This window comes from Battus philenor, unplaced genomic scaffold (genome assembly GCF_028537555.1).
Source record: "Battus philenor isolate CCGP_79_NKW_IND1 unplaced genomic scaffold, ilBatPhil1.0.hap1 SCAF_7, whole genome shotgun sequence".
NCBI classification, from domain to species: Eukaryota; Metazoa; Arthropoda; class Insecta; order Lepidoptera; family Papilionidae; genus Battus; species Battus philenor.
In genome coordinates, this window is record NW_027181737.1 from 15,851,913 (window position 1) to 15,924,001 (window position 72,089).

General features: G+C 35.1%; 4 protein-coding genes and 1 long non-coding RNA gene across 8 annotated transcripts; 3 read left to right on the forward strand and 2 right to left on the reverse strand.

Annotated features, from left to right (window-relative positions):
* The first annotated feature begins 5,047 nt into the window (after positions 1 to 5,047).
* LOC137931307 (esterase FE4-like) lies at positions 5,048 to 9,781 on the forward strand. The gene is made up of 3 exons (XM_068774754.1): positions 5,048 to 5,371; positions 7,948 to 9,218; positions 9,604 to 9,781. The coding sequence occupies exons 1-3, from the start codon at positions 5,192 to 5,194 to the stop codon at positions 9,773 to 9,775; spliced, it is 1,623 nt and encodes a 540-aa protein (XP_068630855.1). The 5' UTR covers positions 5,048 to 5,191; the 3' UTR covers positions 9,776 to 9,781.
* Positions 9,782 to 12,535: 2,754 nt separating this feature from the next.
* LOC137931222 (zinc finger protein 430-like) lies at positions 12,536 to 17,458 on the reverse strand. Its single transcript, XM_068774632.1, has 3 exons — positions 17,404 to 17,458; positions 15,921 to 16,454; positions 12,536 to 13,149 (listed from the first exon to the last, which is right to left on the reverse strand). Exons 1-3 carry the CDS (start codon positions 17,456 to 17,458, stop codon positions 12,536 to 12,538), a joined length of 1,203 nt encoding a protein of 400 aa, XP_068630733.1.
* A 4,974-nt stretch (positions 17,459 to 22,432) lies between these two features.
* On the reverse strand, positions 22,433 to 35,463 carry LOC137931287 (uncharacterized). Of its 4 annotated transcripts, XR_011108952.1 has the most exons (6): positions 35,210 to 35,463; positions 24,927 to 25,283; positions 24,595 to 24,786; positions 23,930 to 24,046; positions 23,579 to 23,821; positions 22,433 to 23,474 (listed from the first exon to the last, which is right to left on the reverse strand). It is a non-coding gene; the product is annotated as an uncharacterized lncRNA (long non-coding RNA). The 4 variants fall into 4 exon arrangements; XR_011108951.1 differs by lacking the exon at positions 35,210 to 35,463 and having other exon boundaries at positions 24,927 to 25,325; XR_011108950.1 differs by lacking the exons at positions 24,927 to 25,283; positions 35,210 to 35,463 and having other exon boundaries at positions 24,595 to 24,905.
* LOC137931286 (bile salt-activated lipase-like) lies at positions 35,098 to 44,772 on the forward strand. The gene is made up of 3 exons (XM_068774722.1): positions 35,098 to 35,357; positions 42,122 to 43,392; positions 44,583 to 44,772. The coding sequence occupies exons 1-3, from the start codon at positions 35,181 to 35,183 to the stop codon at positions 44,755 to 44,757; spliced, it is 1,623 nt and encodes a 540-aa protein (XP_068630823.1). The 5' UTR covers positions 35,098 to 35,180; the 3' UTR covers positions 44,758 to 44,772.
* Positions 44,773 to 51,662: 6,890 nt separating this feature from the next.
* Positions 51,663 to 55,552, forward strand: LOC137931301 (juvenile hormone esterase-like). The gene is made up of 3 exons (XM_068774746.1): positions 51,663 to 51,943; positions 53,591 to 54,861; positions 55,332 to 55,552. The coding sequence occupies exons 1-3, from the start codon at positions 51,764 to 51,766 to the stop codon at positions 55,504 to 55,506; spliced, it is 1,626 nt and encodes a 541-aa protein (XP_068630847.1). The 5' UTR covers positions 51,663 to 51,763; the 3' UTR covers positions 55,507 to 55,552.
* Positions 55,553 to 72,089: the final 16,537 nt, after the last annotated feature.

Sequence of the window (72,089 nt, forward strand, 5' to 3'; positions counted from 1 at the left end):
ATACAGGAAAAGATGATAAATTTATAGCATTGTTTTTAGTTTAATTTTATTGATTATGGATTCTCTTAAAAAAACTTTAAGCTGTTAAAATTAAAAAAAAAACGTTACTAGAATTTATTATTATAGTAAATGAAAGTAAAAGCTAAAATAAAGGGGTGTTTTTCGGACGGGGAATAAATATAGAATTTACATTTTATTATTGCATATAAATACGCCAATAACAATATTTTGGAATATTTAAATCTATGTACAGTTTAGCCATAAAATTAAATGATAAAACTGTGATTGAAACTAAGACGAATTTATTGATAAAATATAAATTCATTTTTTATTCTTATAAATCAATTTCATCCCCTTTGAAGTTATCCCCATTCGATAAAACGCGCTTTTGCCAACGTTTTTTTCAGTCACCGAACAGCCGGAATACTCTTTTTCCACTATAGCCTTCAAGATCTTCTTCGGTTCGGTTTTTAACTTCTCAAATGTGTCAAAATGGCGTCCGCGTCCCTTTAAATTTTCAGAGTAGCCAAAATTGTACGGAGCCAAATCAAGTGAATACAGTGGTTGCTGAACAATATAGGTCGAGTTTTGACGCTCTTTTTTTAATAAATTGTGCCTAACTCGAAGATAATCAAACCTTTTGATAAACAAATGCTTGGCAAATGTAATACAGACCTATCAACCTAGGAAAAAAAATCCTGCCTTCCTTATATACGAGATTTTTAAATGACAGTTTCATATTACTTTTTTAACGCTAAGTATATAAAATATATACAATTTAATTTATATATAGCATTTGGAAAGCTCCGAAATTATCTCGTCCAAAATACCATAATATCTGAAAACGAACGTCTTTGAACTTGTGATGTCGGTGATGATATATGGATTTGAGATGTGGTCGTTTATGATGTGTCTTATGAGAAGGCTCAAGGCCACCCAGAGAGCAATGAGGAAGGCTATGCTCGTTTCGCTGCGAGATCGAATCAGAAATGAGCACATCTGTAGAAGAAACAAAGTAACAGACATAGCTCGAAGAATTGCTCGTCTGAAGTTACAGAAAGCACACATAGCACAATGTGCACACATTGCTCATGCATTATTGAGTAGCGACCACGAGTCATTAGATGTGAGGTGGTTGGCTGCCACTATGTAAACCGATAAACTCATCAAGGACATAAAAAGTCACTGAATGCAGTCAGTGCATGCTATCGTAACGATCTTTGGAGGAAACTTATACCTTACAGTGGGCGTCTATCGACTGATATGAATGAATGAAAATGAACGAATGATAATACACTATTTAAATCAAATAAAGAATGCGTCCTTTATGTAATTTGTAAAAAGCTAGAGTCTTTAAAATTCGTTATATTTTTGAACAGGTTGCTGGCTCTCGCAATAAATTTGTTGTTCCGATAATTGGAGGTTTACACGGGGAATATTCGATGATGTTGGAATACATGTAATATTGATATTCGATAATGTCGGGACGCCATATAAGTTCACAGTCAGATATTCTAGATTCGATCGAACTGTGCTGCATTCTCTTCGTGACGTATATAAGGTTTCACTGTAAATAATCCTCTGTTGTTAGTGAAATAAATTAATGAATTTCCATGAAATATTAAAAAATGTTTTACGAACTGGATTATGAAGACGGAATAGTGTTTACATTCATTTGCAGCTTAAAACGAATGTTCCGAGCTTTTAAGCTGTGAAGATTCAACTCATAACGGCGAAACGTCGAAACGGAACGAGTTTTGGGCTTTTTTAATAACAGCACAAAGTGCCCGCGCGTGCCGGAGTGGCGGCGGCACAGTGCATCCGCCACCCTCGTCCCCAACTAACCCCATTTCTCTGCCATCGCGTATTCAAACCCGTATTCAAACAGTTGTCTACTGTCCATTTATTTGAATATTATTCTTATAAATTTCACCTATGTCATCGTTGCAATGCTTATGTAAATAAATATTAACACTAAAATTATAACTAAATACTATCTTGTAATGTAAATAATTACTACCACTAAAATTATTATTTTAAATATTATCCTGTATGAATAGTCTGTATTTAAATTGCAAAATAAATTAATTTAGATCGTGTCACAGTTCAGAAACCCTACCACAATAAAAATGAGGATACTTCGGTTTTATTTATTTATTAAGGATTGACAATATTATTATAATTGATATAAATTTAAAATAAGTACAGGAATTATTTCAATTTAGAATGACAGGCAACCGGGACATACGCTATGTTAATAAAAAAAGTAATTTTGAAAATAGAAATTAGATCTATTTTAAAAAGTTATTTTATAATTATGATTCTTTTTTTAATTTCTTTATTCTTTAAGTTTGAATGAAGATCATGGTATATGTGGAAACTGTTTATCTTCGTAGACATTTAGTTATACAATGTAAGACATAATGTCGATTTTTAAATTTACAGGAAAAACGTAAAGAGAATTAGCTAAATAATTTGTTTCAAAACAAGACTTCACATGCACTCACTTTTCGTGGTTCAGGGCATTTACTATTCAGGCGCGAACGCGACCAGACGTCAGTTAAAACTATCTCTTTAAGACATATTTTGTAAGTCAAGTAAATGAAATTATCGTACTTATATTCCTATATATTATGCTTAATAACTCCTAAAGAAATACGTAATAAAATCCACCGCGTTCGCTTAATTAAAAACAGGCTATAACAAAAAAAATACTTAATTTTATGTTATTGTAAGACTGATAATATCTATGTCGTGTCTGCTCAAGTAGTTGTCGAAGGTGCTATGCCCGAAGTTGTAGACGACTATATACTTGAAACAAACCGTCCAGCTTGACAAGTCCAATATCGAGAAATAAATTATTCCCTGAATCCAACTCTGATGGGCAGCGTTCAAGAAGCTCCTAAACCTCTTCTAATCCAAAATACCGCAATGTTTGAAGACAAAGATCTTTGAGTAATATATGTTGCCGGTGATGACATACGGATCCGCGACGTGGTCATTTATGACGGCCCTCATAAGGATTGAGGTCACCCAGAGAGTAATGGAGAAGGCTATGGTCTAAGTTGAATCAAAATGAGGAGATCCGCAGAAGAGTTAAGATCACCGACGTAGCTCGCGTTATCTGAAGTAGCAGTGGGCGTGGCGCGTTCGCTCTTGCAACCAATGGCTGTGGGGGAAGGAAGGTTCTCGAGTGGTGACCACACGACGGTAGACGGGGCGTGGGTAGCCCATCCGACACTAGGTTGACTGACGATGACGTCATAGTTATAGTCCGAAGTCATATCGCTGTCTTATCACTACGCGGCATTAGCGGATTAGTAAGTTGAAGTATTAGGCAGACAACAAAACGCAGAACAGATGTCTGCGAAACCTTAGCCCGGCAAGCGCAGCGCAGGACTTCCATTCATAAAGTCTGAAAAACTTTGGGTACAATTCCAATCGGGTTTATTGTAAATGTATGGTGAAAGTCAATATTTGTGGACAACCTACTGTTCGTTTCTTTTTCTTCTTGCTTCTTTCTGAGGCAAGTGCGATCGAACCAATACTGATCGAAGACAGTTAGATGTTTTTATTTATTATTATATTATATTTATAATATGTGTTAAACCTTTTTTATTATAAGTATACATGTTATATACGTATGTATGTATGTTTATGTATATTTATGATCATTTGTTTGTGAATATGTATTTTTTGTACACGTGAACTACCCTTTATAAGTACTATTATCTTTTCCTTACTATGGTTGTCTGAAAGAGATTGCCTTATGTGATAAGACCGCCCATTGTACTTTTCTGTATATTATTGTATCTGTATATTATGTATCTTATCGTGTACAATAAAGAATATTAAATAAATAAATAAATAAAAATCGGTTATTTAAGTAAAAATACCGGTATTTCGGTATTACATTAATGAATGAAAATTGAATTTATGACACAATATAAATCCAATTTAAAAATAATATTAATTAATTACAAGGTTTTTTTTAAGATGTACAAACAAATTCATTGTATTAAAATATATATCTGGCACATTTATTACACAAACGGAGCCGAGTATGGTACAATCGAGAAGCGGCGTGTCCGCACTATAAAGCGATTGTTTATGTTTTACGTCTATTACCCAATGATTAGGTCTCTTTTATACAAATACATAAAGTAAGTAACACAATAATTATTAAATTGTTTAGATTAGATTGTTTCATTTTGCAAATCAGCTGTAGTGTTTACTAGTAAAAATTTAAATTGATTGTTTATGTTCTTTAAAAGCATACTTTATTTATTTTTATTTATTTAATATTATTTATTGTACACGATAAGATACATAATATGCAGATACAATAATATACAGAAAAGTACAATGGGCGGTCTTATCACACAAGGCAATCTCTTACAGACAACCATAGTAAGGAAAAGATAATAGTACTTATAAAGGGTAGTTCACGTGTACAAAAAAAAAATATTCACAAACAAATGAACATAAATATACATAAACATACTTATAATATACTAACATAGCATACTTTAATAAAGAAAACGCAATTTATTAATATTATTTCATAAATACTTTTAATTTAATAATATTTATTACTTGTTTAATTATACAATACCATACAAGCCTTTTATATGTAAAATATAACATAGAATTTAATATTGAATTTCATATATTATTTGTTATAACGAGTCAATGGAGCAACTGAGGTAAGTAAAAGTATAACAAGTAATTTTTTTATTAATAATACCGGTTTTAATACCGATATTTCAAATATCAAATATCGGTATTAAGATTTTAGTTCGGCATTGTAAGCCCTAGCTGAAATGACGGCATTAAATACAATAATGAATGATTTAAATATGAACAAATCTCATGTCGATAATTATATTTGTTTAAAAAAAACTAATTATCTCAACAAATAAAAGCATATAGTCATAATAAATGTTATTAATTGGAGCAGCGAGAGGTTATCTGTAGGGCAAAAACTTATAATATTTCAATATCATAAACAAAATAAACTTGCCTGCAATAACTTAGTTGGATTCAAACGACACCGCACGCTTTATCAAGTTGATGAATAAGTTAGAAATATAATGATATATATGTTTAGTAAAATTTACAATGAATTTAAAAATTGAACGGATAACAAAGTGAAGTGTTTCAATGATGATTTCAAAGTGATGATAGGAAAATGAAATACGGAAAGTATCTTGTACTATTCACGTTGGTCGTGGCGAATTTGATAGACGAACCAGCACCTCAAGTTACAATAGACCAAGGTGTTTTGACAGGTAAATTGAGCAGAAATGGAATGTTCTTTGAATACATCGGTATCCCTTATGCCTCCACTAACAGCAGTGTACGTTTTAAGGTAAACAAAGTTATTTTTTAAACCTTTTCACTTGTTAATTTGTTAAGAAATAAATATAAATACGTTACGCCTTAATTTTACTTCCTGTTAACAAATTCGACTAGATATCTTGACTTATTTTTTAATATAAAATTCAGTTTAAAAAGTATAATATTATATAAATCCTATTATATAATTTAAGAGTTTTTAATTGAAATGTATGGAAATTAGTTTTTTGATTCATTTACATGGTAGACATTATAATGTACACATCAAAAATTGAATTTGAAAATTTCATTTTAAACGAGCAACTGTTGAGATTCTGGCCCGCTCTACTTAATAGGTCAGTATTCCGAACCAGCTTTATTTTATTACCATATAATGTTAAAATAATCGACAATTCAAAATTACATATAAATTCGTACTTGAACAACGATATTTTGAATTCAAATGAATTAAAAACAGTTTACTAGAAAAACCACATGTTACACAACCTACTACAAATACACAAGGGTATTAATTTTCAGGTGTTTAAAAAGTATATGTGTGATGCCTTAGTCTAGCTGAGGATGTGCTATAGATCAAGTAATAATGATGATCTTATAGTATAAACTTAGAAAAATCAGTATCATTAAGTTAAAGTTTTAACTACTTATGTTAATATCATTTATTAATAAAGAAACATGACTTGGTAGTCCAGGGATTTACCTTGAGATTGCTGGGTTCTTTGCGTAGTAGGAAATGGTTAGTGTGAAGCAGAGTAGAAGTCGTCACCTTAATGGCAAATTGCCAAAGAAGGTTATAAATAAAAAAAAGATTATATTAAAAATATAAGAAAAAATTAAAAACATCAAAAATTTTAAATTGTAAACTAAAGGACACAAAAGAATGTGGCGTAGGAAGATAGACTATGTGTGTAAGGATTGTGAATGATGAGAAGAGAATAAAAGAAAGTGTCATAAAAGAAAATAAAACTGCAACAACAAAGAAATTATTGATAAATTTATTCCCTGTCCTAAATACAGATAGGGGGAACGAGTTGTCCCAAATAATGGGGGTCATAGAAAAGACCCGCGTAGCAGGTTTAAAGAAGCCTTCTTGTATAGGCATTTAGCTTCATGGATCAGACTCCCCTCCCTACCTAATACCGCTTTGGAAGAAGCTTCCAGAAAATGCGAGTAATTACTCTTGTATGATATCCTTCAGCAATAGAGCTATTTCGTACCGTTACAAATATCTTTCGTTCCTACATTTACCGCATACAAATCAACTATGAATTTATTCCTAATTAATTCGTTGATTAGATCTTACGAGAGTTTTAATTACATTTGTCTCGCAAGGGAAAGTATTTTAATTAGATTTTTAACTAAACGTTTTAGTTATATTGAATGAAATACAAATATTATAGAATTTGAAGCCTTGGACCTTACAAAAAGGCTCAAGGTCACATAGAGAGAATCTAGGAGATTTAGAAAAAATCTAGAAAATGAGGAAATCCGACGTAGCTCGAAGAATTGCTGGTCTGTAGTGAGCGGGGTACATCGCTTGTTCAACCGATGGCCGAAAGGTTCTCGAGCGGTGACCACGTGCCGGTAGACAAGGTAGTCAAGGTCAAGGGAAGTTGCAGGATTCGGGCAGCGCAGGACTGTTATTGTAGCTAATTCAAACAAAAATGTTGTGCGCGTCTATTATTATTGTACGAGAGATTAGACATAAAAGCTTTAAACGAGTGAAGGTATATTTAATGGAATCAGGCGTTACCTTGCGGAAGTCCATCCTAAGTATGAAAAGGACCAATATTTAGCCACTGTAACACCCCTGTAACATAACTCCTGAAGATGCCCCGTGGAGGGGTGAAACACGTGTTGAGTGATTTAGCGGTGGCAGTTGTGTGATTCGCATTGTTTGCCGCATACGCATATATCAGCGGGCTGGCGGGCGGTGCACTTTGTTGCACGATTACCACTGCATGTGCGGAAGTGGCTAAATATTGATACTTTTCTTACCGAGTGAAGGTATACACATTTATTAGTAAAAAGCTTTAAGGGACATTTCCAAACACTATATATTAAGTGATCACTTTGTAATATCTAACATAAGTTTTTTTTTCCATTAGAACGACAAGCAAAGAACTTTTGGGAGTATGCGTAATTTCAATACCTATTAATATTCAGCATTAAATTTGAAAGTTTGTTCGTTTTATATTAATAATTCGCATTAAAATATTTTGTTACTTTAATGCATTTACATTTTTAATCATTTTTGAAAACATTAATTGACATTAAAAGAGGTGTAAATTCACTCGTTTGAAACTCTTACAAATATAAAAAATTACACTGTATAATTTTAACTTGTCTATGACAGTCACGCGAGGAGAATCTATTTTGATAGAAACTAGAGTCAATTTGGACCACCTATAATGGAATCATTAAATTTAAAATTCCTCGCTGCGTGAGGTCCAAGCGTGATGGGATCTGAAAAGAGCCCACATGTAGTCGGATTCTTATTTAAATATTTTCAGAAATATTTTTAAAACAAGACAACGATCGTATAAGACGTGTGTTTTATTTATTATTCATTGTAATTTTACTTTACAGGCACCAGGTCCACCTCCTAAATGGGAAGGAGTTTACAAAGCCGTCGACGAGATATACTTTTGTCCACAACACACGATACTAGGTGTCGTTGGATTGGAAGACTGCTTGAAGGTCAATGTTTATGTTCCAACAATGGCGAAACCACCATTTGCAGTAATGGTATACGTACACGGAGGTACTTTCATTTTAGGGGGAGGCGGAAAATTGGTTTATGGTCCAGATTTCTTAATAGAAAAAGATGTAATTGTAGTAACATTTAACTATAGAATAGGTGCTCTGGGATTTCTCTGTCTTGGAATAAAAGAAGCGCCAGGTAACGCTGGACTTAAAGATCAAATCGCAGCATTGAGATGGGTTAAGAACAACATCGCTGCTTTTGGCGGAGATCCAGACAACGTTACGATATTTGGAGAAAGCGCTGGTGCTACATCTGTATCTTTACTTCTAGCGAGCGAAATGTCTAAAGGATTATATAACAGAGCCATAGTTCAAAGCGGTCCATCTTTATCTAATTGGGTAATTAATAAAAACCCAGTGAAAATCGCACACCTTCTCGCAAAAACTCTAGGTTACAATGGCGATAATCGTTATGATTTATATAAGTTCTTTTCTAAGTTATCCTTAAGTGAGTTAGTAGGTGCTAATATTAGGAAACATTCAATAAAGTATCTAGATACACAGCTGATACATCTGCCGTGTGTTGAAGAGACTATAGAAGGTGAGGAAGCAGTATTACCAGATTTACCTTATAATTTATTTGCAAATAAGACGAGTAGTGTTCCTGTTATTTACGGAACGACTAGTAAAGAAGGTTTGTTTTTGATATCCGAGTACTGCGATGAATCGATTGAAGAGAGAAACCAAAGGTATTGGTCGGCGTCTGATCTACATTTTGAAACTAAGGATGAAATGGCTATAGAATCTCGAAAGGTACAAGAGTTTCATTTCGGAAATGAAGAAATGAATGAGAAAAATATATTAACTCTATCGGAAATGTATACGCATTTGTATTTTGAAATGCCTACACTATTCGAAGCAAATCTTTTAATTAAAAATGCCAATGCTAGCGTATACAATTATTATTTTGATTATTCGGGCGGTAGAAACTTTATGAAGATGTGGAGCGGATACGGAAGCGAAAGTGGAGCCTCACACGGCGATGATTTGTTTTATATCTTCAAATCACATTTTGCACCTCAAGCCTGTCTTCCGAGAGATCAAAGAATGATTGATACATTGACAACGTTGTGGACAAATTTTGCTAAATTTGGGTATGTTAATTGCTGCTTTTTTGTCTTATTTGATTAGGTTTGGGGAGCTTCATATACACATTTTTACGATGTTTAATTGATAAATATTTTTTAATAAAAGTTAAAGAAGAATCTTTGTCAACAGTGACACCATTTTTATAAATCACAGAGAAAGATGCAATAACGTTGTCTCTTTCTTTTAATACTAACCTTATTTATATCGCTGCGTTCATTTAGTTTTCGCATTGTTGACAAAATATGTCATTTGTTTTAAAAATAATTAATTTATTACAATAGCTATTTACCATTTTAGTTAAAACGTAACGAATTATTATGGGTTAAATGATTTCAAGATTTTTTTTTCATTATTTAAATACATACCTAAATTAGATTTTGTCTTATACAGGAACCCAACACCGGATCCAAAGCAATTTGGAGTCGAATGGATACCAAGTACGAAGAATAAAATGAATTTTCTCTACATAAATGACGTTTTGAAAATGGGACCAATGCCAAACCCTGAACCATATAAGTTATGGAAAACACTGTATGATAAATATCGAAAACGTTGGATTTAATAAATTATGTGCAACTAAACCTTTTATTATTATTTTAAATAAAAAATATAGTGGCCAGTTGTATATATGAACAAAATATTACTAGACAAGCTCAATTTTATATTGACGTGACATAATAAAAAGCCTTTATTTACCAATAAAATTGGAAACATATTTCTTTTGAAATTACATTGTGTGTTATACTCGTATGTCAGTTTGTGATAGAAATAACGCACTATGGATAGGTTTTCTGCAGCTTACTCCAAACCATCCTGTTCTTCATTCCTTTTTGGCTATTTCTACTATTTCGTCAATTGAAATAGCTCCTTGCTTAGTAAAAATATACCTTTATTCCATCTTAAATAACGCTAAAAAGATTACGAACGCGTCATAGTTCGAAAAAGCCCACAATTAATTTACACGAATTTCTTTTTTGTAGTCACTTTTAAAATTATTCGCTTATATGAAGAACAAGTATGGAATTTAAAAATCCTTATATTTTTACTCAATAGACATTTTTGTGTACATTTCAATCTTTATAAGTAAGTAATAAGTAACTCTGCACAAAATAAAATGTTAACTAATAATAAGAAATAAAAAAAGAAATGTGTAATAAAGAATTAAGAAAGTAAAATAAATGTGTAAATAAAGATAAATTAAATGTAAGAAAAAATTAAAGAATAAGAATAAATAAAACCTAGCCACCTTAGAGTAAGAAGACGATGGAAGAAAGGCGAGGAAAGAAAGAAGGTATAAAAGAGCAAAACGAAATATATTGTGAAGGACGAAAGTAAAGAATGGAAGATATTGTGACGCGTGAAAGAGAGTGATAAATAAAGAAAAGACTGGAAAATAATATTGAACAATAAAGTCCCTAATCCCAAAAAGTTAGGGGTACGAGAGGCCCCTAATAGCGGGCCATAAAAAAAATAAGTAATGAGATACCACTGGTTCGATATCTTAATGCTTAATGGAAAACATCATTGTGAATAATGCCACGATGTCCGGTGTTTCACTGCCTTTATCAAGTAACTTCCCGCGACTTTTATTATGTCACCTGTCCATCTAAGGTGGAGTCTATCCACGCCACCACTACTGGCTCGTTGTCGAAACTTGAAAATATTTCTACCCTAATACCCCTCATATGCAAAAGTCATATGCAAAAATTACAATAAAGGAGGCAATAAAAATAAATAAAAAAATAATTCGGGATGAGAAATAAACAAGTGTATAAAATAACTGACATACGTAATAAGAATGAAATAAAATGTGAAGGAAGGAAGATAGAATGCCAGATATTGCGACAGGAGAACAAGAAAATATACTGAAAAACTTATAAATACAAAAGTCTCAGTCCAAAGAATGATAGAGAAACAGGAGGTTAAAGAAACAGAACGATGTGCTTTACCGATTGCAACTTCAGATGAGAAATTCTTTGAGTTAAGTCGGTGTCTTTGGTTCTTTGGTTTTGATTTTTTGATTGATATTCTTAATTACAAGACAACCAAAAAAAAAAGTATCCTACACTTTAAACTAAATTCACTAGAAGGCTATATTGAATTGCTAGTTTATGTAGACATCATCAAAATTCAAACAACTATATGATAGCAGCAGATATATGAGAGCAGCAAGTGCAATAGAACCAACCGTTGGATGACCAAAACCACAATAGTGCAAGAATACAAAGTTTAAATCTCTTTAAAAGCCGTATTAATATCTAAAATCGTTTTAAAGCCCTTACTAACATAAAACATTTTACACATAATCGTATATCCGTCTTACAAAGGATAGGAACGTATCAGCATAATTATGAAGGGTTAAGTCGAGACGGTGTAATGTATTTTAATTACACATCACTTGCTACAATTATGATTTGCTTGGTATACGAAATTTGACAGCTGGGTACATTACTTCGAAATGTTTAACTATGTATAACATAAAATAATTTTGGCGTGTTGAATTTGAAATGATTTAGAAACCAACGGCATCGGCACTGATGAAGCATTTTTTAAATTGCTATGTTTTATCTCTCGTACTCCCCTACCATGTGCGAGAAGGGAATCTTTTTTACTATAATATTTTTTTCACGTAATTTTTTATTTTCATTCTTATTTTACACACTTCTTAATGTCAAACATTCGTTCTCTTATCTTCCTTTTCTTTCATTCTTCCCATTCCTTTCCATAAATACATCGCCCCACTTACATCTCCTTCTCTTTTGGTTTCTACATTTATTCACTTTATTACTTTATTTCTATGGTTTTAGCATGTATTTTAATTTTTTAAATTATTGTTTATAATTGTATTTCTTACTGGCTATATCATAGATTAGGTTTGTCTCAATTTGTTTTTAATTTATATGATAATAATGCATTATCAAATTTATTTGTTACAACCTTCTCACAGAAATGCAAAAAATCAGCCCTTCATTGCTTACCAAAGATGTCTCTCTGTCAATTTTCTATTGCCAGAAGTTATGAGCCTGCCAAATTATTACAGAAAAAATTAATTAAAGTTAAATATTTTAGAGTGATAATTTGTACTGACACATTTATTACAAGGCGGTGTTAATATTGTCACTAAAATATATATATATATATATATATAAATCACTCGCTACTTACATCATAAGTATAAATGCTTTTTATCTTATCAGGACATTACGCAGTTATTTGCTTTATAAGATTTCATATTCTAGTAACGAACATTAAGATAAATATGTACTATCGAGTTATGATAATTAATTCGTTACATTTATATCTATTTTATTAATGAACGGTTTTATAATGACGTCATAACTTGACCTAGTGTTTTAAATTCTGACATCAGGGTTCCATGTAGGACTTTATATTTAATCATACTCTCACTGCTGCCCAAATCACATGATTTCTTCTTAGTTTCCTGGTTGCCCAAATGGCATGATCTCTTCTTAGTTGCCTGGCTGCCCAAATGGCATGATCTCTTCTTAGTTGCCTGGCTGCCCAAATGGCATGATCTCTTCTTAGTTGCCTGGCTGCCCAAATGGCATGATCTCTTCTTAGTTGCCTGGCTGCCCAAATGGCATGATCTCTTCTTAGTTGCCTGGCTGCCCAAATGGCATGATCTCTTCTTAGTTGCCTGGCTGCCCAAATGGCATGATCTCTTCTTAGTTGCCTGGCTGCCCAAATGGCATGATCTCTTCTTAGTTGCCTGGCTGCCCAAATGGCATGATCTCTTCTTAGTTGCCTGGCTGCCCAAATGGCATGATCTCTTCTTAGTTGCCTGGCTGCTCAAATGGCATGATCTCTTCTTAGTTGCTTGGCTGCCCAAATGGCATGATATCTTCTTAGTTGCCTGGCTGCCCAAATGGCATAGTCTTAGACCTCTTTTGAGGTAGTGAAGTTCGACGCGTGGAGCTATATATTACAATTTCACTAAATTGAATCGCTACGGCAGACGCTCCATGAAGTGTCTACGTTACTACGTCGTCCTTCCCCCTACTGGGGGGCCTAGTCATGTTTACCGGATCGTGGTCGCCTCTCAAGGTTCTTTCAAAAAGCCTTCAGTTGCACGATCGATATGCCCGCCCAATATCACTTCAGACGAGCAGTTCTTCGAGATGCGTCGGTGATCTAGGTTCTTCTGCTGATCTTCTTTCTGATTCGATGTCCTAGCGTTACTTAAGCCTTTTTATAAGACCCGTCGTAAGTGATCACTTCTCGAATATATCATCACCAACGACACACATTGGACAATTGGTTCAAAATACCACAATGTGATGACGAAGGTCATCACATTGCGGTATTTTGAACGGAAAGGGGTTTCCGAGCTTCACGAACGCTGCCTATTCGAGTACTCAACTATTATTTTTTATAAACTAGTTAAAAAATTCTCACTTGGGACTAAGGATTTTTTATTGGTCAGTAATGAGTATTTCCACAGTTACATCTAATAAAGTTAGAAATTATACAAGGAGTCTGTCGAATGGAGATAAATTTTGAAAAAGGTCTTCGAAAAAAAACTTTTGACCTCTAGTTTACACGGTCTTATATAAAAAACAATTCCATTTCTACAAACGTACAAAGTATCAAGTGACGTGTGAGTAAAACAACGCTCGAGTTAACATGTAAGGTTTAATAAAACCTTTAAAAGGCCAGTGTAAATCTTGTTTATTCTCCGAAATGATACATAATACATTCGCAGCGCCCCGTCGCGTTTTAATAATATGTAAACGTATAAATTATTAAAATTCAACGCCACCCCATCCTCCGGGCGGTCACGCGCGGGTATCGGGTTAAAATTCAACAGTTTTCGCCTTTCGTGTAATTTATTCAAGTAAATTTGGGACGGGTGACGAGAACTGACAAGGGCTACTCGGCAGCCGGCGTCTGATGTCGCCCAGCCTTGCTTTATCCTTCATTATCCTCCTTTATAATTGTTAGCGTGACATAATTTATGTTTTTCCTTTATAAACATCTAATCAACTTATAAAACACTTAAATATTTTTTATTATAAAACTCTTGCAGGGGTAGATAAATAAATGATAAAAATGATGTAGGCAGGTCCCCCACTATGTGATCCGTCGACATAGCTAAGGTGGCAGCAAGGCGCTGGAGGTAGGCAGCGCTAGACCAGTCATAGCGGCGATCTTTGAGGGAAGCCGATGTCTAGTATTGGGCGTCCATAAACTAAGAAGAAGAAGAAAACGATGTGCTATAAATGAAGCCTTTCAGCATCACCATCAGCCACACGCACGCTACTGAACATAGGCCTCCAAAATCTCCATTGGACTGGTTAAAAACAGTATAAATTTATCGTCTTCCAACTACCTGACTGACCAATTACGACGTCTCACCGTACTATGAATAAAGAACTCGTAGAGTAGTTTGCCCGTGTTAAGTTAAGAAGCCAAGGTAAACTGAAGATTTTTCCTCAAGAAGAAGCTGCTTAGGCGGATGTATACAGACTTCTGACACGTGATAGGGTAAGAAAAAGACTGATATATAGCTACTTCCGCCATGCAGCAGTAGTCGTGCAATAAAGAGAGTTTGACTCTGTGTTTGGCACTAATCGGTATAACATTATTCCTGAGGATGCCCCGTGGAGGGGTGAAACACGTGTTGAGTGACTTAACGGTGGTAGTTGTGTAATTCGCATTGTTTGCCGCATGCGTTTTTATTAGCGGGCTGGCGGGCGGTGCACTTTATTGCACGACTACTGTTGCATGGCGGAAGTAGCTTTATATTGGTCCTTTTCTTACTTAGGACGGACTTCCGCAAAATAACGCCTGAATCCATTAGATACATGATAGGGGATCATCGTGGAGGTTTTAGTTGGTTCAACATATTCCAATGCTCTTGAAACCAAGCTGTAACTTGAAATACAGGTACACGTATTTACAGTACAGTAAAATTGTTTTATAATTACATAAGACTACAACAATGCAAGGTATAATCAATATAGTTAATACTAGAAGATTGTAATACCTATTATATATAAGTATAGAAATATATTAGGAAAGCATAACAAAAAATTTGTATACCTTTATATAGAATTGATTTAAACGCGTTAGTGACACGTGTTTTTTTAATTGATCATATAAACACGGGAACGAACGTACACGCAAACAAAGGAACACTAACGTTCAGAGCTGCAGTTATTTAGTTAATTATTACTTCGCTTCATTTAGTTGTTTCGATTAAACTTAGTAAATACGAAAGATTAGTAAGATATATTTACGAAATAAAGTTTAATATTGATAATCAATTCCGTTTAAAAAGATTTCGAAATGAAAATATTTGTGACGTGTCAAATATAACGATCGAAAAAATTAATTAAAGTTAAATATTTTAGAGTGATAATTTGTACTGACACATTTATTACAAGGCGGTGTTAATATTGTCACTAAAATATATATATATATATATATATAAATCACTCGCTACTTACATCATAAGTATAAATGCTTTTTATCTTATCAGGACATTACGCAGTTATTTGCTTTATAAGATTTCATATTCTAGTAACGAACATTAAGATAAATATGTACTATCGAGTTATGATAATTAATTCGTTACATTTATATCTATTTTATTAATGAACGGTTTTATAATGACGTCATAACTTGACCTAGTGTTTTAAATTCTGACATCAGGGTTCCATGTAGGACTTTATATTTAATCATACTCTCACTGCTGCCCAAATCACATGATTTCTTCTTAGTTTCCTGGTTGCCCAAATGGCATGATCTCTTCTTAGTTGCCTGGCTGCCCAAATGGCATGATCTCTTCTTAGTTGCCTGGCTGCCCAAATGGCATGATCTCTTCTTAGTTGCCTGGCTGCCCAAATGGCATGATCTCTTCTTAGTTGCCTGGCTGCCCAAATGGCATGATCTCTTCTTAGTTGCCTGGCTGCCCAAATGGCATGATCTCTTCTTAGTTGCCTGGCTGCCCAAATGGCATGATCTCTTCTTAGTTGCCTGGCTGCCCAAATGGCATGATCTCTTCTTAGTTGCCTGGCTGCCCAAATGGCATGATCTCTTCTTAGTTGCCTGGCTGCCCAAATGGCATGATCTCTTCTTAGTTGCCTGGCTGCTCAAATGGCATGATCTCTTCTTAGTTGCTTGGCTGCCCAAATGGCATGATATCTTCTTAGTTGCCTGGCTGCCCAAATGGCATAGTCTTAGACCTCTTTTGAGGTAGTGAAGTTCGACGCGTGGAGCTATATATTACAATTTCACTAAATTGAATCGCTACGGCAGACGCTCCATGAAGTGTCTACGTTACTACGTCGTCCTTCCCCCTACTGGGGGGCCTAGTCATGTTTACCGGATCGTGGTCGCCTCTCAAGGTTCTTTCAAAAAGCCTTCAGTTGCACGATCGATATGCCCGCCCAATATCACTTCAGACGAGCAGTTCTTCGAGATGCGTCGGTGATCTAGGTTCTTCTGCTGATCTTCTTTCTGATTCGATGTCCTAGCGTTACTTAAGCCTTTTTATAAGACCCGTCGTAAGTGATCACTTCTCGAATATATCATCACCAACGACACACATTGGACAATTGGTTCAAAATACCACAATGTGATGACGAAGGTCATCACATTGCGGTATTTTGAACGGAAAGGGGTTTCCGAGCTTCACGAACGCTGCCTATTCGAGTACTCAACTATTATTTTTTATAAACTAGTTAAAAAATCCTCACTTGGGACTAAGGATTTTTTATTGGTCAGTAATGAGTATTTCCACAGTTACATCTAATAAAGTTAGAAATTATACAAGGAGTCTGTCGAATGGAGATAAATTTTGAAAAAGGTCTTCGAAAAAAAACTTTTGACCTCTAGTTTACACGGTCTTATATAAAAAACAATTCCATTTCTACAAACGTACAAAGTATCAAGTGACGTGTGAGTAAAACAACGCTCGAGTTAACATGTAAGGTTTAATAAAACCTTTAAAAGGCCAGTGTAAATCTTGTTTATTCTCCGAAATGATACATAATACATTCGCAGCGCCCCGTCGCGTTTTAATAATATGTAAACGTATAAATTATTAAAATTCAACGCCACCCCATCCTCCGGGCGGTCACGCGCGGGTATCGGGTTAAAATTCAACAGTTTTCGCCTTTCGTGTAATTTATTCAAGTAAATTTGGGACGGGTGACGAGAACTGACAAGGGCTACTCGGCAGCCGGCGTCTGATGTCGCCCAGCCTTGCTTTATCCTTCATTATCCTCCTTTATAATTGTTAGCGTGACATAATTTATGTTTTTCCTTTATAAACATCTAATCAACTTATAAAACACTTAAATATTTTTTATTATAAAACTCTTGCAGGGGTAGATAAATAAATGATAAAAATGATGTAGGCAGGTCCCCCACTATGTGATCCGTCGACATAGCTAAGGTGGCAGCAAGGCGCTGGAGGTAGGCAGCGCTAGACCAGTCATAGCGGCGATCTTTGAGGGAAGCCGATGTCTAGTATTGGGCGTCCATAAACTAAGAAGAAGAAGAAAACGATGTGCTATAAATGAAGCCTTTCAGCATCACCATCAGCCACACGCACGCTACTGAACATAGGCCTCCAAAATCTCCATTGGACTGGTTAAAAACAGTATAAATTTATCGTCTTCCAACTACCTGACTGACCAATTACGACGTCTCACCGTACTATGAATAAAGAACTCGTAGAGTAGTTTGCCCGTGTTAAGTTAAGAAGCCAAGGTAAACTGAAGATTTTTCCTCAAGAAGAAGCTGCTTAGGCGGATGTATACAGACTTCTGACACGTGATAGGGTAAGAAAAAGACTGATATATAGCTACTTCCGCCATGCAGCAGTAGTCGTGCAATAAAGAGAGTTTGACTCTGTGTTTGGCACTAATCGGTATAACATTATTCCTGAGGATGCCCCGTGGAGGGGTGAAACACGTGTTGAGTGACTTAACGGTGGTAGTTGTGTAATTCGCATTGTTTGCCGCATGCGTTTTTATTAGCGGGCTGGCGGGCGGTGCACTTTATTGCACGACTACTGTTGCATGGCGGAAGTAGCTTTATATTGGTCCTTTTCTTACTTAGGACGGACTTCCGCAAAATAACGCCTGAATCCATTAGATACATGATAGGGGATCATCGTGGAGGTTTTAGTTGGTTCAACATATTCCAATGCTCTTGAAACCAAGCTGTAACTTGAAATACAGGTACACGTATTTACAGTACAGTAAAATATAATAAAATTACATAAGACTACAACAATGCAAGGTATAATCAATATAGTTAATACTAGAAGATTGTAATACCTATTATATATAAGTATAGAAATATATTAGGAAAGCATAACAAAAAATTTGTATACCTTTATATAGAATTGATTTAAACGCGTTAGTGACACGTGTTTTTTTAATTGATCATATAAACACGGGAACGAACGTACACGCAAACAAAGGAACACTAACGTTCAGAGCTGCAGTTATTTAGTTAATTATTACTTCGCTTCATTTAGTTGTTTCGATTAAACTTAGTAAATACGAAAGATTAGTAAGATATATTTACGAAATAAAGTTTAATATTGATAATCAATTCCGTTTAAAAAGATTTCGAAATGAAAATATTTGTGACGTGTCAAATATAACGATCATAGTAATAAATTTTAATTGTTTAAACTCTGTATTACCTCTCGGGACGATTACATAAATATGAAGTGTTCTGTATTTAATATCACGTCTATAAAAAGTTAAATAATATATATAAAAAAATATTATAAAATCTTGACTCTATGCCTTAAGAATTTCACCTATATCGGTCACTTAAAAAAACTTTAGGATGGTTGAGACATACTAAAACTTCTTAAACAATAGCATCTCACTAACTTCAAAATGTTAAAAAGTTATGGTACCTAATAGCACTTATATACTCTATTTACATGTAAATGGACATTGAAAAAATACACCTCGAATTTTCGTATAAAGCCTGAAGGTACTTTTCCTTAACGTACTAGCTTCCTTTTTCTTCTTTTTTTCACCCGACAGACGGCAATAGAAACCATATGACATGGTTTCTGTGGTCGTATGGTTCAACTAGTGGGGACCTCTCAGACCCAACGGATATACGGATCCGAGACGTGGTCGCCTACGATGGAGCGCATAAGAAGGTTTACTTCTTCGACCTTTACTTTGTCGTTTCAGCCCATAGAAGACTACTGTAAGACATAGGCCTTCTGCAAGGTGTTTATGGGGGGATACACGATAACCACCACGTTTGTCAGGCGGGTTGGCGATAGCAGTTTGGTATTATGGTACGCAGAGGATGCTGCTGTTCGTCCTTTGGAAACTTGTTTATGAATTATATGAGATTATTCGTCGTGGGAAGACGATGGATGCGAGCAGCAAGACCGATCATCGTGGCTATCTTTTGGGGACGCCTGTGCCTTGAAGTTGGCTACAACGGCTGAAGAGAAGAAGATGGAGATGGAGTAACGTCTGAAGAATAAAGTGTACATGACATATTTGTATCAATTATATGTTTTAATAAGAACAATACAGTTGTTCAGAGTCACAGCATTTATTTACATAACGATTAAAATGATTAACAAAATTGTCAGTATTATGTTATACTAAAAGACAAAATTCACGAAATGGCAATGTCTGCAAATTATGCCGGAACGCTAAAACTTATTTCTCTGGTCGATGGCGCCGAATTTCAATAGGCACAGATCAAATTACCATAAACACGGAATCGGTCCCGATTTAAAATTTTCCTCGACGGCCGATAGAAATGGAACGGACTCTGAGAAGGAGGTGGCTTTATTTGCGTCAAGATAGAAATCGACACGTCCATTAAGGAAAGTAAACGGTTTTCTTTTTGGGAACTCCCCACCCACACGCCCGGTTTCAATAAGACTGGGCAATTCGAATGCAAATGACTACTTCGACGAACCGTCTCTTTGTTTGTTATTTACGAATTGAAATATTTTTACTGTAAATAGAATGTTCTCTGTGAATAATGCCGAGAAAAGGTTAAATCAGTCTATATTGCTATTTTATTTGACATGATTATCGTTCTACCTAAAGGAATGTATTGGACGTTAATTTTAACGACAAGTACCGCATTTCTTACAGAAACTTCTTCGTCTCTTATCAAATTGAATGAAATAAGAAAACGACCAATATTTAGCCACTTCCGCACATGCAGTGATAGTCATGCAATAAAGTGCAACACAACCGCCACCGCCAAATTACTCAACACGTATTTCACTCCTCCACGGGGCATCTCGAGGAGTTATGTTACACCGAACAGTGCCAAACACAGTGTCTCTGTGTGATTCGCATTGTTTGCCGCATACGCATTTATCAACGGGCTGGCGGGCGGTGCACTTTATTGTACGACTACTACTGCATGTGCGGAAGTGGCTAAATATTGGTCCTTTTCTTACTTAGGATGGACTTCCGCGAACAAACGCCTGATTCCATTAAAAAATTGAATCAAATATGATTGCTGTGAACTAAATCTAATTTATTTTTTCTTTCAACCAATTCTTTCTTTATCTAGTTACAAAATGTAGCTATAACTAATGATCTATTTAACATACTTCCTTTGGAAGATTTATCAATCTTTTACATATCTTCGTCTTCTCTTAAATCTTCTTTCAGTTGTTTAGAATCTTGGGTAAGTCAAGCAGTCTCTGCTTTTCTATCTTCTTTAGGTTTACTTTCATACAATTGTAATACCGCATTTTTAGAGTTCCTTTCATCGTAAAATGTTTGTCTCTCAACAAGTTGCTATGGTAATACAATTTCTTATCTAAACAATATTACTGTTGATTCAACATTCATATTATAATCATTTAAGTATACTATTTAAGCACAGTGAATAAAGGTACAAAAGAAGACCTTAATACTTTGAGATTATACTCTTTAAGCTGCAATGTGACGTTTGACAAATGAATTTCAAATTTTCTCCCGTCCAAGTACAAAGAAATTCAATTTCATTTGAAAGTCAAGCGCCTGCAGAAAAACATGCTGCAGTCGTATAAGATGAATTAAGAAAGTTTTTAAAGACAATATTAATGTTTGAAATTTCAATCCGTACCAGATTTAGATGGAACTTTGTAGATATTTTAAAAATGTTTGACCTTGAGATTGTAATATATCTATAATGCAATGAAGTTTCATGGATCTAATCCATTCAAATTTTACCGTCCTTTCTAGAACATCTAGTGGAACATCTGGATATATAAGCTTCCCCCAAAGGTTACTAATAGAACTCGTTGAAAGCGACCTGCGTGAAGCGTCTTCTGATGATCCTGACAAGGTTTTCTGTCTACCTCGTGGTCTACATCCTAGAGCCGTAAGGCCACTTTGGCAATGTGTTCAGCTATATGACCTGTTCACTGCAAACTCAACTTGCTAATCCTTTAGGCTATGTTCTATGTTCGTTTATATACAGAAATCATCAGAGCGTAACTCAACCTTTACAAAGTCATTTATTCACCTTGTTAATTCTACGCTGTGCTTGCCATAACGTGGTTTAAAATTAAGAGCCACTGAACATTTAGACACATTTGAAATTCAATTTAATGTTTTGCTTGACATCGGTCTTAGGGTGTTCGATTTGGTTTTTACCAAAGACCTCTCCCATCCCTCTTCACAGCTCGTTTTACTAAACCATGATCCACTTGCTATTGCTTTCAACTCATCCTCCTGTTTTCAAGTTATTCTTCCCCTCTAACTCTTACAAAATATAATTATACGACTGCAAATAATTATAAATTATCTGTTATTAACTAAATCTGATATTAAATATTTAAAACAATTAATTCACGTTTATTTGCACATCCAGGTTAAAAAGATTTACGAATTGAAATAAACATTGTTATACGTATAATCCTGTAATAATCCTTGGATTAGCCGAAACGAGTAAAAGCTGAAAAGATAATATCGCGAGGGAATACTAGATAAAAAAATACTTTAGTCTTTCAACAATTAAACCGTATTTTAGAATTTTCTAGTCTCTTTCTATTAGACATAATTTAGAATATAGAATTCAAAATGCTTCTATATTCGATAATTAGTAATAAAATTTAATCCTTTAACTCTTAATAAAGCAAAACCAGAATGAATCTCGCATAAATATGGGGGATACCATGTAAAACAATGTATAGTTGATTATAGTTTTAATTTAATAAAGAAAGTTCATATGAACGCTGCATTATTGTTTTCCTTTTTTAATTTTATTTTTCTGAATCATGTATGTCTGTAAATAAAGAGTTATATTTTCGTTGAATGGCCTCCGTTTTAAAACACTTCTCGTTTTCTTCATGTGGAATAGGGACGTTGTTACCTTAAATAATGTTTACATTACATTCTATTTTTTTCTTTTATACTTCCTAAGCTCTTATTATTCTGTCTTTTCATTCTTAACATTTCTTCCAAACATCGCTTTTCATCGTCTCCATTCCCAAGTTATCACAGGTTTTCATATTTTTTTCTATTATGACAGTAAAACATCACTGGACTTATTTTTTAGTTTAATTTATTTCTCTTATAATTTTACAATGACTCTTTACATATTATTATATTTTTATAAACTTTCTTGTTTTACCCGATCTTTTAAACTTAAGTTCCTTTTCTATTGCTAGTATTTAGAATAATTTTCCTGTAGTACCTACTAAGAATGTGGGGCGACTCCCGTCGTCGCCTAGGAGACGATGTTATGCATATCCATACACTTCCCTAGCTCTGTCTCCCAGATAGACAGAGATCTTCCAAATATGTTGTTTCCATAGGAGTCGTCGAGTAAGGAATGAATAGGTATCTTCTAGGCACGTACCATCTTAGATCTTGTCCAGTTTCTTCAGATAACATCCACATAAATAGAGTTATACGATATACAGATTGATTGCAAAAATAAAATTTTAAAAGTGCCCTTTTAAAATCATGTAGGTCATTTAGTGACCTATCGCATTCTTAAAGAAAAATAATTAATGTAACATATTTCAGAGTGATCATTTGATTGAAGATTGCATAAATAAATCCTTTCCATTCGAAACAAGTATTTCGCTAATACTTTTCTAGTGCGAACAGCCAGGGATTGGAACAATCTACTATCCTTGTAGTTCAGTCAACTATAACTTAGAATTCTTCAATACAAGAGTGAACAGGTTATCTTCTAAGTAAGTATATGCTATCGTAGACCTAGTTATTGCTTAACATCAGGTGAGACAGAGGATGAATGTTTGCTTAAAAACAATACTGAAAAAAGGTTTAGTAGTTTATGTAATGTGTTGACTTTAAGTAAATGGTACAAGCCTGTTCAAAAAAAATTATGACATATATTTATTTTTTTATTAAGTCACCTGCAGCACCAAGATCACTGACGTAGCTTTAAGAATTGCTCATCTGAAGTAGCAGTGGGCGGGGTGGTCGTGCAACCGCTGGTCATTGGAGCGGAAAGGTTCTCGAATGATCACCATCAGCCGGTAGACGCGGCGTGGATATACCCCACCACTAGGTAGACCGGTGACATAAAGTCGCGGGAAATAGCTGGAAGCAGGTAGCGCAATCCTTGAGGCCTATGCCTTACAGTGGGCGTCCATCTGCTGAAAAGAATAGAGCTTACATATAGTGACATCCTTTTAAAAACGTCGTTTCCATTTTGTGTTATTTTGTACAAATTATTCTTAAAATATATCACAGTGTCCTCTTACATGATTTTTAATTGACCCGGAGCTTTCTTTTGAGGTCCGTTGTAAATGATCACATCTCGGATCCATATATCATCACCGGTAGCACACATTGGTCTTGTATTATGAATCGCCTTGATACTGTATAAAGAGTATTATAAAAGAGAATACAAAAACCAAAAAGTCCGATTTTGTTATGACTCTTTTCATATTTGTGAGGAGGTTTTGGAAACCACGTATCACAAAGATAAAGGATACCATTGTAGTGAAGTTCAATCTGATACTAGTTAATATTAAATTGGTCTGTTCAGTTATTCTTTTTGGGAACAATATAAATATATTTATTTACCCATTTATTAATTATTTCTTTCCGTTTTTTTTATTCTTGTTTATTCAAGTGCGAATTTATTCAATTCAATTTTATGTTTATATTTATGATTATGTAGTATAATGTATTTGAAAGCAATAAGTGAAAATATAAGTCAACACTTTTAGAAAGGCAGTTCGAAGAGCTAGAAGGCAATTGTTTTGTCGCATTTTGGAGAACACTGAAAATGTAGTGATTTTTGAAAGAATTGTTATAATTTAAATTTCACGGGAATGAACAGAGCTATGAACAGTAACTTAAACAGAATATGCTATATGAAGAACAAGGAATATTAAATAAATAAAAGATGTAATGATAAGACCTCTCCACAGATGGCCCTGTTCTAATGACCAAGGCCCACTCTGTTCTTAGCGCTTTGGGGATTAGTTTTTGAGTCGTCGGTAATAGCTGACTTCGCTCCCACGTCTGCGATGCAAATGACTCGACGGCAAATCAATTCAAGGGCCGCCCGATCTCTCTCAGCGAAATTCACCACTTTTGCATTCATAAGTGACTGCAAAGAGAAAATGGAAAAGTAACTTTAAGAATATTATAAGACGTAACCCGCTCGTCCTTAAGCATGCAAAGGCAAGCGGTTCCATATTTAAACTAAACCTATATTATTAGGTTAAAAATATACATTATTTAATTTACTTTTTTTTAAAAACCGCAATGTTTGAAGATGAATATCCTTGACAAGTGTGTGTTGCTGGTGATGACATATAGACCTGGGACATGGTCACTAGCGACGGGCCCCGTAAGAAGGTGGAAGGAAAGGCTATGCTCAGAGTTTTCCTGCGATTTCGAATAAGAAATGAGGATATCCGCAGAAGAATCAAGATCGCCGACGTAGCTCGAAGGATTGCTCGTCTGAAATGTCAAGTAGACGCGGCGTGGGTAAGCCCCTCACTAGGTAGACTGACGTCATAGTTAGGGTCGTGGAAAGTCGCTGGATGCGAGCAGCGCAGGACCGGTCATCGTGGCTTATGCCTTGCAGTGGGCGTCCATTGGCTGAAAAACAAGAAGAAGGAGAGTTATGACTGAATTATAATTTACGTACAAACTTTTAGTTATACGTATCAAAGCTTTTAACAAGCGAAAGAAATGTATTTTCTGTCAATTTATATATATATATATATATATATATATAAATATATATATATATATATATATATATATAAATATATATATATATATATATATATTTATATATATATTTATATATATATACATATATATGTATGTACATATATTAAGTTTTAAATATTTATGGAATCAGGCGTTATTTTTCGGAAGTCCATCTTAAGTAAGAAAAGGTCCAATATTTAGCCACTTCCGCACATGCAGTGGTAGTCATGCAACAAAGTGCACCGCCCGCCAGCCCGCTAATAAATGCGCATACACTGCATGTGAGGAAGTGGCTAAATATTGGTCGTTTTCTTACTTATAAATATGATTTGCATACGTCAACCACCCGTTATTTATACTTCTACTGTTTCCAAACTATGGTTATCTGTTAGAGATTGCTTCGTGTGATAAGACCGCCCATTGTACTTTTTTATTATGAAAATTTGTATATATTTTCTCTTGTCTACAAAAAAGTATATTTAAAAAAATTACAATAAATTGGCGCTAAAATAAGAAAACACGATGGGCTATTATTTAAAAACGACAGATTCCAAATTTGAAAGTATACTTATTTTGTTTTCAATTATAATAATGCCATTTATTATCACAGATACAATTGATTTTTGGATAGGGTGTACCTTTTAGTTATATATGTATTAATTGTCTATCAGTTATCTATACATTCGCCAAATTAAATCTTTTATATCTACAATCAAACACCCTGTATAACCTGCATGCTTGTAATTTGGAGGCTTGAATATATCTAAGTAATAATTATAAGAAAATACACATAAACATGTATATTTTGATCATTTAATTATAAAAATATACGAGGGTTTGAATAAAATATATTTATTTATAAAGATTAGTAATAAATATCGAATAAAACATATTGATAATCTCCACAAAGTTAAAGATCAGACTCCGAAATAAGTCTGTGACGTTTTCTCAAATAAAATAATATTGTATGAAACACGTAAATAGATTTGTTGGTTTATTTATTTATCTAATAAATCTATTGAGTAATACGACTAATGGATTCTTTATTCTGTATTAGGAGTATGCCCTTGGCCATTTTCCTTTGTAGCATTATATATTTTAATATGTTCGGGCGAAGCGCAATGGTTGTAGATTCTCTTTGTAAAATGGACAGAAGGGACCTTTGTAAATAACTCGGGCCTTACACAAATTATTAATTAACTATATTTACAATATCCTTAAGTCGGATTTTAATTTTTTCCCTTTAATTTCATAATGGTTCTTCTTCAATTGACACTTAATGGAAGAATTCTAAGATAAGATTATGAATACAATAAAAACACAGACAAAGGTTATATTTATGTTATAGGCGTGAGATCCGTAGAGAAACGAAAGTAACTAAGTGGCAGTGACCAGGCCCCAGCGCGCAGAATAGATTGCCACTTGAATCTTCAGGTTCTAAAGTGGAAAGTGAACCGTATTTTCCGCCCATATGGACAGGCGATCTTGTTAACTTTGGATGAGGCTTGATGGGGGGCGCTTTCAACCGGTGTTTGGGTAAGCTATGGTGCAATAAAGTAATAATAATGAAAAATATTACAGTGTTTTTAATGCAAGTTGTTACTTACAACGTAATAATAAACATCGTATATTTATTTAAGTGCTAATTACCCTATCTTTTTAATGAACAATATCTGTATATAAATTAAACTATTTTAAAAAGAAGAATGTCATATGTACCACAAATCTATCCTAAAAAAAACTTGAGAAAAACACACACACACACACTTAGACAAATTTCTAGTATTCTGTCACAATAGCAACAGTGAAGATTCAATTTTGTCGTTGAAGCTATCTAAATTACAACTGAATAACTGACCGCTGCCAACACAACAGCGCATTCGTTGTATTTGAGTTAGAAAAACAAAGCTATCGAGCCAAACCGCTGGGTTTATTTTGAACGAGTATTTGTCTTTATAACGCTTTCAAAATTCCATCAATCGCCGATCCCTGTTGCAAAGTAAACTCTTACAGATATATCTATGGGGCAATATACCATAATCGGTATGCTTTGGTGCGATCACAGTGTGGTATTATGGTACGTATAGGTCGCTGCTGCCCATAGTCTGGACACTTATGGAAAGCAGTGGCAATCCTATATAAATAATTCACAAAGTGTGAACTATATAAGATTGTATCCCAGGAAATGAAATATCTAGTCAACTCTCAATCCTCTACCACTGCTATCTTAATCTATACTTTAATTACAAAGTTAATTATATGTTCATTAAGTTTCGATACGAGAAAGCATTAAAAGTACATTAAAAGGTAGTACTGTACGGTATACATCGCTTGTAAAATAGAAGCTTGTTGGGACTGAATGGTTCTTTTCGTGAATTCAAGTCTGTAGACGTGGCGTGGGAAGACATCAAGTTAGGTGGACGTCATAGCCAAGATTGCAGGATATCTTGTCGATCTTTGAGATTGGCCTATATCATGCAGAGTAATATTGTAGTATTGTATTTCTATAAGTCAATGCTGTCACTAAATTAAAACAGTATTAGTATGGAATAATAAAAGAAATCTTTAAAACATTACCGACAATTTAAAAATTACACTAATTATGGTACAATGGGATATAAAGAAAAAAAAATTAATATTCAACGGATGTCCACCTCCGGGCCGGTCACGTGCGGGATGGGGTTGGAATTTAACAGTTACAGTCTTTTGCGTAATTTATTCAAACAAATTAAGGCCGCCCACAAAACGAGATCGCGGCTCGACAAGGCGCTTTTGATATTAAAATAATTACTTCGTTACGTCGCATATACCCTGTGAATGAAATGCATGAGCTAGATATATATATCAATGGTTAAAAAGGATAAATCTCAATCTCAAACGCATTCCGCATATATAGATGATCACTTGATATGACCCTGGTCAAGTTTTGCGTGTTCTTTTACTGGCATACCATGATCAAAATATTTAAAATTTTGAGTGAGGCTGAGTGCTGAGAAGCATTTAGCTCCAAGGGAGTGGAGACGTTAATGGGGCGCTAAAACCAGAAGTACTCAATGGTAAAAGGAAGAGTCATTCAGAAGGTCAATCCTTTCAAACGTGATCACGGCAATTGACTGGTCGATGCGGAGAATATATTGCAAGTCACCATAATCAAAGTAGTGACGTAATAAAGCGTAACAAAAACGAGTAAAGTGAATACATTGTTATATATAGAGTTATTTATAATGTTGTTAAGAAATTATTACACACACACACACTCACACACACGCACACACACGCGCACACACGCGCACAAAAACCCACGGGCTGAGGTGTACTGCTACGTGGCGCGTCCCCAAGGTTGCGGATAGGGGAAAGCCCGAGAGTCGCAATTTGCGAAACAGGGTAGGGGTGAAATAAAATAGCCCTCGCGGACAAAACACAACCCGATGTCAGTGGTCTAGCGTGCCCAGGACTGGAAGGCGACAGGGAATGGTCGTCGCAAGCGCTCCCCTGAGGGTACCAGGTCCCACCTCAGGCGTACTTAAGTGGCCTTACTTCGGTAACCGGGGCTCTGCCGAAGCGGACTGTATATTTCCCTAGGTTCTCGTGGGAACAGCATGGATAAATTAATAAAAAAAACAAACGAAAATGAAAGTAATATGGAGCTGAAGAAGGCATTACAGCTCCACGAAAATACAATCACTGCCCTGGCGGAGTACATAAAGGGCAAATTAAACGTTCATGGAGAGATCCGCAAACATGTGGCCGCGCTAGGTACATCGTTTGCAAAGATCACCAGGGAAATTGGAAGCGTCGGAAAATCAAACGCCACCACATCCGTAGGAGAAGTGCAAACGTCACCGTCTCTATACAGATTGTATTCGGACACGACTGTAAAAGAAACCGAAGAAGAAAGCAAATCGGCAACACCGAAGAGCCGAAAAGCGCGAAAAGTCAAAAGGACGGAACGCTCTTCACCCTTGGAGATCAGCCAGGCTCCGAAACTGCGAAAAGCTAATACAACGGACTTAGCAGTTACGGTAAGGCCAGAGCTGAAGCCAAAGCCGCCACTGCCACACGATCACTCGGAGTGGAAAGAGGTAAAAAAGAAAAAGCAACCCAAGAAAAAAGTAGCAACGCGTCCGAGTGCTCTTATCATTCGCCCAAGCCAGAAGGATCAGTACGCCGAGATCCTTAAGCGGGTCAAAAAAGATGCTTCCGCGGATCATATAGGCAAATGTGTTGATAAAATTAGAAGGACGGCTACGGGCGATATGCTTCTTATCCTAGCGAAAAATCAAAAAGATAAAACGCAGGAGATAAGAAACACCATTTCCACAGTTCTTGGAAAAGATGCTACGGTAGTATGCAAAGTACCTGAACAGGAATTAGAGATTAAGGACCTAGACGAAACCACGACGGTGCCTGAAATCGTAGAAGCCCTACAGAAAATAACTGGCGGAGGAAGCCATATTTCTGAACACTGCGTCAAGTCCCTTCGCAAAGCATACGGAGGAACACTTACGGCTTCTATTAGAGTAGCAGCAGAATTGGCCAGAACCTTAACAGAGCGGCAAAACATCAAGATAGGTTGGGTCAATTGTAGAATAAGAGCTACTCAAAGGCCTATAAAATGCTTCAGGTGCTGGCACTATGGTCACGTTGCAAACAAATGCAGCAACAAACATGACAGATCGAAGAGCTGCATCAAATGTGGGGAAATAGGCCACAAAGCCAAAGAGTGCGGTAAGGAAGCCCGATGTGTCCTCTGTGTTGACATTGGGAATTCCGAAGACTGTGCTCACATTGCAGGATGTGGTCATTGCCCTGTATTTAAAAAAGCACTTCAGATGTTAAGACAGCCTCAAAAATGATCAAGGTACTACAAATTAATCTTAATCATTGTGAGGTTGCCCAAGACCTACTCATGCAGACTGTACGAGAGCTAAAATTAGACATAGTACTAATTTCGGAACCCTATAAGCACATCAGTGGCCTAAACTGGATCACCGATAAGGAAGGAAAAGCTGTCATCTGGGCATGTGGCACTAAACCTCTCCAGGGTAATCAAAATAATTGTTCTGGATTTGTAAGAGCCAAATTTAATGGAGTACATTTCTACAGTTGCTATGCACCACCTAGCCTAACACACGATGAGTTCGTCCGGTTCCTGGCCAAATTAGTGGAGGATGCCCGAATGTACTCCCCGGTAGCTATAGCTGGAGATTTTAACGCTTGGGCAGTGGACTGGGGTAGTAAAGCTACTAACACTAGAGGTTGCCAGCTTCTGGAAGCGATGTCACTGTTGGACGTCGCCTTACTTAATACAGGCGATAAACCCACGTTCACAAGAGGCGAGGCGAGCTCAATTGTGGATCTCACTTTCGTCAGCAGTACACTGGCAAGAGGAAATAACAGTTGGGAGATCTCGGATACTTACACCGCTAGCGACCACTGTGCCATATACTGGGAGGTATCATGTAAGCCAAATACAAATAGAGTACTACACACAAGAACTGGCTCAGTGGGTTGGAGGACTAGCATGTATGATCCCGGCCTGTTCAAGATAGCACTTGAGGATCGACCACTGCTTTCCAAAAGTGCCAGTGAAAAGGCGGCTGAAATCATAAGGAGGCTGACCGAGGCCTGCGATGCAACAATGCCAAGGCGACGCAACAACAACCGAACCCCACCGGTGTACTGGTGGAATGATAACATTGCTGAGCTTAGGAAAATATGTGTTAAGGCGCGTAGAACCTCCCAACGGGCTCGGAAAACACCACAATTCGAGCAGCTCTACGACAAATATAAGGAAGCGCGATTAAAATTAAATAAATCCATTAAAGAGAGCAAGAGAAACGCGTGGAAAATATTGTTGGAAGAGGTTGAAAAGAATCCATGGGGCAAGCCGTACCAGGTTGTAGTTAAACAACTGAGACATGAGAATACAACGCCCACTTGTCCTATTCTACTGGGAAGAATTGTCAGAGCTCTGTTCCCCACGCAACCAAAATCCTCCTTTCAACTAGGGATTGTGGATCCGAATGAAATCCCCCCTATTACCGAGAAGGAGCTAATGGTAGCATGCGGTAGGGTTGGAAACAACAAAGCTCCGGGACCGGATGGGATCCCCAACGTAGCTCTTAAGCAAGCTATTGTAGCAACACCAGGAGTCTTCTTGGAGGCCTACAATAGCTGCTTACTGGAAGGCACCTTTCCTACCGCGTGGAAACGACAGAGACTGGTACTTCTCCCTAAAGGTAAGAAGCCACCAGACGAGCCATCGTCATACCGGCCCCTCTGTATGCTGGATACTGCGGGGAAAATACTAGAACGTATTATCCACAGCAGGATCGAAGCAGCAGTTGAACCCCACCTAGCTAACTCACAGTATGGGTTCAGAAAAGGCCGGTCTACGCTAGACGCTATAGAGCAAGTAGTCAATATAGCAAAACTAGCAGTGTCTGGGAAAAGATGGAAGAGAGGCTCGATAAAATACTGCCTGGTTGCCACCTTGGACATTAAAAACGCCTTTAACTCAGCAAAATGGGAGGTCATCATGGGGGCACTTAGCTCACTGAATGTACCTCTATACCTACGTAAAATAGTCGCTAGTTACTTCTCTGATAGGGTCCTCATATACACTACGGAAATCGGGACGGAGGAGTACAAAGTCACCGGAGGCGTCCCACAGGGGTCAGTACTAGGGCCACTTTTGTGGAACGCTATGTACGATGGACTCCTAAAGAAACATCTACCCAGCGAAACTAAACTCGTCGCATTCGCTGATGATCTAGCAGTCGTTATAGTAGCGAAACACGTGGAGGAAGTGAAGTGGGCATTTGAAAGATCCTTCCAAGTAATCACCCTGTGGATGAGGTCAGTCGGACTAGAACTGGCTGAGCAGAAGACGGAAGCAGTGCTCATTACTGGCAGGAGAGTTGCGGAGACCATCACACTCAATGTCGGCAGCTGTGAAATCGCAACTCAACCAGCTATACGGTACCTAGGAGTAATGATCGACCATAGGCTAAACTTTAAAGATCAGGCTGAGAGAGCAGCAGCGAAAGCGTCTCTGGTGACAGCTAAACTCTGCCGACTCATGCCTAATGTCGGAGGTCCCAAGCAAAACAGAAGGAAGTTATTAGCGTCGGTGACTACGTCAGTGCTTATGTACGGAGTACCCATATGGTCCGACGCACTGAGCAAACAGGAGTCCCGACGGAAAATCGCCTCTGTTTATAGAGTCAGCACTCTACGGGTAGCTAGCGCCTTTCGTACAGTATCGGAGGATGCAGCATGCGTGATAGCAGGTATGGTTCCTGTTGCGCTTCTTGCAGACGAAAGAACTGATCTGTACCGTAGCAAAAAAAAGCAAATCAGACCCAACTTCAGCTGAACTTAGAATTCGGGGAAGACTGAAAAGCTTGCAACAGTGGCAATCGTCCTGGGATAAGTCGACGAAAGGAAAATGGACGCGTAAGCTTATACCAAACCTAGAGTCATGGGTGAACCGAGATCATGGAGAGTTGAACTACTACCTGACTCAGATGATATCCGGCCACGGCTGTTACCGAGCGTATCTCCATAGGTTCAAATACGAAGATTCCCCTGACTGTCCTAATTGTGTCGGAATGATTGAAGATGCAGAGCATGTCTTTTTCGTCTGCCCCCGATTTAACGAAGCCAGGAGGTCTTGGGAAGAAGGTGTAGGATGCAAAATCTATCCTGAAACTCTGATAGCTACAATGCTATCCTCGCCTTCGGCCTGGGAACTTACGAGCGCGTACTGTACGACGGTGCTAAAGGAGTTGCGTAAAATAGAGCAAGAGCGGAGGAAGTTGGCCTGAACAGCCACTCTATCAGAGAAAGCTGCGGCTAAATCCCCCCCGCGAAGTAATGCCTAACGGCCATGCCGTGGGGACCAGGGATACCGAAGAGAGAGGATTGTTTTTAGTCGGTATTGATCTAGATCGAGTCCGACATACGGGGCACCAACATCAGGCCCTATGATACGTAAAGGTATTTTTAAACCTCTATAAAAAAAAAAAAAAAAAAAACACGCGCACAAAAGCACACACACACACACACACACATGCACATGCACACACACGCACATACGCACACGCACACACACATACGTACACACACACGCACATATATTTATAAATATATATATATATATATATATATATATATATATATATATATATACAGATAATGAGAAAGTTATAATAGTACTATATGAAATAACATAAAGTAGAAAAATTTAAGAAAAACAAATGGAAATTTGAAGGATGAAAGAGGGAAGAAAGAAAAATTATGAAACATGAGAGAGTGAGGGTCAAAATTAAAAATCTAATGACAAAAAGAACACTGTAAACTACACATATCCCTGTCCTGTGTAATAGGAGACGTAAAAAGTCACCGTGATCTATTAAGACATTAGGCACAGGTTATTTCTAAAGCTAATATCACATACAAAATTTGTTAAAACTCTCGTACTTTTCTTGGGGTACAGGACGAAGATGAACTAGCTTATTATAAGTTTCAAATGACACTATCACGGCGCAGTCTTTTGGTTTCCATATTGCTTGTTATTGATGCTATTTCTTAATTAAGTTAATTTACTTAACAATAACTTAGCTTAACGATGTTTTAATTATTTAATTATTATATAATTAAAACATGTCTTATTTGTTCTTATGGTATCAGTATATTTACATATATGTTATGTGATGTCTATAGTGTAGGAGATATATTACGTCATCGCTGAAAAGGGGAATCCCACAGAAATTTTATTATTTATATACATCGTGCAAAGTCGCGCGTTCTGCCGGCCGACTGGGTCGCGCTGGGTTTGTGTCCTCGAGGGCTGGCTGGGTGAGCCCCGCTACTATCTCGCGGCCACTACCTTTGTGACTTCCTCGTCTCTCCGCCGAGTACTGATACGGGTTCGGACACTAGAATCCTGTTATTTTATATAGTTCACGGACCTCTCCGTTCCGTGAACTCGTTTCCGATGAAGCTGTAAAAGCCGCAAACAACAAAAACTTCACATGAGAAAATAGACAATGAATATACACATCTAGTACACGGACCCTTCCGTTCCGTGAACTCAGTACCGATGAAGCTGTTAAAGCCTTAGGGCTAACAGCATTTACATCTTCAGAGACAATGGAATGAATATACACACTTCTACTTCGGGCTTCGTGTTTTTGTTACCTTCAAGATCTACCGACCCTAGGGAGAATCCCACACTACATAGTATTAATTAAAAAATGTGTACATATATACATATACACACACACATTTATATGTACGTATAAATATATTTATATATCCCACCATTTGATCGCAATTCCCCATGTTCGTTAGTTTTAGCCGTTACATTGATTAGCACGTTTTTATTTTGTTTTCATTAATTAAAACATTATTAATAATCAATTAGTAACTGCGTAACTTAAGACTAGATTCTTTCATTATTTATTTCCGTCATTACTTGATTTTTAGTAGTATATCTTTCTTTTATATTTTAGAACATATTTAATTCTATATTTTATCAGATTTCTGATCGTAAATTAGCTGTTATAACAACATATCCTGCGCCTGCGAATCTAACAAATTTTTACTTACCAGTTTGTGACGTATTTTGTACCGATCATGTCAAACGAATGATATAATTGAAGCCGTATCAGTATAAAATCATATTTCGTTCGTAGCACACGCGTTAACACTAGCTTAGTACTATCATTGTATTATTAAAGAACATACAGTGATGTGACAAAAAAACGTGACATGAAGTATAAATATCTATCATTATTTACCTTGTTCGCTGCGAACTTGGTCGACCAACCGGCACCCGAAGTAACAATCGCGCAAGGGATTTTGAGCGGTAAAACGAGCGCAGATGGATCGTTTTTTGAATACATCGGCATCCCGTACGCCACTACGAACAGTAACACGAGGTTTAAGGTATATTTTTTTAACTTGTCTCTCGATTGAGTGCTTCCTAAAAGGCACTAGAATGGTCGCTTCGACGAGTTTTCCTGTATCAAGCACACTGTAAAAAACACCTAAATTGTTTTATTAATTTAAGAAATTATTAAGTGTTTAATACCCCAGTTTTTAAGTGACAAAGACAAAGAAATTAATAATAAATAAAATCTTATAATAGTGGTGACTTTTGTTTTAGTATAATGATGATATGTTCCACAGACATTAGCGTCCGTGCCTTTGTTTTTACATTTACTTATAATATCTCTAATTTGTTAGTTTTGCTCACGTTTTTATATATTACAGTGTTTACTAAGTCTCGTTATTTATTTTTAATGACGGTCTAACAATGTCTAGTTTTTAAGATTACGTTCCGTGCGACAACTTCCTCATCCCTACTCCATATTGGCATCCGCAGGTTGTGCGTCAGTATCTGTGTGATGGTTGCCGTATTCACATGATGGACACTATCATACAGCCTTAAGTGTCTGTTATTCGACTCGCTCTTTAGCTAAGTGTCGTGGATGGTGAGCGTCTAAACCTCCATCGGTATCTTATGGGCTTGGCTAGTAAACTTGTTTATCGGCTTGAGTGTGAGTTAGGTACAGAGTGTTTCTCTGTTTCGGGATATTCTCCCTACAGTAAGGACGCTTGCACAGGGAGTGCAACATCTCATATGCCCTCGTAAACCTCTTTTAGGGTATACGCCACATTGAACCGGTTCCTGTGGGTACACAACAGCTTGTTCTTCCGCTAAAAGAATTAATTTGGGCAGTCGTATCTCAGTGGTAACAAAAAAAATCAATGCGGTTAATAGACGTGACTAAGCAATAAATAAATCATTGAGTCATTCACAAAATGCTGACAAAAAGTTGTCGAACATATTAATTCTTAGGTATTTCGTTCAACTGTTGTTATTGAATTTCTTCTATTTGTCTGTTAAATATAATAGCTATGTTATTTCATAAGATTTATACTATAAAAGCTTATATAGCTATAATAATTTTTAAAACAATGTAAAAAACTCGACGATATGACAGTGACGTCTTTTAGTATGGAGTTATTAATATTTACGGAAACATTTGAACATGTACTTAATAAAACATAACAGAGGAAATAGTATAGATACCGTAGTTTTACAACTATGTCAAGTAAATAATAAGAAATTGAATTATAGTGAAATTGTGACGAAGGTATAAAAGAATAAAGGAATGTAAATTTAAAAAAGTACACACATACACACACACTTATATATATATATATATATATATATATATATATATATATATATATATATGCGCACATGGGTTAACATTAAGTAAAATTCTATATTACATATATCTTACTTCTTATGATGCAATATAAATCTTGCGGGTATAAAATATACAATACATATGCCATCAAATAGTTTGAGTCTTACCGGTCTATACCATGGTAAATTCGCTTAGCGGACTACAAAACAATTGAAGCTTATAAAACGTGGTGTTGTCAAAAGACGTTAAAGATTACCGTTATGGTTTAGCCGATAGGATAAATATTTAGGAGTAAATAACCTTATAAGTAGAGAAGTTCGCTTTCCTAATTGAAATGTAACACGGGTTTGTTTGTGATATAAGCCGCTTGACCCTAATACTGAACGCTATTATAGAACAATTATATTGTCAAAATTATTTGGCTATTTATACCTGCGGGAATAATAAGATGAGAGGTAAATGAATGAAAGAAAACATGAAGAATGAAAGAAAAATAGTAAACCAGTCAAAAAGACAAAAAAAAAACTGCCCGGATTCGAGGGCATCAGAGCTTTTTTATTTTCCAATATAAGACTAAATAATGATTTTAATAGTTTTTCATGTCTGTTGAACAACAGACTCACACGGGCTGTATAACAGTGCCCATCATGCGGCGGTAGCGATATAACGTCACACACGTGCGTGTATTACACGGACGAGACTCAAGATGCGATCGCAAGGTTCATCGATGTGAATACGACAACCGCCGCACAGATACTGGCGCACAACCTAATGATGGCATAATGGAGAAGGGATGAGGAAGTAGTCGCGAAAAACGTAATCTTATAAACATTGTTAGAGCGTCGTTATGATAGAGTTTTATTCTACTCGTACTTAAAAACTGTAACATACAAAACATGAGCAAAAAATCGGAAATATTGAATGTAAATTTAAAACAAGAGCACTGATGCGTATATCACTAGACAATTGATATATGATAATAAAAAAAAAAATTCGTAACGTTAACATTTTTGCACGTCTTTTAAAATCGCATAACTTTTTTTTTCGACTACAATTTTTCGTACGCGGTGCGACTAGAAGCGTAACGCTTGGTCTGAACATTTACTCTGAGTTCCCTTTGAATGGATTTAGAAAGACTCATATTTTATTTATTTTATATGGCACAGGGAATTGACCAGTTGAAGTAGTGCAATAAATGAGGTGTATACAAAGTCACCCGATGTATTTTTTTCTTTTTATTGGCGAAGGGTTTGACCTCTGTCTCGCCTGGTCTTAAGCGATGATTTAACCTTCGATGGTACATGCTTTCCCATAAGCAATCCTTTCTCTCTTGTCTTGTAGACTGCTAAGGTATTAACCTCTAGAAATAATGACGCATGTAGGATATTCCACTCCTTGGCTGTTCGCACTATAAATTATTATTTATATTATAAATTTCAACCGTGTACGGATTTCACCTATAAAGAGAAGTGTGTCGCATGTTCATTCTTCACTTAAAGTGTGACTTCAATTATTGCAATTACAAAAACTTTAGACGTTACTCGTAGTACGTTTCCTTTTAACTAGACTATTCTGTCTGTTCTGTTTTCGCTTAAAGTGTGTCGACGTTTGGAATTCACTTCTGGACGGTAGATATTTTTCTGATGATTTCACTGCGATAAAAAAGAGTCGCCTAACGCCTAACCAGCTTGTAGCCCTTAGGTAAATAATCCATAAGCGATTTTTTTTAAATACTTTTTTTTTATTTTAAAAGTCAAGACATATTTACTACGTTAACACAAACATACGAAAAAACATTCCAGTGAAATATTTAAACAAATGAATACTCTAAAATTATTAAATAAAATTTGTTTGTAAAAGTAATTTTGAATTTTATTGTTATAAGGAGTTAAAAATCGTGTAACATAAAAGAATACAGTTCACGTTAGATTTTAAATTTAGATAAGACGCACTTTGGACTTTGGTCTTTTTAAATATATACTATCATTATATCTTTATGATATGAGTTTTAAAAGAGATAAGGTGAATAATCTATGTTATTATTTTATTAAATCTATTTTCAAAAGCATATTTGTATTCAAATTTTGTTTTATACGGGATGAATGAATACAGGTGTAAAAAGTTTATAATTGAATGTTTAGCTTATTTTCTCTAAATTTATAATAAATTACTTATTGATAATATAGTTATAAAAAATGTTCACAAATTTCGGTTTGTCCCTGCAGATTTCTAATCTTCTTCTTTCTTCCCTTTTCCCTTTATTTGGGGTCTGGTCTCCTTATCAAGTTGCGCCAGGCCACTCTATCCTGGGTTGTCTCTGCATCAAGTTGAAGTGTTTCCAGTTCCTTTCTGATATTATTAATAGATATTTTAATTGAATAGCAGATTTTTAATGACAGACGTTATAAGGCTATTGCATTTCAATAGCAACTGAGCGATCATTTTATACAGGTAGATTGAGAATTAGTATAAAAGTTTTAAATGCGTGAATTTATAGCTCATTTACCTTACATTAATTTATGGTACATCCTATACGTCTGTTTATATGTCAGTGGTTTGAGAAATAACGCAACGATAACGAAATAAGAAAAAGCATTTTCAAAATTCATATTACTAAATATTTAAAGTAAATATTGTTTACTATTTATTCCTGTAGATTTTTAATGCCAGAAGTTATTGGTTTGGCGCATTCCAATAGCATTAGAGCGATCGATTTACACAGGATGATTGCGTAAATTAGATTTCAGACTTTTTGCTGATGATAAAGTTATACATTCACCTTTTAAATTTTTTCTTATAACCACCCTGTATAGCTTTTTTGAATGAAAAGTGTACCTAGCTAATATTTAAAAAAAATTGTAATTGAAAATATAACTTCACAGTTACCTCAACAGTATATAAATATTGCTGGCTTAAACGTTGCTAATAAATTGAAACTTGCTGATATTAATTTTTATATTCCATTAGAAATTTATCTTCTATTGAATCTAGATTTGTATTATTAAACTCTATTTTTTTATGGCCCCCGCTATTGGGGAGCTCTCCTTCCATCTCTCACTGGTTGAGGACATGAATCATAATTTATTAATAATTTTTTCACTTTCCTTATTTTTTGTTTCCATTCTCTTCTTTCATTCCACACAATATCTATCTTGCTACTCCTTCATTCCACGATTGGATTTATTTTTCTTTTCCACTGTAATTACCTTTCATCCATCCTCAATTACTGCAGTTCGTTCTATTTACAATATGCAATATAACAGAATTGTTATTTTAATTTTTCTCTTACATTTATGCATCACAGTTCTTTTATTTTATCATCACATTAATATTATTTACATCTAGTTTGTTCCTTATTACATTTAATTCTTACAGTGTTTTACTTATTCCTATTTATAACATCTTTTATTAATTTCTGCAGAAATTGAGGAACGTTTTGGTCTTTTGCTTCTTCTGTAGGTGTTCCAAAACTCTATTATATGGTTGCATAAAATTAAAAGGAGGTTCAGTTTTAAAGATTACGTCATTTAGTTACATTAATACTGGATACATTGAGGGTCAAAAATCAGTAAGATATAAAAGTAATACAATCTCAACCAATTTTGTGTCACAACGCTTGTTATGTAAAACAATCATGTATAAAGTATCAAATTGCGGTTTATTGTTTAAATATACATAGAATTACAGCACTTTTTTTTCATAGGCATAATGATAAGTGAAGAAGTGTAGTTGCCGGATTAATAATTCTAAAAAACAGTTAAAAATAATGTTGCCATGACTAAATCTAAAATAGAAGCATTACTTTTGCAATAATAATTGAACATAACATAAAATTTTGTATGTTTTTCACATAAACCTTTCGGCCAAATTTTAGTATTGAAAAACTTACCTTCAAATTTGAACTGTTTTCTTATATGACGCCCTTTTTGCAGACCTCTTGTGCTCTCCAGCAATGCTTAACCGGGGAAATAATTTAATATAGAATTTTCATAATTTTTTTGTTATTTCAGCACTCTTCTTTTATCCTTGTAAAGATCTTTCATTCATTTCTAGGTCGTCTTTTTTATTCTCTTCCATCCCTTGTTACCTTTCATACATCGCCTCTCTTACTCGCAATCTCTCAATAAGAGTGTAAAAATTCAAAATATTAATATGAAATTTGAAGTTACTTGCAGTAATAATATATAAGGAAGTTAAAAAAATCCGTATGAATATATTTGCAAGAGGTATAGTGATATAGGTTACCAAAGTAAATCATATCTCTCTTACTATCTATCTAGATAAGAACATATGATTTCTGTCACCAAGCATTAATTGCACATTATACCTACTTTGCAGCTGAAAGTCGTCATAGGGCATTACAAAAATAGTCTATACCAAGCCCACTGACACGATTGCTAAGGAATTAAAAAACATAATTCGTATCGTTATCAACGATATAGATCCAAAACAATTAACATATATTTATGTGTACAGACATAAATACAGCAGAAAATTTTTCGACACTACATAGGTCACCTAGCAGCTAAATGTATATTATTTTGGATTTTAAACAATACAGTAAAGTTTTATTATAATCTTTAGACGGCGAATATGGTATATACTTTCATATCTATGGGGGAGATATAATCGCCACTCTTGGCATTCAGGTTGTCCCAGTGTGGAATTATAGTGCATAGACAAGGTTGCTGCCCTTCCTCTTGAAACTTATTTGTTAGCAATAGTAATAATAAATAATTATTGCACAAAATCTGAACTATATAAGATGTATCCCAGGAATCGAACCCATGACTTATGATCGCAAGTCTTAGTCCACAACCACTGCTCCTAAAGTAGTGCAATTAATAATATTTCGGGATATTCACGAAAAACACACTTAATGTTTCAGGAAGTAATTTGTTATTTAGATTATAAGCAAAATAAATTAATTAAAATTCATTAAATAAATCTTGGACTAAATGGTACTGAAAACCTGATAAGGCAAAACTATTTTTAACTTAACATTCAAATTGGTGTTAAGGATGTTAAGAATGTTAATAAAAAGAATAATAGATCATAAGTAATTTATAAGAAAGCTTTTGTGAAAGCGATAAAGAATTACAGAATTAATTGGCAATGGAATACTTTAATTAAACATTTTTTATTAAATGTTACACCTGAAAATACATTTGAGCTCTCAGATGAATTAGATCAAACAAATCACACAAATTCAATATCAGTGACTTTTTAAAATAATTGTATTGTATGAACAACGAAGACAAGTAGACAGACAGAGGTCAATTTTAGATATTTATCGAAAACTCATTTCTCTAATTATATTATACAATTTTAAAAACTGTTAAGACTAATAAACTATAATAACTATTAAATCTAAAACTAGTGATCGTACAAAAAAATGTTTTAAAGGAATAAAAACAGCAATGCAATATTTACCCCATATTCATCTATTTATTTAATTTTGCTTAAAAATAATACTTCATTTCTTTTCAGGCACCAGGCCCACCGCCGTCATGGAGCGGTGTGTACAAAGCGGTTGACGAGATACATTTCTGTCCACAAGTTTTACTAATCAATGTCATTGGCTCCGAGGATTGTTTAAAAGTAAATGTATACGTTCCTGCAGTACGAAGAAAACCATTGCCTGTCATGGTTTACATTCATGGAGGTGCATTTCTGTTCGGAGGCGGTGGAAAACTATTCTTCGGTCCCGATTTCTTAGTCAAGAAAGACGTTATTTTAGTCACATTTAACTATAGAGTAGGAGTTCTAGGTTTTCTTTGCTTACGAACAAAAGATGTTCCCGGTAATGCTGGATTGAAAGATCAAATAGCCGCTTTAAGATGGGTCAAAAAGAACATTGCAGCATTCGGTGGTGATCCAGATAATGTAACTCTATTTGGAGAAAGCGCTGGTGCTGCGTCTGTATCTTTGTTATTAGCCACTAACAGTGTTGATGGATTAATCAACAGAGCAATAATGCAAAGTGGATCATCAATAGCTATGTGGGCTTTAAATCGAAATCCACTTCAAGTAGCCAGTCTTCTGGCAAAATCTTTGGGTTATGATACTGAGGATCCTTCTAAGCTACATGAGATATTTTCACAAGTTTCATATAAAGAATTAGTTGGTGCAAAAGTAGAGAAACCGATTACAAAATACCTTGATACACCACTATTATACTTACCTTGTATTGAGAAATCAATACCTGGTGAAGAATCAGTTATTAACGACCTACCTTACAATATGCTAAATAAAAAAAATAAAAGCATACCTCTAATTTACGGTACGAATAGCAATGAAGGATATTTCATAGCGAACCAGGATACAGATGAGTGGATAGAAGGTATCAACGAGCGGTATCTCTTCGCGTCGGATCTGCAATTTGAATCAGAAGAAATAGCTGAAATGGAAAATTTAAAATTTAAAAAGTTTTATTTCGACAATGAAAAAATAAGTCCAAATAAATTGTTAAATCTATCAGAAGTATACGGACATTTGTATTTCAAAATACCACCAATATTAGAATCTGAAATAATGACAGAAAAAACTGATGCAAGGATTTATAATTATTATTTTGAATATGAAGGAGGTAGAAATTTTCTTAAGAAAATCAGTAAATTCGCTAAAGAGAAAGGAGCAAGTCATGGGGACGAATTATTCTATTTATTTAACGCAATGTTACAACCTTTTAGAATTAATCAACGAGATGCGAACTTTATCGACACTATAACGACACTGTGGACTAATTTTGCTAAATATGGGTAAATTTATTTTCTATGGTACTATTTTTTGTGCATACGATTTAATTTGTACTTCTTCTTTTCAGGCGATGAACGCCCGCTAAAAGACATAGGCCATGATCACAGCACACCTAATGATCACCACGTTAGCCGACCTGCGTTCAGCGACTTCCTGCTACCTTCACTATGTTGCCTTTTATATATATATAAATCATTTATTTCGGACGTTGTCCATATTGGTTTTACAATAAAATAAAAAAAATAAAATATAATCAATTAATTAATTTAAATATTTGCCCGTACTCGTGCCGGCTACGTGAACATGAACACGCAGCCAGTGTCGCAGAATAGGGCAATCAGGCTTATCACTAATTTGTCGTAGTTTATGTTTTAATTTACTGTCGGTAAAATATTTAATTCCATATTATTTAAAGACTGTGGTTTGATTTTTTAAAATTCGATTAAGATTAAGATTAATTAAAATTTGATTTCGGGTAAGGAGGGGTACGAGAAAGACAATGCTTTTCAAAAGAGAAAAGAAGAAAGCCTCTCTGAACTTGATTTGCACGGCTGGAATTAGAAATGGGAGTCAAAACGGACAGTGGCAGTGTTGTCTCCTCGATAAGGGATGAAAGCTATCGCCAAAACTTTCATGCAATATGCAAAAATAATTATAAGCGAGATAATAAAAAATTAATAAAAATTAAAGTCGGGCTAAGAAATAAACAGGTATATCAAAATAACTGTGATATAGAAAGTAAACATTTAAAAATTAGAATTGTTAATAAATGCTTTTAAAGTAAAATCAAATGAATATTATAAAATAAAATTAAAATAAGCATGAGATGTTGTAAAAAAATGTGGCGAAGGATGAAAGGCAATGCATAGAGGGTGTGTAAATAAAAGCAATAAAAATGAAAGAAATTGTGAAAGAAGGAAGAGGAAAGGATGCGAAATATTGTAATTGACGAAAGAAGAAAAACTTAGAAATCAAATTTCTAGTCCCAAAAAACAAAAGATGAACTATTGGTCTATATATAAAAATCTCACTATATGTTAGTATCGACCACCATATTCTGCTTCTCTATCTAAAAGAGGATGAACCCGACAATCCATAAAAGCATTCAATGAAGAAGTCACATCTCGCTTTTTCCAAATTGAGACGTATAAAATACATTCAGTGCGTCACTAAAAAATATATTTCTTTTCAGTGATCCCACACCGAAGTCCAAGGATTCGAAATTTCAATGGATTCCAAGTAGAAAGAATCAAAAGAATTTCCTGTACATAAATGAGAAACTAAGAATGGGACCGCTGCCAGAACCAGAGGCCTATAGTTTATGGAAATACATTTACGACAAATATCGTAATTTTAAACTGTATTAAAATATTTTAAAGTAACACGTATTTGTTTATTTTATTTACTTTCCAAATATTTATTGTAATATTTATACATTTAACATAATTATATATATATTTATTGCACTAGATACATACAGAAAGGGCACGAACAAAAGTACTAATGAACCACCTCTGTACAGCGCTCTTGTAGTTACTAAACTATTTATAATAATAACTATTTATCGAATTAAAAAAATGGCCAGTAATAAACATACGCACGATTTTTTTTTAATAAAAAAGGCAAGTAAGGTAAGAAAAACTTTTGTTCCTTAGTTCTTCCTAACGGTATACTGCCCGCGTGTATATTTGTAGGTGTTTGTGTATATAAGTGATTTTGAAGTCCATTTCTCCTCTGTAATTTATTCTTATGTTTGCGAAGTAAATTAAAGAAGCAATGGTTTAACAGTAATGATATATTTCCCGTCTCCTTGTTCTTCTTAGTCTTCGCCTGTATTACTAAAGGTATTACTCGTCCTCGTAAGGTAAGGTTTTTAGTTTAATAAAATAAAAACTAACACCACTTACAAAATTTAAAACGCGAACTAAAAGTAAATTGAAGGATAATGTTTATCATTCAATAAAATAATATTTAACAAGAATCGTTGGCAATGATGTCGCTTGATTATTTTGATTTCATTTAGGCTATATCTACTAAATTGTATATGTATAAATCTGTTTTAAACTTTATTTAAATATGTTTTGTTGTGGAGTTTCTTTCTGCTTTTTCTCCTCAACTGTAACACCTTGCGAACTAATAGCCTTTTTTAAATTCTTACGCCCCCCTATGTAATATATATTTATTTTCGAATTGCATCTTAACAATCAAATTGCTTGTTTGTGAGGCGTGGGCCACACGTTGAGAAACACGATCTGGGCCAGAGTTCTTCAAACTTTTTTGTGTCGTAGACCCCTTGCTATGTTTTTCCGTGTCGGGTAGACCCCCTACTTACCTGATATTGATTTCCTGTAAATTTCTAACTGTAGTGAAGTTTAGTGTTAAAAACTAAACGTAAAAACCCCATGTTAATTTATACATTTATTAATTGAATTTAAATTAAAACTACTCAAAATAAAATTTTGTATCTGTTATGTAAAATATACGTAACATTAAATGTTTTGATATTATAAGATAGTATGATGAAAGTAAATAGGTACTATCGTTAGTAGTGTATGTGTTGAGATCAACTATCGTGGACCCCCATTTTCGTTTCATGGACCCCCAATTTTTTTTCGCTGACGTAGACCTCTTGCAGGTTGTCATAGACCCCTAGGGGTCGATATAGACCATTTTAGGAATCTCTGCTCTTTTGATTTGGCAGATAAACCTCTAATATTGGCCTATAAATAGTTCTTTTTTCTTCTTTTTTGCCGATGTATCCCAACTGCAAGATCTTGTAAAAATGTCGCCACAATAACCTGGTCTGTGCTGCCCGTATCTAGACTTCCGACATCCGACTTTCCGTGATCTTACTCTACGAGAGAACCTTTCGTTTCCATAGCCATAGGTTACACGAGTGATATGCCTAACATATGGTTCTATATATAAAAAAGAACAAATGAATCAATAACTAACTAATTCAATTAGTTTCGGACCGCGTTAACCCAGATCTATCAAAAGCGAGCAGTCATTCGTAAGCGATATTTTATTTGATAAGTTAGCCCGATAATTCGACAAGCGACGTCCTCTGGGCTCCCGGATCAGCATCTGATGGTTTATTAAGGAAGGCATCGTGTTACATCTCTTATATTTTTATACCCACGAGATTACAATACAAAAGATTGATACGTGTAATGTTTCGCCTTGATATTTGAAGAGGATTTAGAAAAAATGTATTTTTAAAAGGAAACTTAAATAATATTTCTCATAATATAAACAAAATTAACTTTTATCTTTCGATAACTGTGCAATGAATGTAGGTGATCTAACAAGAAATTTGTTTTCCAACAGGACATAACCACATGTCACATAGTTATCGATTCAATAAATAATTCAAACTAAATTTCCAAGTCTCACAGTTTACCGAAATTCAGCTGTTATCTCTTCATCCCGATATACCATTAGGTATTTTTTTCTAATGTTGTAAATACAGTCAACACTGACCTACCTGACACAATTGCAGCCGAAATAGATCAGAATTAATTAACATATCTACGACAAACAGGTCTGAGACGTGGTCATTTACGAAGGGCCTCACGAGAAGGCTCAAGGTCACCCAGAATCATGCAGAGGGCTATGTTCGGAGTTTTATTGCGTGGTCGAATCACAAAGAGATCCGCAGAAGAACCAAGACAACCGACGTAGTTTTAAGAACTGCTTGTCTGAAATGATAGAGGGCGGACCACGTCGCTCGTGAAACCGATGGCTGTTGGAGCCGAAATGTTCTTATGTGAAAACAAGGTAGTAGACGCGGCGGGAATAAGCCCCCCAATAAATGTCGTCGGTCCATCTATTGGGTCGCTTAGTGTCGTGAGAGGTCGCAAGATGAGGGCCGCGCAGGACCAGTCTTCGTGGCGATCTTTGGGGGAGATCTATGCCTTGCAGCGGGCGTCTATCGGCTAAAAGCAAGAAGAAGAAGATACATAAACACGGCGGACAACTTTTCGAAGGCATTAGTTATTTTTCATAATCCATTTTGTAGTCTTTACAACAGTTAGTAGACTTTTGTATTAATTTTACAATACAAAATTATACAATAATCTTTTCGGCCCGTAGACAACTACAAAGACAGATCTCTCCCAAATATATCTATGGAAGGATATACTATTATCGCTACGCGTGGAGGGTGGGTTGATGATCATAGTGTGCTTATATGGTGGGCAGATACGCTGCTGCATATCCTCTGGAAATTTGTTTATTATCTGTGACAATCCTTTATAAAGCACAGTCTGAATAATATAGGATTGTCCTAGGTTGTTGAATATTATTTAATGGAATCAGGCGTTCGCGGAAGTCCATCCTAAGTAAGAAAAGGACCAATATTTAGCCACTTCCGCACATGCAGTGGTAGTCGTGCACAGACTCTGTGTTTGGCACTAATCGGTGTAACATAACTCCTGAAGATGCCCCGTGGAGGGGTGAAACACGTGTTGAGTGATTTGATGGTGGCGGTTGTATGATTCACATTGTTTGCCGCATACGCATTTATCGGCGGGCTGGCGGGCGGTGCATTTCCTTGCACGACTACCACTGCATGTGCGGAAGTGGCTAAATATTGGTCCTTTTCTTACTGTTGAATAGTATAGTCGAATCCGCGACCTATCGCAATTCCCAATCCTATACCGATACCACTGCTCGTATACATGTATAATCGTTATAAAATAATTACACTCATTTGTTGTGTAATAAATATTTATAGTTTATAAACAAACATTATAAACTTTACTTCTGGCCGCAGGTAACATAACGATGTGTTAATGATGAAGTTGAAAGGCCAATGTGACTATTTATATACAGAGTGAGTAATTGTTACAACATAAAACCAAATTGTAAGCAATTAAAAAGCAATTTAACTTACGATGTCTTAATTGTGTCTAATTTATTTGCTGTATAATGTGAGTAAAGACATAAGTTATTAGGAGCAACAAAACCAAAAAAATATTTTATGTGGTGCAATATTCAAATACATTGAATTTTTTGTGAAATAACTACCTACTCATCTAAACTGAACTTACCATAAACAAAGTAAATGAATACAATAAAATCTTTACTTGCATTACAGTGTAAGTAAGTAAAATGAACGAAAGAATATTCGACAATGATGACAATAGTTTATATTAGTTAGGGCCAAAAGTCTTGTCGCAAATAGTATATATAAACTTGTAATAAAATACTTTTTGGCCGTATTCTTTTCTGTCTGTCTGGTTTTGATAACATTAAAAACGTTATATATAAAAAAAAAGAAATTTTATAAAATTTTGAGTTATTTTTTTGTAACTAAAGAAATACGACACATTTTAAAATTTACTTCAATAATGAAAAAAGAATAACATCTAAAAAAAATTCTCATACACTATAGACAAAAGTAAAAAAAAATCTTTTTTATATCTAGAATTTGTTACGAGTTTTCATATAAAATGCAATGAAACCTTTTCTCCGTTCAATTATCTCAACAGAAAAGAGTCTTAAATGTGCTACATAAATTGCTTCCAAATATAATTCATTCAAATGTTTGAAGGCGTATCTGTAACCAATGTGTGTTGCCATTGATATGGATCAAAGACGTGGTAACCCAGAAGGTTATGTTTGGAGATACGCTGCGTGATCTAGAAGAACCAAATTCACAGACGTAGTCCAAATAAATGATCGTCTGCAGTGGCAGTGGGCATAAGGGGGGCGAAAGGATCTCGAGTGGTGACCTCGAGCCCGTACGCGACGAGGGTACATCCTTGTCTAGCTGGTCTGACGCAATAATCAAGGTCAGGATGTCGCTGGAGACAGCTGCGTATGACTGGTCATTGTGACGATTTTTGAAGAAGGCCTTTTACTTACAGTGGATGTATATCGACTAACATATATAAATAAATTAAATATATGATTTCTCTAGTAAAATGCTATGATCTCGTTCAAATAAAACTTGGTTATAATTTGAATCGTTTTTGCTATCATAATACATATTATCACTGATCTATATAAAAAGGTTTCTTGCTGTATAAATAATAATAATAATCAAAATAATTTAATCAAAGTTCAGACTAATCCATTACTTTATAAACACTTTAATGGTTTCTGCATCGAAAAGTTATTGCCTCACATAATTGACTTGTGTGATTGGATCCCAAAGTTTTTGGTTTTCGATTAGAAGACATGTTATGTACTTTGAGTTATGATGTATGTATTTATATGTACGTAGATCTTGTTGTAGTAGGCCTCCCTGAACGCGAAATGCCTTGCATTGGGCGCCTATTGCCTAAAAAGAAGAAGAGAGATCGAATTTTTTTTTTAAATTGTATCTCTCTTCTTCTTCCCTGTAGTATATTCTATGCGAAAAAAGTAAACGTTTAGGCCGCAACATTATTTATTACATTTTGACAGATGACTGTTATTATTAGGAGAAGGACTTGTTAGTGTTTTTTCATTGTGCATTATATATATATATACATACATATAAGTCAGACATTATGAAGTAATTTGACGGGTTCAACAACGCGAATTCACAAACCGAGGCTTCCGAAATAACCTTGCAGTTTAGTTGTTTAAATTTTTTAACCAAAGGGCCTACTGAACAATGACCTCTCAAGTCCATAGAATTTGTAAATGACGATAAGGTGGCAGTGAACTTTCATTAAATTTTTAGTGCCCCTAAGTTTTTGGGGAAATTTAGTTCCTCCTTTCATGTAGATGCAAGGATCTTAGATTTTCGGATAATTTTTTTTCAGTTTTTTTACATACTTTTTTCTTCCTTCAGAATATCTTTTATGTCTCCATTTAGCCCTTCACAGCTTCATGAGAAAGTTAATAATTATTCAAAATACTGTAAAAAACAACATGTATATAGTATACTAGTTACACCATCGAGTTCGTCTGTATGGAATTCAAAAAAATATTTTATTTAATTTTTCATTTAAGAGTTTTGTTTTTCTTGAATAAAAGTAGCCTAAGATACTCCATATTTCATCAGATACCTACCAATATAAATCGCTTCAAAATCAGTTCAGCCATTTCAAAAATAAATACTAGTAATATACAGACAAACAAAAAAAAATGTTTGTTTGGTATATATACTATATTTATATGAAAAACAGAAAATCCGTTTATATTTATTCGTATAGATAAAAAATCAATTGAATATATTAAAATTACTATAAATAAATTATATCAAAAACAATATAAAATGAAAAGAAAGAAAAAAGTGTTTCGTTTAAGACATTTTCACGGAAAATAGAAAAGTAATAAAAGATTTAAAAAAAATATTCCTCCCAAAGACATTTTTAAAACAAATCTAGATAAATTAAGAGTCATAGAAAATTATTATTATCTCCTACAAGAGTTTCATATCTGGAATTTTAAAGAGCATAAACTACATTTGTGATTGCACATTAAATTGTTCCCAGCTGTCTTTTCCCTCCGTGGATTTTAGCAAGATATTCTCTTTCGCTTATCCTGTTTTCATTGGCCCTCGTGAACACATTTTATATAAAAATATAAGTATACCGTTTAAATTGTTAAACATTATCTATAATAAGCATTGGTAACCCAGCGGTGGAGGACTGAGACTGACGATCGTGAGCCACAGGTTCAATTCTCCGTGTACAATGTTATAGATTTCACATGTTGTGTATTATTTATACACTTTTTATGTACGCCCTAAACTGACAGAATCTCCATATTAACCAAGACTATTATTTTGGTATTTTTAAAAGTCGATGTAAAATAAACTGTGATATAGATAATAAGAAAACAATTATGTTACTATTAAAATAGGTAAATAAATGTAAAAATCAAGAAAAAACAAGCAAAATAAAAGAATATGTAAATGTAGGATTCTGTAGTGAAGACGATGTAAGTGAGGCAATGTACGAAAGGAAAGCAAAGAAAAGATATTAAAAAGGATAAGACAGGAGTATGACAATATTAATATTCAGTGAAAAGAAATTAATTGTATAAATAGTCAATGCATCCAGAGATTGTAAAGGACGCAAGGATATTGTAATATAAGAGATTTTGAAAGACAAAAGGTGAAAGTGAAATAAAAGATTAAAATGAAAAAAAAAATACTTTACCCACAAAAAACAGGAAAGAACGAGAGGTCCACAAAAACGGAGGTCATTAAAAATATATTACATATAACTCTACGACACATGACCCGTATTATTCTCTGACGTCATCAATGGAGCAATGGCGTGAAGTGAGTCGCGCTTCTTGACGTATCTGTGTTGATATTGCTACAGTACAAGGCCAACATGTATGTGTAACGAACGCGTTTTAAAACACCGTGTATCTATTTTAATACAAAACAAATGTAAGCTCGTGTAAGTTAAAGCTAATGAGGACATGAAGTGCAGAACCTATTTGGTGCTATTTTCACTGTTCGCTGCTAACTTGGTAGATCAACCGGCGCCCGAAGTAACAATCGAGCAAGGGATTTTGAGCGGTAAAGTGAGCGGTGATGGGTCGTTTTTCGAATACATCGGCATCCCGTACGCGAGTACAAGCATCGACACTAGGTTCAAGGTAAATTTTCATTTTAAACAGACGTTTCTGTTGTGGTTCATAGTTCGTAGAGAATTTACGTTTTCACCTGGAAATTTTTACAATTCTCTCTTCTGTTTTTAACACGTTTTACTAAATTAGTATACTATCTGCCCGTATGTACTACTTTTTATTACTAAAAGTTTTTGAACTAATGCAATCGATTATAAAAATAAATTAATAAATAAAACGTATTTCAATGTAATGCTTCAAGGTAAAGGTCTTTTATTATTTTGCTTGGGGTCAAATGACTATCATTATAGATATTGTTTTTACTATTTCCTTTGCAATTTTTTTTTGTACGTCGTTCCTGAGCGACGCGAGGCACCAGCAGGTAGATACGGCGTGAGTAAGACCGTCACTAGGTGGACTGATAAAATAGTTCAGGTTGCAGTAAATAGCTGGATGCAAGCAGCGCAGGGCCGGTGATACTGGTGATTTTTGGAAGAGGCCTACATCGTATATACATATATATATATATTGATATGATAATTCATATATATTTTTTATTTATTTATTGTATCTCTAATACACAGACAGCGCACGTGTCTATTTATAATAACGGGTTATATATTCTTATTTTTTTGATTGCCTTTTTGCTAGTCACTGTGTTCACTAAGTTTAGTTATTCTAGTATATTCTTAAACTATTTCATCACTTAAACCTAACACTATTTAAAACTATAATAATCTTTTTTTGAACTTTTAAATTTTGTTCGAGTTTTTTATTATTATTTAGTAGTGTCTTGTTTGTTTATTTTTTTACAACGCCCTAATCTCTACTTCTTATCATTACGGTTCGTGCGACAACTTCCTCATTCCTTCTCCATATTGCCATCGTCAGGTTGTACACCAGTAGCTGTGCGGTCGTTGCGGATTTCGCCACATAGATGAATCTTGAGTCTCATCCGTCCACGCACGAGTTCGTGTGATGTCATAATAGCAATATCACAAGGTCACGCACATAGCCCAAATTGCCTCGTTAGTTAGTGACAATTTCTTCATTACTTCAAGTAGTAACATGAGAAACACTTTACATATAAAGTCCGAAATTCAGATCCTCCATAGCTTTTACATAACAATAACCTCCTTTGAGACCCGGGTCCTCGTCATATCACCTATCTGCCTAGATCAGACAATGAACTTGTTTATTGCCTTCAAAATAAAATATCATAAAGAAATTAATGTATTCTAGAATAAAATACTTGAGACATGTATATATTGGTATCATATATGTTATATACCATTCGATCCACGCTAGGTCTCTCTTACACTGGTGATTCCAGCAAAAGGATATCTTCCTAGTAGTATGAAGTTACGCAGCTAGCCATTTTGGCTGTGTGCAGCTTCAAACTTGAGCGCTGAAACAGAAGGTACGCGACCTAAAAATTTTACTTTGGCAGATTGTCTTCCAGTTACAACGTTGAAGTTCGCACGAAGAGGGACTATTCCCGTGTAGGTGTGTAGTATTGTGACTGCTGTGCAGTGGAAATGTTGCAGAACGAGGACTGCTTAGCGGTCGGGGTCTTGAATCCTAAAATGATATGAATGCGGTTCATAGCGCCTTACGGGAGTCTGATGTGAGAAGTTCATTCTATGATAGCTTTTTTATATATTTTTTTTATTACAGGCGCCTGGACCACCTCCGTCATGGAACGGTGTACTCAAAGCGGTTGACGAGATACACTTCTGTCCGCAGTCCACTTCCATCGGTGTCCTTGGTACCGAAGACTGTTTGAAGATCAATGTATATGTTCCTGCAATAAGAAGGAAACCTTTACCCGTAATGGTCTACATCCACGGCGGAGCATTCCTCATCGGAGGCGGCGGGAAATTCATTAACGGCCCAGATTTCATTGTAAAGAAAGACGTTATTCTAGTCACATTTAACTATAGGTTAGGGGCTTTAGGATTTCTATGTTTGAGAATAAAAGAAGCGCCTGGTAATGCTGGATTGAAAGATCAGATAGCAGCTTTAAGATGGGTCAAAAAGAATATTGCAGCTTTCGGTGGAGATCCAGAAAACATTACTCTGTTTGGAGAGAGCGCAGGGGCTACGTCTGTTTCTGCTTTACTGGCAAGTAATCTAATAGATGGGTTGATTAACAGAGCCATTGTTCAAAGTGGTTCTTCCGTTTCAAATTGGGCAATAAATCGTGACCCAATTTGGACAGCAAGTCTGCTTGCAAAATCTCTAGGTTATTCCACTGAAGATCCTTTAGAACTATACGAAATATTTTCTAGGATGTCTTATAAGGAACTAACATTGGCAAAAACGAGAAAACCACTTACAATGTACTTCGACACTCAGCTGATACATCTGCCGTGCGTTGAAAAATCAATTCCGGGCGAGGAATCCGTAATCAATGATTTACCTTACAATTTATTAGCGAAAAAATCTAAAAGCGTTCCTGTAATTTATGGTACGAACAGTAGGGAAGGACTCTTTTTAATATCCGGCGACACGGAGGAATCGCTCGATGAGAGAAACGGACGATATTTGTTCGCGTCCGATCTGAGATTTCAGACGGAACACAAAGCAATTGTTGAAGCAGATAAAGTACAAAAGTTCTATTTTGGAAACGACAAAATTAGCATGAAAAATTTAATGAATATGTCGGAATTTTACACGCATTTATATTTCGAGATTCCATCTATATTTGAAAGTGAAATTTTGACAGAAAAGTCTGGTGCCGTTGTTTACAATTATTATTTCGATTATTCAGGGGGCAGAAATTTTATGAAAAAACGCTCCGGATTTACAAAAGAAAGCGGAGCCTGTCACGCAGACGAGTTGTTCTATTTATTTAATTCTATGATACTACCTTTTAAGATTACTAAACAGGACAATAAACTCATCGATGTTATGACAACGCTTTGGACTAATTTTGCCAAGTTTGGGTTAGTATTATTTGATATATTGGCTATCAGTTTCTTTGTAAATTATTTGCTTTACAACAAATTAGATGTACAATATTGCTAATATGTAATTGGTTAGGTGTGTATGAGTTTTGTGTTTTGAAAGGGGTGGATGTATAGTTCATATGCTCTTATATAATGTATGGCATACCATACAGTAAGAACAAGCCTTTTCAAAATTCGAACTACCATATACTGAAAATATTTATTGTTTACATCTGTCCCTACAGTTTGAAGCTATTGGCCTATGCAATAAAAAAAATTGTAATTCATAGTGATCACTGTAAACACAGTGATTGGAAATAGACGTAAATTGTGTTTTAAACAATTTTTGTTGATAAGTAAGCTATACTATTAACCCATTAGAGACAATAATTTTATCATTTATTTCTGATTTAAATTCGATAATCGATTTCTAATGATTATAGTAACATTTACCTTTTTTATTTTAGGAACCCAACACCTGAAAATTATGATGGTCTAGTTAAATGGATACCGAGTACGAAGGAACAAATAAACTTTTTATACATAAATGAAGATCTAAAAATGGGTCCTATTCCAAATCCAAAGGCGTACAGATTATGGAAGAACATTTATGAGAAATATCGAATTAAAAGTGTGAAGTGATGGAACTTAAGTCGTATTATTTACACTTTAACTACATAAGAATTTGAGATTATTGAGTATTATTAGCTATTGTAATAAAGGTCACTACAAAACAGATAAAATATTGGTAACCAGATGGCGTTAGTAGTATATTAAACCGCGCTATCGTTATTACGCTCCAGGTTACATTAGAAACTTGGATAAATATTGATTTGTATTATTAAATAAGTTCTCACAATTCATCACCGACAAAGCTTTTACAAGCCTCCTTACATATCCGAAACTACGTGATTTACATCCATTCATATGGACACCTAGTTGCATTACGGATTATCCTTAATAAACTTGCTCTTTGAATGCGTGAGCAAACTCTCCCACTTTTGGGACCTAGTCCAACCACACTTTAAGTTTGTAAATATGACTGGTAGCTAGTAAATTACTACCTTGTGATACTTGTTTATAATCTGTGACAATCATACATAATTGTGAGAATAATGTAAACATGAAACATGATAATCGAATTCGTGAACTACCGCAAATAACAGTCCTGTCTCACTGAACTACAACTGCTTGTATACATGTGTGAGATTTTTCCTGGCCGCTATGTTTTAGAGGTAAAAACAACACGAAGTCCGAAATAAAAGTGTATATACACATCAAAATTAACAAGTATTTATATCGATAAAAAAGTTTGAAAAAAATATTCAACCAATAAATGTCGTCAACCAATCCCAATTTCCAATCCTAGAATTATTGTAGGGCGCTCGCTTTCGCCCGATGGATATAAAGAATTATATTTCTGTGGGATTCCCCTTTTCGATGTGCTGCTTACGATGACGTAATACAGTTGCTACTCGAGTATAATCTTTATAAAATAATCACCCTCATTTGTTAGATTTGTTGTATAAATCTTTATGGTCTGTAAATAAAAATGAAAAAACAACTTATATTGTGCCATACGTAACATGATCATCTATTAATAATTGAGAAGTCGATGTGATTATTAATGTGCTGGAAATGTCATGATTACATTTCAAATTGATAAGTTATTTTGTAACAATAAAGATTGGGTGGCTTAAAATCAAATGTCAATATAATCGAGGTAAAAATAAATTAAAAAATCTGTATAAAACTTCATGAGTAGATATAAAAAATAGTTTAATATTTTCGCTTCACAACCAGTGTTGTTTGTTAATCAATAAATACGGACTGTACAATAAAGTAATACAAAACCTTACGAAATTAGTAGAAATAGCTATAAGTAAGAAAAGGACCAATATATAGCTACTTCCGCCAATGCAGTAGTAGTCGTGCAATAGCACAGAGTGACTTTGCTTGGCACTAATTGGTGTAACATTACTCTTGAAGATGCCTCGTGGAGGGATGAAACACGTGTTGAGTGGTTTAACGGTGGTAGTTGTGTAATTCGCATTGTTAGCCGCGTGCGCATTTATCAGCGGGCTGACGGGTGGTGCACTTTATTGCACGACTACTACTATTATACATTGGCGGAAGTAGCTATATATTGGTCCTTTTCTTACTTAGGATGGTCTTCCGCAAAATAACGCCTGAACCATTACATACATAGCTTTAAAATATAACCAATATGCTTCACAGCCTTACGTTTCATTATTCATACCTCGCATACCTCTACGTTTGACTTTTTATTATGTAGTCAGTGTTTAGCTTTTGCGATGACTTTTGTTTCACTATAATATAAGATCATACATATTAATTGCTTTTTTTAATGATAAGTACGACTTGCGGGCCAAAAGAAATTTCTCAAAATAGACTTTGCAACAACAGCTTAGAGTGTATTACCAAAAATAAAATGAAATTAATGAAATAAAACGGAATAAATCAGAATAAAAAGGAAGTTAATTATTGTCTATCGTAACTATTATATGAAAGGCGGGCGAAAATCTTATACAAAAATGAGGCGATGATAAACCAGCTTTTTCGTTGCAAAAACTTTGTTAACAAAAAACGTCCTAAAACAAAAGATTAATTTCGAAACTATATTACTTTAATTTTGATATGAAATGTTCTAATATCTTTTTTGAAAATGCAAAAGGTAGAAACGATAATAAATGTAACAGATATAACAGATCTTTGCCATTTGGCGGCAGAGGATTACGGGGGTAACTTAAATGAAATTTTAAAATTCTAGTAATCGGCAAAATAAAAAACGTGAGCTAAATCCAAAATACTTTTACTTGGATAGCAATTCATTTTACCTTAAGAGCCGTCAATGTTATTCTGCCGAGTGAAATACGCTCCCGAGTTTCGAGGATTCTTAGTTAATTCATCCGCATCGCTCACCGGGCGACAGATGAAAGCCCTAAAAGTGTTTTATTAGCGATGCCATATTTTTGAGAGTGAAAAATACGCAGATGTTTGTCTTAGACGATCGGGCAGGTGCAAATGAAACTCCTCACATTACGTCCGAAGTTAGACCGGATCTAATTATTAAATTGAACGAATTGCAATTTATCTATTCAAGCTATAACTCTAAAGGGAATTGATTTAATTAAACCGGATAAATGTATAAATAAGTAATGTGGCACTAATCGGTGTAACATAACTCCTGAAGATGCCCCGTGGAGGGGTGAAACACGTGTTGAATGATTTGACGGTGGCAGTTGTGTAGTTCGCATTGTTTGCCGCATACGCATTTATCAGCGGGCTGGCGGGCGGTGCACTTTGATGCACGACAACCGCTGCATGTGCGGAAGTGGCTAAATATTGGTCCTTATCTTACTTAGGATGGACTTCCACAAGGTAACGCCTGATTCCATTAAATGTATAAACGAAAAGATAGTTGATTTAATTTTAAGTGCAAATTTATTTCAAGAAATATAGTGATCTAAGTTTCATGTCCGCGATGTTACTGTAAAGAAATTTCAGCGCTTAATACCAAAGACAAACAGCCAACAATTACTTAAATATAGTGAAGTGTATAATTATCCGAAAGACGCCCACTACAAGGCAAAAACCTTCCCCAAAGATTTTTTTTCTTTTGTGGCCCCCGCTATTAGGAGCCTCTCGTACCCCTATTTTGTGGACTTTATTTACAAATAATTTTTTTTTCAGGGTTTTATCTTTATTCTACACTCACTTTCATTCTTCTCAATTTCTTTTATAGTTTCCTTTTATCCTTCACAATATCTTGCAATTTTTTTTTTGTTCTTTTTTTAATCCTTCTTGCTTTCATCGCCTTCCTATCCTTATCTTTTTTACTCTTAGGTGGTTAGCTACAATTTTATTTCTAATCTTTATTTTTTTCTTACATTTTCTATCCTCCCCAAAGATTGTCACGATGATCGTTCTTGCGCTGCCCGAATCCAGGGAATTCCCGCGGCCATAATATGTCGTCGGTCTAGTTAGTTAAGGGCAAATGTAACTTACTTATGTCACAGCCAATTTCATATAAATATATGACCATGCAATACTAGATAAAGAAATAGCAAATTAAATCGAAGATAAAGGTAAATTGGCTGGTGTAAAGCCAATGATGTGATATAATGGGCTATAGACGCGAATAAGTTTTTTTTTATGATCCACAGACGTAAGCGTCAGTCCTTTTGTTATTACAATTACGTTTAATATTTCCGGTTTTTCTTTTGGTCTCGTTTATGCACAGTGTTTACTGAGCCTTTTAAACTATTTCATAACTTAAATCTTAGGTTCTAAGTTCATTCATGTCTTGATAGTTTTTCGCGACGCTTTACCGACATCCATTTTTTTACGCCATTATCTATGCGCATTTCGTCATAATGATGAATATTGCGATCGAATCTTGAGTCTCGTCAGTGTAATACGAGTTCGTGTGACGTGATATTGCTGTTATACAGCCCGAGGTTGTATACTGTTCAATCGATGATGACCGCCTAGCTCTGTAAGCTATGAGCCTCATGGATGGTGAGCGTCCTTGAACCTGCCTCTGCTAGCCTTGGCTAATCAGAACTTGTTTATCGGCTTGAGTGAATCAGGCACTTACAGTATATTAGAAAAAAATGAGTCTTACATGACAACTAGATACGTATAATACGATTAAATCTGTAGAAAAGAGCTATTTCTGCTATTTATATCATGAGTCATAAAGTGTCTTCAAGAGAAAAAAATAAATTAATTAAAGCATCAACTTTTGATTCTCGATACGAACATTAAAATACACTGTATTTCCACAAAACACCCTAACGAATTTACATGGATTTGAATAACACAATGTAAATAATAAAACCAAAGAAATGTATATTTAACCCTCGACTTCATTGGTAAATAGGTAGAGACAATTAGTAAATAGGTAATGTATTCTATTTTACAATAGGATCACAAACGTTTAAAAATTAACTATTACCATATTTATGGAAAGCTTCAAAGAAAGTTTATGTACTAAGGGTAATTCTGTGAAGGATTTCATAAAAGATAACACACCTTACAAAGAGATAACACACATTACTGTTCACCTGCGGGCTATTTTAATGTTGTTTTTATTATATACGTATACATATGGCCGATCAACTAGTAGATCAAACGTCGCAAGTGGAACTAAATAAGCCACACGCTCCGAAGGGACCCTGATCACATACCGAGGCAAGCCCTAGAATGGAACCTTCAAGGAAAGCGAAGACGTGGCCGCCCAAAGTAATCCTGGCGGCGATCACTGCAGTAGTTAAGGCAGTTGGAATGACGCGGAGCGAAGTGAAGCGCGAGGCTCCAGACCGCTCGAGATGGCGACGTACTGTGGACGCGCTCTGCCCCATCTTGGGGACATAGGAATATTGCCTAGTGGTCCACGCTGCCGTCCACACTTAACTCCTCATTCAGTACACTTCAGCAACATTGACCAGACATGCGCGCTAGCCGCGAGTTCTGCCGTCCAACTGGGTCGCGCTGGGTTTCTATTCTCGAGGGCTGGCTGGGTGAGCCCCGCTGCTTCTATCTCGCGGCCACTACCTTTGTGACTTCCTCGTCTCCCCGCCGAGTACTGATACGGGTTCGGAAACTCGAATCCTGTAAATTTTATATATTTCACGGATCCGTTCCGTGAACTCGTTTCCGATGAAGCTGTAAAAGCCGCAAGGCTAACAGCAAAAACTTCACATGAGACAATAGACAATAGACAGGAATAAATGATGATTAATATAGTGCCTATCGTTTCCCTATGGGACAAGGGTGTATTTCTCATTAATTTTTTTAATTTATTTTTTCTTCCCTCTCATCCTCCACTATTTTTTTCATTTTTTTCCTATTTCGTTCTTCACATTATCTTTTATCCTCGAGGTATATTATCACATTGCATTAATGCTTCACCTTTCATTCCTTGGTTCTTTCTTTTTTTTATTTATACAATTTTCTTCAATTTTCCATTGTTTTATATTGCATTATGCAATGTTATTTAAATATGTAATTTCATATTATTTAAGAAAATTTGTTTTCGCTCTACGTCCTCCATTTCTTTTTTTGTTTGTACTTCTCAAGTCTGAGGCATTTATTTTCTGAACAGCCAGTTAAGTCAATTCGATGTTTTTTTTTTTTCTTTTTTTTCGTATCCCTATTTTTGGTGGGACGGGGATTTTATGGCAATTTTATTTACTCACATAATTATTTTTCATTTTCATTCTCTACTTTCATACTTCACATAATCTTTCATTCTATTCTTTTATGCCCCAATTCTGTTTACCTTTCTTTCATCCTCTTTTCATTTTACATTTTCTTAATTTCTATTTTTATTGTATCACTTCGATGTTAATAAGAGGTCATTTCGATGTTAATAAGAGGTGTAATTTTAAATATAGAATAAACGTAAGATTTGAATTTAAATAATTGATTTCTAGAACACAGCTTGTAGGTTTTATAACGCTGAATTGAGACGGAATCTAACAGACATGCTTTCATAAGCGATGTTTATTGCTGCAGTGGCTCATTATCTTCAGTTAACGACATCGTTTCTTATCTTATCTCCTGTTCTTCTGCTCGCCCTCGGGTATTGCTATTGCCAAATTTTACAAGTACAAAAGCGTTAAAACGAAATTTATGATATTTTGTAAACAAACCCGCTTTCTTTGCGTTAAAAAGATAATTCTGAAGTTTTGCGCGGTACCGCCAATGTTTGGTGCTCTGTAACAACATCGTAAATTAATTATTAAATTAAACTTGTTTGTGAAGTTTTTATATTGTCTTTCTAATGTATTATTAAGTAAAGAATGAATTGTAACTTATAAAATTGTTCTAAAATATGTTTTTTTCTTATTCTGATGTTTTTTAACGGCACCTGTTTTTGGCGACCTCTAGCTCCGTCTACATGTGTCATAGGGATTATGCATAAATATTTTTTCATATTTCCTTTCCTTTATTATCTTTTTATTAATTTATTTTAGCACTTCTTACAAAATGTCTGTGTGACGGCGAATTTAACGACGAAGGCACTCTCTACCAGTTAACTGTGTAGGTGAAACAATATAATATCATTAAAAAAAATTAAAAGTAAAATAAAAAATGATAACAAAAATAATTGGACATAAATTTACCATTAAATATATGTATTTATATATAGATTCCGTCAGGTCAAGCTTCTTATTCTTCTATCCCTCCATCCATTTTTAATTCCGACGATCCAGAAATTGGAAGATACATAGATGAATGAACGTATCTGACCTAATTGCGCGTATTTGTAAGTTGAAGTGACAGTGGCTAGGTTATATGGCATGCACAACAGATAGCGGCTGGGACCTAGAGGTTTTAGAGTGGAGAGATTATTGGAAAATGCTGAATGCTGGCATCTTTTGGAACAACTTATTGTAAATCTATGTGGAAGACTTACATGCAACAGTGGAAGTCACAGTATTGATATAGTGTAGAATGAATGACATTTGCAGAATCCGAGGGTTCAATGGTGCATGGATCGGATGACTTGAAGCTCTTGGGATCCCTGAGGTTTGATTTGGATAACTATATACTACAGTTTTATCTTATCGAAAAGCCGAAGAACTCTTAGGTCGTTAACGTGGGTATATTAAAGATTTAAAATCACCGATATTTTCAGAAATTTCTCGCTTTAAATACAACTGCTGAATACCACGAGCAGTGGTAGATTAGCGGTAGAAAACTGAGATATGCGATCATAGGTCACGGGTTCGATTCCCGAGATACGATCTTATGATTAAACTTTGTGCATTAATTATATGAGATTGCCACTGCTCACAAACAAGTTTCCAGAGGATGGACAGCAGCGTCCTCTGCTTACCATAATACCATACTGCGATCGCCCAACCACCTTCCAAGCGTGGCGATTAAGGTATATATCTTCTAATATATCTTTGGGCTGAAACGACAGAATACCAAATAGTTGTGGGGGTCAACTCCTTATATTATTTAAAATATATATACTCCAAATTAAAAATATAAATGCTTCTATGTAAGATATTGTAAAAATTTAATGTGACAAAAATAAAAATCATCGACCTTGTCGTTGACTAAATAAATGCTATTACGGTATCTATTTTATCACACTTCGATTATGTATCTCGAAACATTGCGATAAGGAAATAAAAATGTATCTACTGATATTAATTCTTTCATTTTTCATATTATAATATACAATTATGATAAATACATAAGATTATTTTTCTGATTAAAAGAGTTTTTTTTATTAATATTATTTATTTTACACACTGAAAAATATATACATAGTTGCATAATAGTAAAGAAAGAAGTACAATTCGTCTTGTCACACGAGACAATTTCTATACACAACCATAGTATGGAGAAACAGTAGAGGAGTAATTAATTAGATTAACATATAAACATACAAAACATTTATGTATATTTTATATAGATTTAGACCCCGAGCAGGTAGACGCGGCAAGGCTAGGCCCCCTATGAGGTAGATTGAAGACATAGTTTAGGTCGCGAAAAGTTGTTGCAGCGCAGGATCGGTAATTGTGACGATCTTTGGAGGAGAAGAAGAATATAACAACTATACATAATAACGCACAGAAGGCTGGTTAAGAAAGATTTCTCGGTTTTTTTTTGGCCCCCGCTATTGGAAGCCTCTCGTACCCCCTATCTTGTGTGGGACAGGGACTATTCAACATTATTTAATTTTTTCACGTTTTTTTATTTTCAGTATCGTCTTTCATACGTTGTATGATCTTTCGTTTTTTCATTCTTGCCACAATTCTTCTGTCTTTTCCTTTCGCTCTGTAACGCCTTTCATACATCCCTCATTACTCTTTTACATTTTTATTATTTTATTTCTATATAGGATTATTACAATATCACTTGGTTTTTTTTTTTTTTTTTGGGATTTTTGTTGTTTACATTTTTATTAGTTTTTATTTCTATCTATTACTATACTTATTATTTTTCTACAGAGTAGGAGGAACTCTTCTTTGGTTTTTTCATCTCTTATCAGGGAGGCTATTCCTCCCTGATTTTCACACCAGACCGGCACTCGAAGTCGAACCGGAGTCCCCCGAATGCGGGACACTGGGCCACAAGGTCACAGGACACTGGGCGACAAGGCACGAGGAGTCCTCCTTGAGCTTGAACCTGTGGAGGTACTCAGAGAACCCCCCGTGCCCCGTGAAGAGCTGGGTCGAGACCGCGTCCACCTCGATACTGCGGAGCACGCAGTAGGCTGAAATGGCGTCCGGGAAAAATGTCTTCGTCGAGATTTTTCGGTTGAATAGCCGAGGCATTGGTATCCCTAAAAAGGTTGTTACGTTATTAATAGAATACAAGATAATTCATCGATACTGTGTTTTATTAGACGAAGAATAACCACAATCGAGGTGAAAATAAACGATCAAGGAATATCGTGAAGGTTTTAGTCTCGCAATTCAATATGGTCCTGCAATAGAGAATACACGTCCAGTTAGCGTCACTTAACCTGCCTCTGAACTTGTTTATCGAATTAGGTTTGAATTGAGTACAAGGTGTTTCTTTGTTTCGAGACATTCTTTCTTGTATTTAATGGAATCAGGCGTTACCTTGCGGAAGTCCATCCTAAGTGAGAAAAGGACCAATATTTAGCCCCTTCTTGCGATAAATGCGTATGCGGCAAACAATGTGAATCACACAATCGCCACCGCCAAATTACTCAACACAGTGTTGAGTAATTTGGCGATGGTGGTTGTGTGTTTATTGTTTCATTTGTTCAATTTTCATTTATCAACGGGCTGGCGGGCGGTGCATTTCATTGCACGACTACCACTGCATGTGCGGTACATTCTTTCTTGTGTAAGAACGCCTAATCAGAGAGAGTACTACCTCTTTTGACGAATATATAACCTCACCCTGACCTTCAGTCATAACAGATCATTATCAACTAAAACTGGCTTAAACTACATTGAAATAAAAAAGAAAAATATGTCATTAAGTTTGTTGAACGCTCTTCTCAGATAAATCCGCTTCTTTTCTTTTCGTAACATATATAATTAATCACTATTAGCGATCCGAAGTTAATCATGAGTGAAGAATTTTTAAGTGATAATAAACTTCGGGAATGAACTGCTTTGTTACTGCATTTGTTTGATCAGTGAAAGCCTAGCTGTAGAGAACTTACACTTCCGATCGTAAGTTTGATTCCCGGAATACTATTTTACATAATCCAAACTTTGCATATTAATTATATAAGATTTCCACTACATATATTACTAGAGGATAGGTACATATCATAGTACCGCAATGCAATATTGAAACCGCCTGCGAAGTGTGGTGGTACACCCGTAGATATCTTTGAAAAAGGACCTATGTCTTAGAGTTGACGTCTATGGGCTGAAACGGCGACTGCATCTGTTCTGCATTACTGCATTCGGAACCTTAGAAGCTTTAAGATACAGGATGCTTTTGTAGAGGCAGTTAAAGCAATTGCAGTTACTGTAAAATTGGGTACAGAAGTGTTAACTAAATCAGCAGAATGAATAATAATGACAATAGATAAATAAATTAATACAATTAGATGAAATACAAATGTAAAATTGCGAAAGCTTACATCATCCCTTAATCTAGACAGAACTGAGTACAAAGCGAGATACGAAGGTCTGAACTACATAGACGTCGCGAACATCTGTTAGCATTATTACCGCAGCGCAAAGCCCTATAATTACACCCGCTAAGGCTCCGGGCCTATCGCCGAGCTGAGGGCTTAGAGAAATATCGCCTACCGAAGACAATGTTGATACAAATTCGTTTCGCGATCAATATTGTGATCGCCAGTGATATTGTTGCAAATGACCGTGATCCTTCAATTTGTTTATGTGAATATGCGTGACAAGTATATAAATACTCAAGTTCGCGGGAAGTTGCCGGATCCTGGTAGAGCAAGACCGATCATCCTGTCGATCTTTAGTAGAGTCCTATGCCTTGCAATGGTCGCTTATCGACATAAATGATGAAATACATTTTGTCTTAGACTATTAGACATGCATCTTTCCCATAGCTTACCAAATTCGTTCGTTCACTTTGTAGGTTTCTGTTTTTGTACGTGGCCTCTTTCATAGGTAGCAATTCTAGAGGGTTCTCTTCTTTCTTTGACCTCGGGCAATTTCTACTTTTTATATGACCCCGTTTTCGAAGCTTCTCGTTAAACGCCTATCGTAGGTGAAAAACATTTACATAAAAATCTTTCTTTTAGTTTTAATTATCATAATCGTCTTTAGGACTTCTAAAGGTCTTTCATTCCTTTCCATACTTTCGCTCCATACATCGCCTCGCTTCTTCCGCCTTTCCTCCAGTTCTACAATTTTTACGTTTATTATTTTCATCATTGTTAAACTATTTATTTATTCGTAATTCATATCTATATTATTGCTATCACAGCTATTTTATTACTCTTGTTATTACTTTCATTATTTGTGTTACATTCCTTTGACACTCTACTATACTGGATGGAGAGGTTGTTTAACTGTTAGATCGCTTAAACAGACGCTTTGTAATGAGACCTGACGAAAGAGGTTCCTAGAGGACAATTCGACATGTTTAATATCTGACTCAAGCACCCGAATGTGTCAACCATGATCCGTTTAATATTACTACCAATTTCGGCAGACAAGATATGGCAGAAAAACTCCAGCAAGCCTTCCATTCAATTTAATCGGGGGTTTCCCTTGTGATGTACGAGCCGACCTCACCAACGTTACCGGATGGCTTCTTTAATATCGCGTTATCTGTCTATTAACGTATGGAAGGATTGTTTTGTTCTGATATCTATGATTAACGAATTTGGGGTCGGTAACCAACCAAACGGCAAGTAACTTGTATGACTGGCAACTACAAATCATAACATGAAACAATTAACCGCCAACGTTGTACTCCCAGACTTTACTGGACTGTCGTATTTCGATATAAAAATTAATGTAATGTATTTAGTAGTAATCACTTTATACGGGGTGATTTAAAATAGGTGTAAAAGCTATATATTTTTTCTGATAAATGAGCTATAATTTCATCTGTTTAAAATTTTTCTATATCTATAAACGATCTCCCGGTAGATTGCATAGGAAATATTTTTGGAATAACAGACGTCAAATATCGTTTCTCTGATCAAAAAGAAATACTATACTTTGATGTTTTAATTCATAATTATCTTTTATATTTTCACAAATTAATTCAACCTTGATCTTTTTATTTAAAAAAACGTGTTTGCTTTTAAAATTGGAACATGTTTAGTGTGTTTGAACCGGTGCCGGTGTTGCCTCATTTTATATTCATGGCGTCTTATGAGATGCAAATACGTTACGTAGCGCCGACCCTTTCTTTATGATCCCTCAGAATCCGACTGGATACCTTAATCGTTTTAATTCTTGCCATTGTTCACCTTTGGGGCCATGAATACATTTGGTAAACAAATTAAATGGGCGTTACCTTAACAAATTATGTTCGATAAATTTATATTTAAACCTGGCATCCCAGGGACGGAAAAAAAGCAAACGACAATTAAAACGAAGGTAAGATGAGTTTTAAACGTTGCTGATCTAGAATGAAGGAGAATAGCGTAAAATACAAGACTCTAGAAGAGGCATTTGTCGAAGAACAACAAGATATTGGTAGTGTATGTATTTTAGGAGCTACAATACGTTATTATCAGCGGCGCGTCGAACAGGGGAATCCCACGTCAGAGCGCTCTATATTTACGTCGGGCGAAAGAGAACGCACTATAATACTGCCTTGTGATTGACAGATTTGTTGGTTGAATATTATTTTGATAGTACTTTAAAAATTGGTATAAATATGGGCTAAGTTTGATCAATATACATATTTTAAGCGAGTTAAATATCTATGAAGCTGCACAAAGCCAAATTGCTAGCAGCTATTGTACTGTATTATTTTGGACTTCGTGTAGTCATTACTTCCAAGGCCTACCAACCTTATTAAGAAATCCCACAGTATTCATGAGTATAATTAGTTAGGTTAGACGTTGTAGTAGATATTGTGTGCCACTCTTAACTTGTTAACAGCAATAAAGACTTAGTTTTATATTTACTTATTACGTAGCTTGGTAAAAACATAAAAATATAAAATCAAAATTACTCTTTTTATTTATTTTAATAAACCTACTATACTGTATTCGCCGAAAAGAGTTAGTAACAGTATAAAAGTTCAAGTTATATCATTGTATAAGCTTACAAATGAACTAATATACAACTTAATAAAAAAACTTTCATACATAACATAAATAACATATATCATAAATAACTTTCATACTTTATTTCTCTTTATAATTATGTAAACAATAAAATGCAGACAAACTTTTTAAGGCACCTTTTCAATGTTTTAGATGTCTTTGACTTATTAATGATGGCTAAAAATTAGTTGACCATACTTGTGTTAATCATTTAGTGTTTTAACATTACATACGGTGCAACGAATCAACAGTTCAAACCTTAAATAACTCAATAAAAAAGAAAGGTTGTCGTCGACTGTTCTGTGGACATGTCAAGCGTAATGTGGACTCAATAGAACTTTTAGTGGTGCAAGGAAAAATGGAAGGTTCTCAGGTGAAGGCTTCTCGTGGAAGAACACCAGCGAGATAGACAGACATCATCAAATCTGTTGCTAATAAGTCAATAAATGAATGCTGTGATTCCGACAAACATCGAGCTACATGGCGATGCACAGCAAGAGCAGTGGGGACACCAGAATCGACCAGAGCATCACCACGACAACTCTGACAAGAGAGTACGAAAGAGAAGAAGAATTTTTATATTAATTAGAATTCATACATTTTTAGTATGAAATAAATGAGTCATACGGACAGTCAATTGACTTATATAGTGAGTAGTTTACATATATAAAAACCAGTATGGAATTTTAGTGTACGTTTGAAAGAGAGTTTTGCTTTAAAAACACCTTCCAGCGCTATGGTGCTTATGTTTTATGATATGTTTAATGACCTATGCATGAACGAGATAATTTCTCGCCGCCCGCCTAATTAGTTCGCAGCGGAAAATTGGTGAAATTCTGAATAATTATGAAAGGCGAAACCTCTGAATGATACGTAGCAACTTTAATTAAACACTGGAAGAGAACGTATTTGCGAACAGAAACAACAATAGTACTGTTTTATACTTGTAAAAATTATCTACAATAATTAAAGGAAATTTATTTTATTGTTATTGGATACAATTATATACAATACTAGCTGATCCCGCAAACGTTGTTTTGCAAAAAAATTCAAGTTAATAATTAACAAATAAACAATAAGGGTTGATCGTAGAGGGGTGAAAATTTAGGGCTGTATGTATTTTTGTATGATATATCATAAAAAAATAAAAACAAAAAAATAGTCTAAAAAATTATAAAAAAAATCAGGGGTGGACCACCCTTATTACTTAGGGGTATGGAAAATAGATAGTAGCTGATTCTCAGACCTACTGAATACGCATATGAAATTTGGTAAAAATCGGTCAAGCCGTTTCGGAGGAGTTCAAGTTCGAACACCGTGACACGAGAGTTTTATATATTAGATTTATACAAACACATATAAAACACTTTACACTGACTGCATGCAGGGATAACTAATCCTGGTCTTCTTATGTGCTAAATCACTGCATATTTTTAAGAAAATAGTGGAGAAATATTTACTAGACCATTATTTATTATTTAATTAATTTTTTTTCTCTGTTTTCATTCTTTCTGAGGCAAGTGCGATCCAAGTTAGTTTGATGTATTATTTCCATACTAGGTCGTCTGTAAGTGAAATTGCCTTGTATGATAAGAAAGAGCCCATTGTACCTATTTTACTACTTTGCAACTTATATATATTTTATTTCTAGCGAGTACAATAGAGATTATTAATGGCCAGTTATATGTGCAGGACATACATAGAACAGGACGAGACTGCTGTTCTTGTGCTATACCGGTATGCGGGGGTAGCATCCTTTAAGTCCATCCACCTTGAGTCAAGTGGGCCTCTCCGAGATTGTCGACGACACCAAGGGTCTGTTGGGATTTCTCCAGGAATTGGGTTAGCTAGACTAAAGTTAATTAGATTAAAAAGCCCAATGTCGCTTGGTTTCGATTATCGTTTCGTAACTCTCTTTTTGCTCCATATAATATGCATATCTTTGTAGGCAACTGTATGACATGATGGGTTTCAAAGATTTAAAGGGTTGTCAGTCACCTTTGTAAAGTGATTACTCAGAAATATATAACATTAAATTATTTATTCTAATGAAATGCAACAAGCTTGTTACTTCTGATAATACAAATTCTGTAGGAACAGGTAGTAAAGATAATTAATACGTAACAATTCTAATTTTAAAAACACTTTTTCTCACTATGTAATAATTACGTTATTTAACAAGTCGGGAACGATTGATTTTGGAACAGGATATACTATACATTAATTGTTAAATGTGCAATACATTCACCAATTTAAAACTTTTATCGTATAATCGATAATCCTGTATAAACAGTCGTGAAAATAGCTGTTTACCATTAAAGCGTGTTAGATGCAACATTATATATCAAAAATTATAATTAATTTCCACGATATAAAACAGGTCATATATATTATTTTCTGTACTCTAAATCTACTGCAGTATACCCGTATACTTTACTATTAAGTGCATTACGCTTTTAACACATGTCTAATTCAGGAGGCTTCGCGCTTCGAGCCCTGAACCCTTTTTTAAACTTTAACGAAAAATGTATTCTATGTACTTGCTTCTAAAGTATATTTCACATTGAATATTCAAGACGAGGTCGTTTCGGAAGTTTTTAAGTGTGAAAACCAGTATCGGTAGAGGCGCGAAGTTGGGTAGTCTGATAAAATATTGAAAGGAAGGAGGCGGGTGTGGCTTCAAACCCACTCTTCTGTTAAAACTGGATATACAAGATACACGGGTAATATTGGTTTAAAATGCTACACATTTTGAATAATTTATAATTAACAACGAGGTTTTAGATTTTAGAATCGAACAGAACTCTACAGGTTTATTGCTTATACAGTAATACCCCGCTTTACGCGACCCCGTTATACGCGGTTTCACTATAACGCGAATTGCAAACTTTCCGCTCAAATGCCTCGAATTACGCTAAAGAGTGCGTATAAATATAATGTAGTCATCAACTTCTCTATAGTGTCTTGACGATCTGTCAAACAATTAAAAACAGTGTTGGGTGTTATGAACGTATTTTACAAGAACATAAAACGTTACCCAAAAAACAATAGATGTATTTTCCAGTAAAAAATAAGAGTATGCATTGCATGAAGTGTTCCTAGAATGAAAGTGATTGATTAAAATGATTTGTATTTTTTTGTAATAATTTTTGACAATGTTTAATCATAAACCTCGTTATACGCGAATTTCAGTTAACGCGCTTTTTTTTCGGAACGTATCCCTCGCGTAAAGCGGGGTATTACTGTACATGTAGAAGCTTAAAAACATCAAACATCTTAATTTATTTATGTTATTGTAATACGACATGTTAGTAACTTGTGTTATTAAACATTGATGGTAATATAAGTGAAAATCTTAATTTACTTTATCTAATTTATGCTCAGAGTTTCTCTGCAAGATCTAATTATAAATGAGGAGGTACTGACTCGAAGAATTGCCTGTCTGAAATGGCAGTGGGCGTGGTCATCGTGCAGGTATTCGATGGCCGTTGAAGCCGAAAGATTATTGCGTGGCGAACACGGTAGATGTCGCGCCATCCTGGTGTGGAGCTACCTCGGTAATCTTGATCATAGCTCTCTCTCCATTGCTCTCTCGGTGATCTTGAGCCTTACGTGACCAGTCTTGGATCCGTATGTTAACAACACACATTGGTCAAAGAAATTGGTCATCATACGTCACGGTATTTTGATAAATATTCAATAGATTAATCTTCTTCTTCCTTCCCTTTTCCCTTTATTTGGGGTCGGGTCTCCTTATCAATTTGCGCCAGGCCACTCTATCCTGGGTTGTCCCTGCATCAAGTTGAAGGGTTTCCAGTTCCTTTCTGATATTAGACCATCACGTAGCTTTTGGACGCCCTCTCCCTCTTGGGAATTCTGGGAGGCTTAAGGCAGTTTTTACCACGTGGTCATCTGGTTTTCGTTGAATGTGGCCATACCATCGTAATCTTTTTTCCTGTAATTTGCTGGGGAT

Bases quoted from the DNA above. Each gene is read 5' to 3' on its own strand.
- LOC137931307 (XM_068774754.1), top strand. From the start codon at position 5,192: ATGAAATACGGAAAGTATCTTGTACTATTCACGTTGGTCGTGGCGAAT. The intron at 5,372-7,947 runs GTAAACAAAGTT...TTTACTTTACAG, and splicing joins ACAGCAGTGTACGTTTTAAG to GCACCAGGTCCACCTCCTAA. The intron at 9,219-9,603 runs GTATGTTAATTG...TGTCTTATACAG, and splicing joins ACAAATTTTGCTAAATTTGG to GAACCCAACACCGGATCCAA.
- LOC137931222 (XM_068774632.1), bottom strand. From the start codon at position 17,458: ATGAAGGATAAAGCAAGGCTGGGCGACATCAGACGCCGGCTGCCGAGT. The intron at 16,455-17,403 runs GTCAGTTCTCGT...TGTAATATATAG, and splicing joins CCGGCTGCCGAGTAGCCCTT to CTCCACGCGTCGAACTTCAC. The intron at 13,150-15,920 runs GTATGATTAAAT...TGTAATATATAG, and splicing joins TGATTTGGGCAGCAGTGAGA to CTCCACGCGTCGAACTTCAC.
- LOC137931286 (XM_068774722.1), top strand. From the start codon at position 35,181: ATGAAGTATAAATATCTATCATTATTTACCTTGTTCGCTGCGAACTTG. The intron at 35,358-42,121 runs GTATATTTTTTT...ATTTCTTTTCAG, and splicing joins ACAGTAACACGAGGTTTAAG to GCACCAGGCCCACCGCCGTC. The intron at 43,393-44,582 runs GTAAATTTATTT...ATTTCTTTTCAG, and splicing joins ACTAATTTTGCTAAATATGG to TGATCCCACACCGAAGTCCA.
- LOC137931301 (XM_068774746.1), top strand. From the start codon at position 51,764: ATGAAGTGCAGAACCTATTTGGTGCTATTTTCACTGTTCGCTGCTAAC. The intron at 51,944-53,590 runs GTAAATTTTCAT...TTTTTATTACAG, and splicing joins GCATCGACACTAGGTTCAAG to GCGCCTGGACCACCTCCGTC. The intron at 54,862-55,331 runs GTTAGTATTATT...TTTTTATTTTAG, and splicing joins ACTAATTTTGCCAAGTTTGG to GAACCCAACACCTGAAAATT.